The sequence below is a fragment of the Kryptolebias marmoratus genome, linkage group LG22, assembly GCF_001649575.2.
Source record: "Kryptolebias marmoratus isolate JLee-2015 linkage group LG22, ASM164957v2, whole genome shotgun sequence".
Lineage (NCBI taxonomy): Eukaryota > Metazoa > Chordata > Actinopteri > Cyprinodontiformes > Rivulidae > Kryptolebias > Kryptolebias marmoratus.
This window is the reverse complement of record NC_051451.1, coordinates 14,142,513-14,214,601: the sequence shown is the minus strand read 5'-3', so window position 1 is coordinate 14,214,601 and position 72,089 is coordinate 14,142,513. Positions and strand designations below refer to the sequence as shown.

Genomic DNA, 72,089 nt, shown 5'->3' with positions numbered 1-72,089 from the left:
CACAGAAGGAAAGATTGATGACAGATGTAGTGACTGAAGTGACGGAAATATCAAACAGAAGGAGCATGGGAAGCATGACGAAGGTGAAAGAGGAAATAGAAAAGTTGTGGAAAGTCAAGGCCTCAGTGGTGCCAGTGATAATTACGGGCACTAGGGGCTGTGACCCACAAACTGGGACAGTGACTCCAGAAAACTCCAGGAACAACCACATAGATCTCTGTCCAGAACAGTGAGTCCTAAGAACAGCTATGGAACTGTAAGAAACCCTTAAGCTCCTGGAATCTTGTAAAACAACAACAACAACAACAAAAAGTGCACCTTGCAAGTAATTCTAAAGTCTGCTAGTTGAATTATACAGAGAATCAAAAAGGCTGCTTTTATTTAAGAGAACAGTACCACCCCACCCCCTTATAATTACTCTGAATGGGGTATAATCTGGGTCGAACTCATCTTTATCTGTACCTTTCACATTCTAAAGAACAAATAAAATCACAGCAAAACTATAGTTGATTTTACAAAGTCTAGTCTTAACTAGAGAAAAAAAAACACTAAATATAATTTGCTTTTGACTGTTTGTTTTTTGCAATACCAAGACATATTTAAAAATACAAATCAAGTGTTTCATTTCATTTCATATTTTAGTTCAATAAATACTCTCAATTACAACCCACCGGAGAATCCTCTGCATTAGCATTTAAGATTTAAACAAACTCATGCAATAAGGAGTTTGGTTTTTGTCAAAACTGTATTTTTTTGTCAAAAATATAACTAGAAAGTAGTACAGTTTTTTTTTGACAAATACTAACTCAATTATACAACTACACTTCTCGCCAGCAGGGACTATATTAACTGATTTGTCCACTTCATGTGTGGTTTGTATGGTGTACAGCTCTGTGAGCTCCAATTCAGTATTAAAATCAGATGTGTGCACCATAAAATTCTGCCTGCAGCCATTTGTAATTTAAAAGTTCTGCTAGTTGCATGAAAACTCAGCTCAGCTTTACTGTTTCTTTTTATTGGGTTTTGTGATACTATAATTGAAGAATCTATTTTTGAACATTTATTAGCTCCCTACATATTCACAGTGTTATATCCTGCAACTTTTTTTTTTTTTGCTAGTTGCCACAGCCATAGCAGCTCCTGAAATCTTGCTGGTAACTGGAGCTTTAGGGCTCAGACACACATGGGACATGCTCACATGGGCGTAGATCACATATGTAAGCTGGACAAAGAGCAGCAAGACTTTTGTTCACATGACACCTAGAAGTGACACGTTTCTGGAAACGGAAGTACTTAAACCCAATATCTACTTGAACAAAATTTTTTTGTCAGAAGACTGCACTTCAAACAAACCCCTATTATGGGAAACGTATAAATCTCTGCTTGCTCTGCACATATGTAAGTCTATTTCCCTGCTCCTCCCTCTTCTTTTTGGTTTTCCACCTTCTCTCTATTCTTCTTTGTGTTGTAGGTGTAACTCAAATGAGATCATGTATACTCGTCCGATAAACACATGCATCTCAGGGACGGTGTTGTCACGAAAGGGAAGAAGAACGCTGGACCCATCTCTGATAATACAATCTGAGTTGTAACAAAATGTAGATATTCTTTTGAAAATTCATTTCTGTACAGCGTGCACCATCTGCCTCTCTAGTGTGTCATAAAACTCAGTTTTGTGATGATTTGGAATTTTTTTGCTGCTACTTCCTGGTGGGCCGTCCTGGCCATTGATTGGCAGCACCTTCTCCACGCCCTTCACACCTGCAGCGGATCAGGCTCGTCAGGCACCTGGGTACTTAAGGCTGCAGTGGGAACCAGACCAGCGTTGGAGCATTGTTTTTGCCTTTGTGGTAAAGTGCCAAGCCTTCGTAAAACTTCTTGTGTCTGTGAAGACTGTTCTAAGTATTTTTGTTTTGTTTGCACTTTCTCAGGATTACCTACCTGTTGAAGAATCCAGTCTGGTCTGAGTTGTTTGGGAACCCGCTGTGAAGCTAAGACAACGTACCTGTTTCTGCCTGATCCTGTCTGCCTGCCTGGAAAGAAACCTACCTGTTGCCCCTGGAGAAAACTGCCAATCCAATTATCAGGAAGTACTCATCTCTTCACCTCACCTCCGTGCTGAGTGACGCTACTCTCACCGTAAGGATCTTTCACCTAAAAATACACTAACATTGCTACTTACCTGTCAACCTCCGGAGGAACTTCCGTCTCACTACGCCTTCTGCTTTCAGGTCCTGGCTCCCGATCGTTATTGCACAATTATCTCACTGTAAATAAATTCACTTCTCGTAACTTTGGTCTCCCGTGTCTGTCTGACCCTTAACTGCTCACCGAGAAAGTCTCGAATCCTGACAGAATGCTCCAGCCAAACCAAAATTCTCAGAGCAGTTCCGGTGGCGGACAGACCGCGGAAACGTTAGTTCATCATGAACATCGTCTAGATCAGTATGAAACCTTGATTCAACAACTGTATCAGGTTCAACAGGACACTTGTTCCACTTTGAATCTAGTATCACACCGGATGGTGGATCTGGATAACCGTCTAGGAACTCTACTTCCCATACGCCCCGTCCTGCCTCTCAGACTCCGGGCCGTGAACCGGAAGTAAAACCATCGGAGCTGTTTGAGGGTGACGCCGATCGTTGCGGAGGTTTCATTTTACAGTGCAATTTGGCTTTTGCTCGCTCACCGTCTCTTTTTCCATCTCAGGCCTCAAAAATATTTTTTGTCGTGTCAGCATTGAAGGGACGAGTGCTTCGCTGGGCTCAGGCGTTTTTTGTTTCTCCTCCAATTGACACGTTAACTTTTTCACATTTTCTTCAGGAGTTTCAACGAGTGTTTAACCACCCCCTACAGCGGGAGGAAGCTGCAAAACGACTTCTCATGTTATGACAGGGACGCAGGTCAGTGGCAGAACATTCAGTGGATTTTCGAATCACCGCAGAGGAGGCAGGCTGGGATGAAGTGGCGTTGCGAGGTATTTTTACCGGCTCTCTATCAGAAGTTATTAAGGATCAGCTCGCTGCTAGAGACGAACCGGGCAGTCTGGACGAGCTAATCGCCTTAGCTATTAAAATCGACAATCGTCTCCGGGAACGGCAGCGAGAAAGAGACTTTAACTTCAGGGATGTTCAAACTACCAGTTTTTCGGTCCGAACGGAGGGACTGGCTAACTCTCGAGCACCGGTTGCTGATCCAGAACCAATGCAGGTGGGCCGCACTCGTCTTTCCGCAGAGGAGAGACAGAGACGTTTTCGAGCCAAGGAATGTATTTACTGTGGGAATAAGGGACATTTTGTGGCTAACTGTCCGGTTCGGGGAAACGGTGCTGCCCGTCAGTAGGAGGGGAAAAGCTGTCGGGTCCGTTAGATTTTTCCCCAACATCTCTGCTTTCTCTTCCACCAAATATTATCACAAGTCAAACCTCCTTACCAATTGCTGCGATGGTGGACTCAGGATCTGAGTTAAACCTCATCTCTTAGAATCTGGTGGACCAGATGAACATTCCAACTTCTCCCTTGGATTCTGCCCGCACAGTGAATGGACTTACGGGACAATCTATTTCACAAATAACCCATAGGGTCACAAATCTACAAGTGTTGGTGTCCGGCAATCATCATGAGTCCGGTGAGTTTTATGTGTTCTCCGCTTCGTCTCCACAACTCATTTTTGGTTTTCCGTGGCTACAAAAGCATAATCCGGTACTCAATTGGGCTGAAAGACGGGTAGAGTCATGGAGTAATTTTTGCTCTTTGAACTGTTTAAAGTCAGCTGGTACTAGGTCTGTCAGGGAGGTGGAGGAGTCGGTAGAGGACATAGATTTGTCCGACGTTCCTCAAGCCTATCATGATCTGGCATCGGTTTTCAGCAAACGTAAGGCTCTCTCTCTTCCCCCGCACAGACCTTACGATTGTGCGATTGAGTTACTTCCCGGGGCTCCTCTTCCCTCTAGCCGTTTGTACCATCTGTCGGGGCCTGAAACTGAGGCCATGAGAAGTTACATCAACGATTCGTTAGCTTCAGGGATAATCCGGCCATCCACATCTCCTTTGGGAGCAGGATTTTTCTTTGTGGAAAAGAAGGACAAGTCTCTCAGACCGTGCATAGATTTCCCGGGGTTAAATCAAATTACAATTAAAAACAAATATCCACTTCCATTAATCGACTCAGTGCATGAAAAACTACATTCGGCGACAATATTTTCCAAATTAGACCTTCGAAACGCATATCATTTAGTGAGAATAAGAGAGGGGGATGAATGGAAGACGGCTTTCAAAACCCGCTTGGCCACTTTGAATATCTGGTGATGCCGTTCGGTCTCACGAACGCCCCGGCCGTCTTCCAAGCCTTGATTAATGATGTGTTGCGAGATTTTCTCAACGTTTTTGTTTTTGTGTATCTGGATGATATACTAATATTTTCGCGAGATCAGGAGACTCATAAAACTCATGTCAGGGCCGTTTTGCAAAGACTGTACGAGAACAAACTGTTCGTGAAGGCTGAGAAGTGTGCGTTCCATGTTTCCACTGTCTCTTTCTTGGGGTTCATTTTTGAAAGAGGGCAATTTCGCACCGATCCCGAGAAAGTCAGAGCCGTCACTGAGTGGCCCGTCCCGACCAATCATAAAGAACTACAGCGGTTCCTGGGTTTTGCAAATTTTTATCGTCGCTTCATCAGGGATTATAGTAGAGTGGCAGCCCCATTAACACAACTTACCTCCACACTCCGCACCTTCACCTGGTCCCCAACAGCAGATGCAGCGTTTGACAAACTGAAATCCTTGTTTTCCTCAGCTCCCATTCTCTGTCATCCAGACCCAGAAAATCAGTTCTTGGTGGAGGTTGACGCCTCGGATACGGGGGTCGGAGCGGTGTTGTCCCAGCGGTCACCTGCTGATAGTAAGATCCACCCGTGCGCGTTCTTCTCTAGACGATTATCCCCATCCGAACGAAACTACGATGTGGGAAATTGAGAGCCATTAGCTATTAAATTAGCTCTAGAAGAATGGCGACACTGGTTAGAAGGGACTAGTCAACCGTTTGTGATCTGGACTGACCACAAAAATCTAATTTATTTACAGAACGCTAAGAGACTCAATCCCAGACAAGCCCGTTGGTCTTTGTTTTTTGCCTGATTTAACTTCACCATTACCTACAGACCCAGATCCAGAAATGTTAAACCAGATGCTCTCTCCCGACAATATTCTGTTTCGGACTCTTCTAAAGAAGATGTTTGTGTTTTGCCATCTACATGTTTTGTCGGTTCACTCACCTGGGAGATCGAGAATACCATTTCGTTGGCACAGCAGTCGGAGCCTGATCCAGGTACTGGACCTCCTGGTCGGAGATATATCCCCATGAATATTGTGGGTAAGGTTTTGGATTGGGTTCACAACCATCGGTTCACTTGTCACCCTGGAACTTCTAGAATGTTGGTGTTCACAAAGAGACATTTTTGGTGGCCTACGATGTCCTCAGACATTAAGGAATTCGTGCAAGCTTGCCCTACCTGTGCGAGAAACAAATTGCTTCACCAACCTCAAGCCGGATTACTGCAACCGCTGCCCATACCTGCTCGTCCCTGGTCCCACATCTCCTTGGATTTCATCACTGGACTTCCACCTTCCGAAGGTAACACTGTCATCCTAAATATTATTGATCGTTTTTCTAAGGCAGTTCATTTCATTCCCCTGACAAAGTTACCTTCTGCATTTGAAACTGCTCAGTTGTTAGTCCTTCATGTTTTTCGTCTCCACGGTATCCCGTTGGATATCGTTTCTGATCGGGGCCCTCAGTTCATCTCACAGGTATGGAAAGCTTTTTATAACGCTCTTGGTGCCACCGTCAGTTTATCCTCCGGTTATCACCCACAGTCTAATGGCCAGACAGAGCGGTGCAATCAAGAACTCGAAGCCGCTCTGCGCTGTGTCATCAATAACAATCCATCATCCTGGTGCAAACACTTACCGTGGGTCGAGTACGCCCATAATGGTCATACCTCCTCTGCCACAGGTTTTTCCCCTTTTGAAGCTTCCTTGGGATACAACCCTCCTCTTTTTCCCAGTCTGGAGACGGAAATACTGGTTCCATCCGTGCAGGCCCATGTGAAGCGTTGTCACAGGATTTGGCAGCAAACCAAGGCCGCTTTGTTGAGGACGGCAACACAGAACAAGCGATTTGCAGATCGGCATCGAGCAGCAGCTCCGGATTATCAGGAGGGGCAACAGGTATGGCTTTCCACCAGAGACATTAACATCAAAGATGTACCTAAGAAGCTGTCTCCCAGGTTCATCGGTCCTTATACTATTGACAAAGTCATCAATCCTACAGCAGTAAGACTGCGTTTACCTTCTTCATTACGGATCCATCCTACGTTCCATACCTCCCAAATCAAGCCGGTTTCGGTGAGTGCACTGTGCCCTCCTGCCAACCTCCCCCCACCCACCCGAGTTGGAGCATTGTTTTTGCCTTTGTGGTAAAGTGCCAAGCCTTCGTAAAACTTTTTGTGTCTGTGAAGATTGCTCTAAGTATTTTTGTTTGCACTTTCTCAGGATTACCTACCTGTTGAAGAATCCAGTCTGGTCTAAGTTGTTTTGGGAACCCACTGTAAAGCCAAGACTTCTCGTAACTTTGGTCTCCCGAGTCTGTCTGACCCTGAACTGCTCACCGAGAAAGTCTCGAATCCTGAAAAGTTGATGTTAAAACACACCCAAGAGTCAACGTCAAGGTGTGGGAGTAAACACTAACATGACTCATGGCCTCTTTGAGTGAAAACTTAAACCCCAGGGGTTTCTTAATACTTGAGCTCAAATAAAGACTGGTCACATGTAGTGAAGCAACAAATCTATCTCATTAAGAACAAATTTTCCCACCACTTAAATCACAAAAGGCACGACAGCTAAATTGTTAAAAATAAAACTTATGTGGAGGGCCCACTTGGTGCACTAGTTCAGCAGAAAGTAAGTCAATTCTTAATAAGTAAGACAGTGACACGAAAATGAGACACAGCGACCTGCTAATTTGACAGAAGCTGAGTTGATAAGACCTACACTTATGGTGTGACTACAACGTTTTGTAAAAATTGCATCTGTTTTTATCACATTTTGTTGGCATTTTAGATAAAGGAAATGTTTATGTAAGGAAGAAGTTAAGTAAGGAGAAAGTTTTATTCTTTTGAAATGGTGCAACAAGGAAATGGTTATTCTTCATAATGTATCAAAAACGTGGGATTGTCTTAGATGGCGTGTTTTTGTGTTTCACCAGGCAAGAATTCAGACTTACATGGTGAAACGTGAAACTGCACAGTCACGTTCACCCCATTGTAGCTGTCTGCGACGTCATCAGGAAGCGGCGCACTTCTCCTGTTCTCAAGTGTGTGGAAACGCTCTAAAAGTGCACATCTTTGTTCACTTAGTGGTGATTCTATGGCATAAAACTTTATATAAAGTCCTAAAATTAAAGGTTTGTTTATGTATTTATTTGATTCAACATTGCTCATTTCCACAAACATAAGATACACTTGGTTTTTAAAGAATAACTGGAAAAGTTATAAAAAACAACATTTAAGTTTGAGGTATTCAGGCAATCTCAGCTACAAATCAATTCAATAATGAAAGAAAATATCAAGCAATGAAAGCAGTCATCAAAATTGTGATTTAAAAAGTTTTATAAGTTTTATGACAAAAGATGCTGCCAACAGTTTTTGTCGAACTTGCAAGAAAAGGACGAATAAATAAACACTGACATACAATGTTCAACTGGTCGTATTCCTTACTATATGACAAATCTATTTCATGATTTCAGTAAATGCTCAGCAGCAAGAACAGTGTAAATTTAGTCATCTTTACCAGCCTGAGAGGGTTCTCCAGGTCACGTGGGTGTCAACTGTGTGTGATGACAACTTTCTGATGAAGTGTGGAAGCGTAGACTGGAGAGTCGAGCACTGGACCACAACTAATCTCCAAAAAATCTCATGAGTATGAGTACATCTGTGTCAGCAAGATCCAGACGTTTTGTTTTTTTTGTCCATGCGGAGACAGAAACTGTTGAAGAAGCCTTGAAAGAGCGCAGGCTGAAAAAACAGGGTCACGCCCATGTTATGCCCACCTACTGTATGTCACTGTAGTGTTTACACTCATCCAAATACCAAAATCATATCAACATATTTCAGCTTACTTAGTACTCTGGTTTTTTGTGTTTATTTGCAACCGGTTTAATTCTTTAGCGCTATTTGCAAAATGAAATGTGAATTCTCATTAAAAGATCAAATAAAGACAATCCAGCCAGTGTGAACTTTTACCATGAAGCAAGTCAGAAACAGTCTTTGTTCTTGGAAACTAAAAGTTCATTTGTGGAGATGATTTTTAATTTTTTCATTTTTTTATTTTTCAACCTTTATTTATACAGGTAGTCTCATTGAGACACGGGGATTCATTTTCAAGAGCTTCAGACAGAAGCATTGACAACAATAAAAACAAAACATTACAATGTAATAAAAAACAATAAAATCAAGGTGCCAATAATACATGGAAAAACACTAAACACAAAAGCAAATATGCATCGATTTTTCAAGTGTCCTTAAAAGACACTTAAAATCCCCCAAACAAATCAAAAGCATCATTCAGTTATCCCTTACATGTTTTCATTTAGTGTCTCTTTAATTACATTTCATGGAAATGCAATTACAGAAACATTTCAAATGTTAACATTCAAACATTTCAAATTTCTGAATGCGCAAATGTGTACAAAAGCCAATAAAAAGCTGTGATATTTGCAGGGGTCATTTACATGTTCTGTTTACATCATGTTTGTTTGTGAACTCCTTGAAGAGCTGTCGCCGCCTTGTTGGAACCCAAAGAACATCTCAATAAAGTTTTCAAGTAAAATCCTACATTGTGTTTTTATTTATCACTTCTAAATCCTGGATTAGTTTGGGTGACTTAATGAGTTGACACTGCTTCTCATCAGAAAGCCTTTGTTTAATAAGATTGAATACAGACCATAATCATAGACCTTTAAAATCTGATTTCTAACACCATAACATTATTGTTAATATGTATGTTTTTATTAGGGTTATAAGCTCAAGGAAGCTGTCACCAGACATCATAAAACTAGTAGTAATGTATTTACAGCTGTAAATGTTTCATGAGTACCCCATAGCTCATGTTATTGTCTAGCTATTATTTTTAAAAACAAATTAAAGAGGAACATATATTACATTCTGTATACATTGGACATACACATGCTTCCCCATGTGCCTCTTAAAATACACCCATTAAATCAGAGTGCTTATATATGTGCAAGAATAGCTCAGCCAATCACAGAAGCTGCAGGTACGCTGAGTCATGAATCATCACCCAATCAACTGCTTGCATTTTTAGTCAGCAGATGAGTCAGAGTGACAAACAGAAACAGGACACTGGTTGGTGGGGAAGACATGTCAGACACCAAGCAACAGTTACCCATTGGTAAACGTACAAACCAATGACCAAGAAAGAATCCTTTTCAAACCCAGAAGAAGAAAAAAAGAAGAAAAAAAATATGACAGATTTGTACTTGAAGGAGCTTTTTTAAGGTGTCATTAGTGCCTGCTCAGCTGTACAGTGAGTGTTAAAAGCAAACTGATACAAATGTGAAACTGAAATATTTCCCTGGCCACATGGGAAGCTGATTGTCTCTGTCAATTTTTGGCTTTGGCTTTTAAAAATAAATGCAGCATAAAAAACAAACAAATGATGTATTTATGAGAATAGCTAGCAAAATGACTCAGTTAGCCTGCAAGATATATATCTTGTAACTTCTGTAAAGTTCTCTGATGTGAAATACCAATTTCTACAAAATGCATACAAATTAAGACTTTTATTGAGTTAAAAATCATCCACTATATGAGAATAAGTTTCCAAAAACCTTAAAAATGTTACTCAAGAGGTGTATTATGTGCGTTGTGATTCCAGTTCCATTATTTAAATCTTTAAGTGTCAGATCCATCAGAGTTTGATCAGAGACAAACCCAGAACTATTCCAAATCAAATTCAGGCTACAAGTCAGAATAAAAGACGAACTATTTGGCCACAGTTTACACAAGATATTTCCACTAAACAGATTTTATTAAACTCTCAGAAAGTAATCATTGGATGTACACCTATAACTGATTAACTTCTGCAGTCAGATTCAAGATATCTGCCACAGCTAATCAACTTTAGCAAACACGAAAATGGCTATAACACAGTCATTTTTACAGCTATTGAGTTTAATTTTAGTGTGATAGTAGCTGGACTCATTCACATCTTATACTCCGAGCACTTGCAGATGAAATATCATCTATTAAAAACCTTCGACATTCAAAGCTGGGGCAAATATGCTCTTTTTCTAAAATATATTACTTCCATTATAACTAGATTACAGTTTCTATTTTGCTGAGTGCAAATTTGTTTCAGACTTATGTAATCAATGACAAGTTTTTTCTTTTATGTAAGTGAGACTTTAAATAGCTTTACAAATAGTGATTTTGCAAATATCCACTAGTGCAAGTCTGGTGATTTCCTACTCATTTCTGTTATTCAGTTCCCTTTCACATCCCGGGTATTACTCTTTTTGTGAGCTAGAAAATATTCGCAAATCCTGATAAAGAAGATTTAGGTTGTACAGTGAAGTTGACCAGCTGGATTTCTTTCCCAGTAAATGATTGTAGAAATGTACAAAAAAAGCCATCATCTGTACTTTCAGTTTCTCTTCCGAGTTCCCTTGAAATTATACCAAACATAAACTTGTTCTTACAGCTATCATGCAGTCAAAGAAGCCAAGCACTACACATACATTAGTGCCTAGACTGGAAACTTAGCAGAACAACAAAAGATAGACCTAAATTACTTTAATTTTTCATAAACACAAACAATAGTACAATGTTAAAAAGTAAAACCATTCAGCATGGATGTGTGTATTGGTAGACATCTTTAGGATAACATTTTTAGCTCTGCAAAGAGAATTACAAAAGTATATCACTAAGATAAACCTTAAAAAGTATATTCTTTGTGTTAATATTCATTTATTTTCATATTTAGTCAGAATTATCTCACAATGTTTTTACACTGCCGTCTCTCCACAGCTGCAAAACATTTTTTGCAAAAATTTGAAAAAAGAAGAAAAAAAATTCTATAAAGCAAGAAGCTGTTTCTCTCATTTCACAATAAAGTTGTCCACACAGTTTAAAGTTCAAACCATCAAAACAAGTACATGGCTGACAGTCTTTTTAACCACTTCTGCAAAGTGTTTTAAATGTTTTTTACTCACTAGTACAGTGGTGTCCAATCCTGGTCCTGGAGGGCCTCTATCCTGCATGTTTTAGGTGTTTCCATGCTTTAACTCACCTGATTTGAGTGACTGAGTGATTAACAGGCTTCTGCAATACTTGAAAACATGCTGAAGAGCAGAGAAACAACTAAAACATGCAGGATAGAGGCCCTCCAGGACCAAGATTGGACACCACTGAACTAGTATATTCATTCAGTGCATCCTGTTATATATGTTTGTTCTCTATATAAAGCACTTTTAAATTCTCATTTATACACCAATAAGCATGTTGGTGGCAGTATGGAGTACGATGTCTTGGCTCGCTGCATGGACTGGGGATTAAACACACAATTATCTTATTTGAAGATGACCTCTCTACCTCTGGGCCAAAGCTGCAAAGTAGCATGCAGCATCATGTAAAAAAAGAAATTCACATGCATGTAAGTTTAGCTTGCATAACAAGGTATCTCATGCAGTTTAAAGCTTGGAACTTCACACTCTCCAGTTTTGAATTGAGAAAGCTCCCTTGTTGGGAAGCAAAACGTCTTCAACTAAAGAATGGAAGGCCAGTTAAGCGCCATATTATTTAGCCTCAAAAATTAAGTAAAAAAATCAGCTGAAAAAGGTGCTTGTTGTGAAACTTCCTGACAAGACTCAGCTCTGTGTGTGTCATTATCAGTGCACTCAGATTCAGTGGAAAGTCCCAAAGAAAACCTGAGGAAGTATTTTATTAGACTGATTCATAAATCGCTTTTATTCAAATGCTGATAAATGCACCGCTGTTTACAGAAAACCAGAACAAAGTGCTCACATTGTTAAAAAAATAATTGAAAGTATCATTGTTTGTCTTTGCGTGCAGGAGGACTTTGCCTTATTGTTTATTACAATGTGAAAACAGTTTCAGTGGTTCATGGAAGCAGGAAGCAGGAATGAAAAAGTCAAACTGAAATTTTCTTGAAATTCATTGCAGCCATAATTTGATTAAAGCAACATATTGTGCAAAACATTTGATCTAATTGTTTTGTTAATATGTTTATAATAATTATATTACTTTGCATTGTTAGATCTGAATTGTTAGTTGAGTTAAATAAAAAAAATCAATATCAATAACAATTTTAATGCAAATCCATTCACAGTGAACATAAATCTCAGGCTTGCAGAGGAAAATATGTCACAGAACCAAAATCAGGCAGTAATTATTATTTCTGGAAATCAGTTTTTTGCAAAGTTAATAACTGCCCAAATAAAACAAGCTTCAAATCAAGTTTTTAAAAAGGCTTGCAGTGTGATTGTTTTTGATTGTTAATCATGAAAGTGATTCATACTGAGCCAAATCTTAAATATTAGCAACGGCATGACATGCACATACTTTGGCAATTACAGGTCCCATTTCCATTAAATGACCATTACAAGTAAACCAGATATTTTCTGTTTTCAACAAAACTAAAACAGTCTCTAGTTATAACATGCAACATAAAAAAAATTCCCCCAACTCTTCATAAACAGCACCTTTTCTGTTTAGTAGTAAATTTTAGGAGAGATCTGTAACAGAAACTGTACTGAAGGGTAGATCCGGTGTTGTACATAGTACATTTTATACAAGTATATGCATGTTTGGTGCACAAATATTCTATTGTTCTTTCAATAAATTGGCTTTGCTTTCAGGTACTTTTGGATGCAGCAGTGATTTACCTTATTATGCAAAATATGAAACAAAACAAACAGTGTTTAATTGCAATAAAGACTTAATGAAACATTTACAAAGTCTTCGTAGATTACTTATACCATAGTCTCTCTGTGACTGGCTCATTTTGAACTTCTCAGCAGGTTTTTACAATAATGTTGACACACATTTCACCATGAATTAAATCACTCCAAACAACTTTGTGGAGTAACCTGTATAGTCAAATTCCTTCCAGCATCACCACTACCAGTCACTGATGTTAAACATAAAGAATTTTCTCTTTAAGATTTCACTTGTGGGAATGTGTCATTAGCAAACCCATGCCTCATCTGGAATCAGTAAAAAGGTCAATATGTTGTTCAAATACCACCCAGTGGAAGAACTTTATTGAATGGGACTTGGAAATGTTTCCTGAAAGAACTCATTTCTGAGTCACCAACAAATTGAGTTGAACGTCAGCTTGCTTTGTCAGTGGTTTTATGGTATTCAGAGTAAATAATTCCTCGCTGCTTCATTATTTGAACTTGAACTTACAGTAGGTCAAAGTAGTAAGACAATAGTTACACCTTGTTGAAAACAGATAACCTCTTAAATGTGCACTTCTAACATTTAGAGAATACAGTTCAGGGCCTTAAGGGAAATCTCAGGTCAACCTCAGGCAATGAGGAAAAACAAAGATTCCTGTTGATTGGTTCCTTGAGGAAATAAGGTGTGACTTTCAGTGTGGTCTGAAAGTAAATAGGGACTGATTCATTTGGAAAGTACCAGAAATTTTAAGGAAGGCTTTGTTGTGTGCACGTGTGTGTGTGTGTGTGTGTGTGTGTGTGTGTGTGTGTGTGTGTGTGTGTGTGTGTGTGTGTGTGTGTGTGTGTGTGTGTGTGCTTGCTGATACAACAGTGACAAATATTTTTAGGCTCATTGCGACACCTAGCTACCTACTGGAAACAAAAAGCAAGTCTTCTCCATGTACTGTACTATAAAGGCTAAGTCTAAACTTTGGTTCAGAGGTTAAATTAAAGTTCAGACTTAAGCAAGAGGTGTTTATGGTTTAGATAAATATGGAGAAAATTACAGTATATCAGTGCAACGGCTTTCAAAGATTAGGGAGCATGTGATTTGGATTAACCAACAGGTGGCTTAAGCGACCATCAATTCATTACTTACAGCTTGTTCCAGAGTCTGGTCGCTTGGGCAGCAGCTTGATCAGGGAAGCCCAGCCATCTTTTTCCACAGCCACCTCTTCTAGGAAGATTCAGGAGAATAGGAACTGAATGGCCCGTAACAACGGACCCCCAATACCATTGTCACAGAGCACCTTCCACAGGATACCCCAGGTAATATGGTCAAATGCCTTCTGCAAATCCACAAAACACATGTGGACTGGTTGGGCAAACTCCCATGTCTCCTTGAGGAGCCTATCAAGGGTAAAGAGCTAGTCCAGTGTTTCATGACCAGGAACCTGAATTGTTCCTCCCGAATCTGAGGTTTGACTATCAACCAGACTCTTTTCTCCAGCACCTTCGAATAGACCTTCCTGGGGAGGCTGAGGAGTGTGATTCCTCTGTAACTGGAACACACCCTCTGGTCCCACTTCTTAAAAATGGGAAGTACCACCCCAGTTTTCCAATCCAGTGGCACTGCCCCAATGTCCTTGCAATGTTGCAAAGGCATGTCAAGCAAGACAGTCCAGCAACATCCAGAGCCTTAAAGAACTCAGCGTGGATCTCATCCACCCCCAGAGCCCTGTCGCTGTGGAGCTTTTCAACTACCTTGATGACCAAGGTCCTGGTTTTGGACAGACCCACCCCAAAGTCCCCAGACTCAGCTTCCTCCATTGAAGATGTGTTGATGGAATTGGAAAGATTCTCAAAGTATTCCTTCCACCACCTGATGACATCACTGGTTGAGGTCAGCAGCACCTCAACCAATGATGTGTTGGTAAAGTGCTGCTTCCCTTGCCTCAGCCACCTGAGAATTTGCCAGAATCTTCTCGGAGCTTATCTAGAGTCTCTATCCAAGGCCTCACCAAACTCCTCCCACACCCGAGCCTTTGCCTCAGCAACAGCTAAAGCTGTAGCCTGCTTGGCGCTGGTACCCCTCAGCTGCCTCTGGAGTCCTTCCAGCTAACAAGACCCAATAGGACGCAAAGCTGTTGGTACTTCAGCTTGACAGCCTCGCTCACCCAGGGTGTCCACCACCAGGTTTGAGGCAGGCTGCTACGAGAGGCAACAATAACCTTGCAGCCACAGCTCAGAGTAACTGCCTTTGACAATAGCATCGGGGAACATGGCCCACTCGGATTCAATGTCCCTCACCTCAGCTGGGACGCAGTTAAAGCTCTGCCGGAGGAGTGAGTTGAAGATCTTTCTGACAGGTTATTCTGCCAGGCTTTCCCAGCAAACCCTCATTATACATTTTGGTCCAACAAGTCTGTTCAGCATCTTCCCCTGCCATCTGATCCAATTCACAACCAGCAGGTGATCAATTGACAGTTCTGCTCCTTTCTTCACCTGAGTGCCCAAAACATATGGCCACAGGTCAGTTCACACAACTACAAAGTCTATCATTGACCTGTTGCCTAGTGCATATGTCCTGTGGCCATATGCACTTACAGACACCCTTATGTTCGAACGTGGTATTTGTTACGGACAAACTGTGACTAGCACAAAAGTCCAATAGCAGAATGCCATTCGGGTTCAGATCATGGAAGACATTCCTCCCAGTCATGCACCTTCATGTTGCACTGTCGTTACACACATGTACATTGAAGTCCCCCCAGCAGAATGATGGAGTCCCGCAGCTGGAGCACCTTCCACCTTCCCGTCAGAGATGACACTGTAGATCATCATGTAGCTTATTCGGACCAAGCCCGACTGGGCCCCATGGGCACTCACAGACAAGCCTCTCCCCCAGGCCTGGCTACAGGGTGAAGTCCCGGTAACCCAAGTCCGGGCAAGGGACATCTAGTTCCTTGCTGTTTTAATCCATACATGCTGGCCTGTCACCTAGGACCGATCTGCCTTCGGAGATCTTATTGGGGGCAATTGTTCCCGACAGTATAGCTCCCAGGATTATGCAGGCACACAAACACCTCCACCACGATAAGGTAGTGATTCACGGGAGGCTTTAATAAAACTTCAATAAAACCTTTATAGGACATTAAATTTTATCAGAAGCAGATGTATTTTTTCCATTAATGTTTTTTTTTTTATCTACAGCTGGAAAAAAGAGGTCTGTCTGTCCTTCTTCAGCAATAATGACTTCTTTTGCTGAACTTGTTAAATGACATATTTGTGTTGTGGTTTTTTTTATGAATCAGACACAACTCATGGGGGAAAACTTTATTTATTTATTTTTTTGGTTACAAGGATTTTATTCTTTTATTATCAGTTTGTAGATCTATTCAGAAAAAATTTGGATCAGATTTAATTTTGGATTCAGTTTATTGTCAAAAGTGGGTAAAGAAAATGATGGGTGCATGAATAAATGGATGTCATGTTTTTGGTTTTTATTTTCATTATATATGCAAACATTTCAAACAAACTTTTTTCAGTTCAAAAGTGAAGTGCTGTGAATAGGTGAAATCCAGCAACATGTTAAATTAACAGAGCACCAATAAAATGGTTGTAGGCAGAATAAGTCCTGGAGCCTTGAAGCCTCTGAGTAAAGCTTCAGACTTCCGTCTTTGTGTTTAGGGTTTGAGGCTATGTAGCTTCAGGCCCGAGGGTAAACGGGTGAACAGCTTGTTTTGTCAGGTTGTCGGGGTTCTTCACTGTACATGACACTCGGCTTCAGCCCCTGCTGACATAAATGACCTCCAAGAGAGAGAAGCTGCTGTTAGTTATGTTCTGAGCAAATTTAATGGCTCTTTTTCGGCATCTTCCTGACAGCTGCAGAGAGGATTCCTCACCAAAGAATGATGGATGATGTACAAGAAAAATATGTAAGGACTTCTACAAGCTAGGAGGGATAAACATTCAGGTAAAAAAACATAGCTCTTGAGTTTGGGAGACATAAAAAAGAGCAAAAGCGCTTGTCTTTTCCCAGCACAAACATTGTTTGCTTCGGTTCGGTGACTCATCTTTTCCATGTCCCTTCAGGTGTCCTTAGGATGTGGTTAACTCAGCCATCTGTTGACTCAGTGACTACACCAGAGCACCCCAAAATGAAGCACTCATGCTTCCTGAGGTGGTGCAGCTTTTGCAATAAAGCATGCTGATGACTTTTATTGTATCTTTGGTTAATTTGCCAGTAAATGGAAAGGAACACTTGGCTGAGGAGTTGCATTACATACAAGAATTACTGCAAAACGCTGTAGTGAAACTATATTTACAGATATCTAAAAAGGTGGATTGCTATTTATGCATGTTTTGTGTCCTTTGTCTCTCTGCTAAGTTCCTATTATTCAGACATAAATGAGAAGTTGTATTTCGTTGGAATTACAAGTGTGTCATTAGGCTCTTACAACATTGCATTATGTGTTAAAGGTGAGATTCTTCTTGAATCCCAATTTTTTTTGCAAATAGTTGACATAATTTGTAGACTATTAATAAAGTAAGGTAAAAAAACTATATATTAAGCTAAGATAATCTAAAAATATTTCTAATACAAAAGCTATTTCTTCAAGACAAAAAAGTTACATCACCCCTATTGTTTGGCTTGCCACAGAAATCTGCTCCTCTAATGTAGGAAATGCTACATGAAGGTTGTGACAAGACCAAAAGTCTGCATTCAGCTGCACGTCCGTAAGTAATTTATGCTATTGTCATTTCATTCATGGAGAAACCCCTAATATTGTTGGAAGTCACATTTTAGTTTGCAGTGTGTCATGTGTGACAGCTTCATAAAAGATCAGTGTTTATTTTTTTGGCGCTGGGTTGGTTTGCTTCAGTGCTTTTTGTCTGTGCTGTTACGTTAAATGAGGATGGCCTTGTGCCAGTTTAGAAGGTGCACTGTAAGCTAATTTACTGGCTAAGTAAAAAGATTTCCCCAATGGTGATTGTCACATTTATTCTAGGTGGTTAAAGTCAATAAAACACTTACATGAAAGCATGCTTGCATAGATAGAGAAACTGATATTCATTTATCTTTACAGCTAAAGCTTATTTGAGGATTGAGAGAGGCTTCTTCCTTCTCAGGTGGCAACACATCATAAGAATGACTCATGATTACAGTACCAGGAAAAAGAGAAACTGACTGAACAACAGTTTTCTCAGAAATATTTACACAGCCTCTTCAGTTACTTCAGTTGATGGACCCACATCTAGTGGTATGAATTCTGATTTGAAGTTATAACAATTCAAAGTGAAAATCACCACTTCCTCTTTTGTCCTCTATTTCTGGGAAATCAAGGCGTTTCTGAGGAGACAGTGAGAATTCAGAAATGTGTTTTGTGGGTTTTTTTCACCTTACTGTTAGTCATTTCCCATTTCATTTTAATTCTCTAGAAATAATAATTTTTTTAGTCCTAATGTGAAAAGAAAATATTTCAGTCGGTGTGTTTATGTTATAAATTTCCTGAGGTGCCAAAGGTGGCACTGAGGTGCAGAATGCAAATATGAAACAGGAAACCACAACATTGAAGAAAAACACACAACTGGAAAACTGAAATCTGTGCTTCGAAATACGTCATTTTACAAAGAAAAAAACAATACAGCACAAATTATTTCAATCGGACAATATAGCAACAAAAAAGACAAGAATATGAAACAAAGCACAAGTCTTTTGGTGTGTTTTCTGTAGTTTTGGAAGTGTTTAGTTTAGTATAAGACTTTCTAATTTTTTTGTATTTTATTTGACCTTTATTTTACCAGGTAAACTCTTTGAGAACCAGATCTCATTTACAAACGTGACCTACAAAAAGGTCACAGTTTATACTGACATTGTTTTGCAGCTCATAAAAAACACATCAGAGGAATTTCAGAAATATAACCATAAACTACTTCTGATCTCACACCGATTCAAACTAGAGATGGGCAGTTTAAGAAAATCCACTCTTTGGTTTTGTCTGCAGTTACTCAATTTTTCTTTTCAAGTTCGGCCAGCTGCCTTGCCCTGATCCCATCCGTACCATTCGCTCCGTCCGGTATAACGTCAGCCCCTACATCTACTAGTCACCACTACAAACATAAGCCCATCCTTTGCTCGTGCAGAATTAAATAAACAGAGCACAAGTGTCAGCACAACAAAGTATTTAACTTTCTGTAGCCTTTGGGTCAAACTGACCCGAAGTTACAAGGGCTTCTCTACCTCTCTTCGTCTTTCTCTCTATTGAGGTTCAGGAGAGTTAAAAGCAATGACAACAGTCTCTAACGAGCGCTAATCTCAGCTGCCACTTTATGATTAAGGAATGATGCCCGTTTCATGTTTTTGCTTAAAAAAATGATTGTGTTCACACATCTGGGACTTGTAGTGAATTAAAGTTTACTCACCCCAGGTCCTGCTGGTGAAAAGCCCTCTAATGAAACAGAGGCTTCAGGTACAAAAATGTGTATTTCTAATCTTGCTAGCTGGGGATCTTCATATTATTTCATCAGTCCAGTATAAAGGGGGATGTATGCATTCTGGCAAAAAAGCTTCCGCTTTATTTGGTAATTCAAAAAAAACAAGGACAACATAAAGCTTATCTAATTAGAATTTTTTTTTCAGTTAGGAAACAACTTGGTGGGTCACAACCATGTGTTGGTGTTAACAAAGACGATATGACAGTCTATTAATTCTTCAGATTTGCCATTTTTACCTAGACTACAAATATGTGAAAATCACTGCCCATCCCGAAGTCAAACATGGACAATGTTTACTCTACATTGAAAGTGTATGAATATCGTTTGTTGTTGTTCTTTAATAAAATCCATAATTTAATGTAATTCAGTGCAACACATTTCATAAAAATGCAATCATATAATAAATTGTATGTTTTTGTTTTAAAAGGTACAGTATGTTAGACTGCATGGAGATTTTTTTTATGGCTTTTTCAAGTTAAGGAACATAGATTAGGACAGAGTGCATTCTGTTTTAGATGAGTTTATTATCTGTATCTTATTAACTGTCTCAAAGAAAACAGTGAAACAACATATTGAAGCAGAATGGATTTTGGTATTTTCATTGGTGACCTTTCTCTCTTCCTTGTAGTGTTGGTCAACTTCATCCTTTTTTTTCCCTAGAAGTGAATTTTATGGATTTCATTAGGTGTTCAACACAGCATAATGCAACACAAACAAACAAGCACAAACAAACAAAACAGCAATTCATCAAAAAGCCATACAGCCCCTAAAAGCAACAACTCACATTGTATCCAGAATAAAAAAACATGTCAAAGTAAAACGTATCAAACATGTTGTTTAAGCCTATCAGAATTTCACTTTATTCAGGTGTAGCTCTCGTGGTTTCCCCCAGAGTTCAGTCTGATAAATCCACCTATGGAGCGTGAGGCTGTTTACTTGCCTGAGGTGAGAGAGAAGCTTTGATACCTTTGTGTTTTGAAGATGTGAAATCCTTTGATTCTGAAACTTGTGGTTGAGTTTCTGCAACTGCATTGTTCTTTTAACCCCAAGTGGGATTTAAGAGGTCTTTCACCAGATTTACAGAGATTAGACATGTTTGTTTGTCTTGTTTTACAGTCAGTAAAATAGCTGATGCAATATTAGGATTGTGTAATGAGACACGTGGCACTGAAGATGAGTTAAATCAGAAATGTAAAGAGAAAGATTTTTTTTTTTTTAGAATATAAGGCAACTCTATCTTTTTAATCAATTGAATGATTGATGAAATGAGTTTTTCACTTTTCTACAAGCACTAATTGATCATGCAAGATCTCGTGATATTGCATGTAATCTTGTATGTTTTCAAGGTTTGACCTCAAAGTCTAAAACATCACCACTTTTTAGAGACAAAACAATCTTAGTTTAAAACTTGGGCATCAAATGCGATGGGTGATATGTATTCCTTTAAGAAATGTTATGCCATTTAGGTTTTTTTCTCTTTCCTACAATAAACCACTAATACCCCTCACAGTTTTCCATATCTGCCTTGCATTTTCACGTCAAGACCATCAACATAAATAAAGATGGACAAAGCAATTCTATGAACTTTTCCGAAATTGAAGCCTCACTGTCCACGTTTTGGCTGCTGCCATGTTGTATTTTGGAGTCAGGGTTTGAACACTAGGATTGTGGGGCTGCACAACATGACGTTTTTATTAATCCTCAAATAACTAAATAATACTAAACAAATTCAAAAATGCATATTTGAACATACAGAAACAAGGTAGGAGGTATGTGAATCAACAAAAGCACCTTAAATAAATTATCTGAAGTGCCATTTTATTCTTTAGTCAGAAAAATGTCCCATTTGTTTACATGGAGGGGTGGAACCCAAAAATTGAACTGCTGCCACTAGGAGGTGCTTATCTTTTGTGTCCTCAACTTCCAACCTCCTGTCCTGTCTCTAGTTGTGATGTAAGTCGATAGGCAGGGCTGACAAACAACTTCCTTCCATTCTTCTCAACAAAAGCCTTCAACATGTGCGCTTCCTAAACATCTGAAGCTTAAAAACTTAGACGATGACTGCAACATAGGTCTCGTTTTATGTGACAAATACTGTCAGCAGCAAGGTAATAAAAATAATAAAATGCCAACAAAAACAATGAGGTTGAGCTACATAGCAAATGTGATTCTTATGTCAATTTTTAGGTATGCTGTAACTTTTCCATCCTTTAACCGAATAAATACAAAAAAGACGAAACACAGTAGCAACAAGCACATCATATTTGCTGCATTCTTGACATTTCTCAAAATGTGCTTCATTTCTTTGTGTTTGAACCTACGTAATAAGATATGTTTGGATACTCCAGCATACGTGGCAATATAGGAAACAATATGACAGCAGCTCATGGCCTTCTAACACTTATACTTGTTTTTTAACATGTCATGGCTCAAGTTATTTTTCTTAACATTTTCCTTAGCCATTTGAAAGCAACTTTTCTCTCAAAAACATCTGGGACAAATTTTCAGAATGATAATTAACTTGCATGAACATTAAATGGAACAACATTTTAAAAGTTGTAAAGTCAAAAAATATTTACTTTGTCCTTAAACTTAAAGCAAATAACTTCTTTTGTCAGAAGGACTTTTATGAGACACAATGTTGCTGTGAGTCACTGAGTGCTGTGTTTACTCAGCCACTTACCAGCAATTATATATTATGTGAGACAAACTCGTCATTAATCCTTAGGGCAAAAAATCCTGTGTACTGAGCACCTCTTTCCTTGAGCAAAGTCAAACTTATGGCATTTGCTATCTGTCTCCAAATATTTAGACATCGTCATCTAAAGATACAAGTTTCTGTATGTAAGGCTGACATTCAGCATTTAGTCATCATACACTCACATGACGTGAAACAGGTGCTTATCTCCAGCGATTATAGCGCAAGGGGTGAGGCACCCTGGACAAGGTCGCAACTCGTCACAGGAAAAAAACCAAAATAAATCCCACAATGTAGTCATGTTGCTTTTTTCAACTGTATTTGCTGAAAATGCCTGAAAACTTGTCCAATTAGCGTAATGTACTGTCAGGTATTCAGTCATCACAACTCTTACATACCAAATACATTCTCAAAACACTAAGTGATATGGAACAAATGAGCTACTTTAAATAGTTTTATGTACACATTTGAAAAATGAGGGGGATAACTGTGCAAATTTCTATGTGTAAACTTTCTGTTGAATCCTGGACAGCGGTCACAGCAAACTCATACAGTCGTCCTTCTGATTTAAGGAAGAATAAAAGTTGAAAGATGATGATTGGAAGAAAGGTTTGGACATGTGAAAGCACCTTAAAAGACCACAAAAGTGTAAAATTGATGAATCACGTGTACAAGCAAGGCTACCAATACAACAGCTGATACATTTATTTAAATTAGTTTTCATTGGATGGAGATTACCTTTATTAAAGATCTTTAAATGACTAAGCTTTTGCTCATACGGCTGGTGAATTCTAGCAGCTGTTTCTGGGAAAACAGTTTGAGTTTAGAGAATATACTCATTGTTTGGCTTCAGTCAAACTAAAGTGTGACTTCCAGCAATCTCAGGGGTTTCTCCATGAATGAAATGACAATAGTAAAAATCACTTACTGACACTCAGCTGACTGCCGGCTTTTGGTCTCGTCACAGACTCTGAATAGCATTTCCTATATTAGAGGAGCAGACTTCTGTGGGATGTTACAGCTGTAAACAGGAAGTTGGGTTAAGCATGAGAGCCAGCACAGGAAGTGTATCAGTCAAACACAATTGATCATTTCCAATAACTCACGTCCCATTGAAGCCTTTTATGGTAAGCTACAAGTAAGCTACAAATGATCACATGCCAATAAACATTTTACACCTGCCTCTGGTGCAAGTTTGAGCTCTCATTTGACTAAGCAAATACAGAACAAAAATAACATTTCAACCTGCTTTTAGGCAATAAACACAGATGTCTAAAAATAAACAAGCAAAATATGAGCAAATGTGACAAACAACAAAACAAATTTTAAAATGTTTCAACTAAATATATATATATATTCTTAGTATGTTAGCACAATTTTGTTCTAGCAAACATATTGAGAGATTGCTAGACATTGATACAAAGTAATTAAAAAAAATGCTGCAGTCATTTAAAGCTTGAAGAACTTTTAACCACCAATAAAACTAAAGTGGCTTTCTCCATTATAACAAAGAAACATGTAAATCATATTTGATTATGTAAATGTGCAATACTTGTCAGGGGTCTGCATTGCTCTTGGTAGTTATTAAAATCCAATAAAAACAAAAAGAAACTTTCTAAAAAGTACAGTGCTGAGGGAAGTTATCTGCATTTTTCTAATACTAGTAATCCATCACAAAGCACGTTGAAATTATGTGTCTGTTGTACTTAAAACTGGAAGTAACAATGTATACTGAGGTGTTAAACAAGTACTTCTTGGCATTTGAATTTTTTTTCTAAATACACATTTGGATGTGTGATAAATTCAGGAATTCTGGCACAAGTATTGTCTCAATGTCAGTAGTGACTGAAGCTTATAACCATTAAGACAAATGATTGTTTTAATGCAAAATGACTAATCATTTGAAACTTAACTAATGAGTAGCATGCAGGAAAGTCAGTATTCTTAATTTTTATTGACAATTGTAACATTTCGGAGTTAAATCTTTAAGAATATCTTTCTTCTACAGCGCTTCCTTTGGGCCTCTGTTTCCTCTGCTGCTTTTACACCAAATCCCTAAATCTTATTCCAGTGGTTAAAGGTCAGCTGGTAACCAATACTCTTTCCAAAAAATGACGTAATCTGACTCAAAACTTGTACTGGCTAAAAATCTTGTTTGAATCTTACCAGACTGGGATTACCCAATATGTTTCAAGGCAGCCAACACAAACCTGGTCAGAGATCTTTTATAACTGGATGAAAAAGTAAAGTCATGTTACGTGTAGCATCAGTACATCATGACATCATGGAGGAATCTGCAAAAGCAATGACAATCCAGAAATCCCTCCCTTGGCTTATCTTATTTTAAGTCTTTGCGCGTGAGTTTGTGTGTGTACTCATCTCTTCTCTGCTTCTCCTGGTAAATCGAACTAGATAAAACATGTTCTTAAAATGAACCCAGGAGAGAAAGAAGTGTAGAGTAAGGACTCTTGGCCTCAGCATAAAATGACAACCTAAAAGCAAAGGCGTCTCTTTTTTTTTTCCTCTCATTTCTGTCCACGAGCTCCCTGCTGATGAAGGGACTCAGGCGTTAGCAGAAGACCCGAAGAGAGGAATCAAGAATGTACAAAAAGGAAAATAGGATATGTTGTTACAAATTAAGCTGCACTGATAACAGCTGGCAACTAAGACTTTCTGTTCTCCAACTAGAAAAAAAGTAAATTACAAAATTCCTGTAACGTTTGACCACTCCACCTTACACACTGCGACTCATAATCCCCCCAAAAAACCTTATCCAAATAAAATTAAATTGCTGTCCTTGATCTAATAAAACGTGGAACCAAACTTTTCATGCATTTTAGCTTATATTTATACTCATAAATGGGAAAGGGAACTTCTTCTACCAATAATTTGTTGCCATCCTCATTGTAGCTGTCATGTTAAAGGGCTGTCCTTTGTGTATTGCACTCACAGGTCAGGTCATAAATCACAGTCATGGTGTTTCACTTTCCTCTTAGAGGAAAGTTTATTCATGCTTAAGTGGTCTAAGTCAGTATTACACATTAAAGACCTGTTATTGTTATATCAACCCTACTCTGTTATAGTCATACCAATAACCAATCTGTTATCTCATACCAATCTTACTATTAGCTAAAATTACCCAATTGATGTTTTTATTTCTGTATTTCTATATTTGATTCTGTACCTGATTGTTGTTTCTGTGTTGTAAAGCACTTTGAATCGCATTGTTGCTGAAAAGTGCTATATAAATAAATTTCACTTCACTTCCCTTCACTTCAAATGATTCGTTTGCACATCAATGCATTTGTATCTTATAAAAATGCCAAGGTAGAAACAAAAAAATCAGATGTCAAAGCAACAAGACAAAGGAGGTGACAACAAAAAAAGAAACCAACAAGGGAGACAGTTGGGAAGATAGTGCAGGATAGATCAAATTCAGATGAGATTAGAAGAATTTATTATACTTGGACTTTTATCAGCATTTATCAGGGTTCTGAAGACACAGCAGTACGTGACGGCACCAAACTGGACAATTATTTGACCTATGTCTTCATGTCGTCTTCGTGCTACGTCACACAGTAGTTTTTGGTTTGTTTCTCTGTGTCACGTTTCCTCATGAGGCACTTTTCTCATGAGACTTTCAGGGAGCAGCGTTGTTCAGCATATTTATCAAGTCTGGTTGAGTCTGTCTGCTCTTACATTTCACTGGCTTCCTTTGCTGTGGGTTGCTTGAGTTGGTTTTGCTTCCTATAGTTTGGTTCACTTGCGGTTTGTACCCTCTTCAGCTGGGACTTGTCAAGTAGACTGGAACAGTTGATTTGATATGCCTCCGTGACTCTGGTGTGTGTGTACATGTTGGACTTAACTGCTCCAGAGCTGCATATCTGTCTCAGTAAAGGTGATGCAACTCTGAGCCAAATAGCAGCAATAAAGCTCTTGGCACTGCAGTGCTGCTCATGTGCAGAGATGCTTTGATACAACACACATAAAGGTTCGTGTACTGATGTGCACAGAATGATTTTCTTAGAAAAGCACATCCCTCTGAAGAGATTAGACTTCTTTTCACTACACTCATCAAAGAAACATTATGTATAATATTGATTAATTATTTATTCAAAGCGAGTTTATTGATAAAATCTTGAAAAAGAACGAACCAGGGTCACATGATGCAAGCCTATGTGACACATGTCATACATAAAATATTCCTGAAAAAAAAAATAATTGTAGCTTTCTTGGAAACACCTCAAAGATTTCTTTTGTTTTTACTGTTTCATTTCTCTCTTGCCTGTAGTTACAGATATGCGCGCTGTGTGGGGTATTTCCACACACCAAAGGCCTATTTATGATGCCAAAAAGGCCAACTTCCTCAAAATGGACTTGCTTTCCCCTCACCTGTACAGAGATAACATATTTTCTCTTTCATTTGTGCTCTCAGATTTGCAGTAAACTAAATACCGTAGTTTTTCTGAAGTTTCCAACCTGCTTGTGATGCAGACTTTTCTGTACGTAGCACACAGTTGTGTCGTCAACAACCACAAAATGTTGAAATCTGTTTTGCTGACGCATGATGATGAGTGTTGTGAAAATTAGTTACCACATGAGCAAACCATTTCAGACTTTATTTACCATGCTTCCTTCCTCACTTCAAGCTGACATTACTCCGATTATAGCTGCCAACTCATTTCACAACAAAGATAATTAATAAACTATTCATCTCAAGCCTCAGATAGATGTAGATTCACTGACAAGTTACTGATAGACCCTCTGAGATGTAACAGAATTGTCCTGTGTAGTCCATATCTGTTCACAGTTTTTTTTTTTTTTGTTAGGTCAGGCTGCCCTTTAAGTGATACAGCTTCTCGGTTATGACAAGCCTGTGGTGTTGTTGTCCTCCTGATAGGCTTGTTCAAATGAGCACTCTTGGACGAGATGCTTGGATCTGTCTCATCCCTTGGGTGTTCTTGCATGACATTTCTTTTGTGATAAATTCATAAAAATCAACAAGCTGGGTCTTCCTGTTTCCCCTATCATTTTGCCATGACAATAGACTATTTACATTTAGTTTATTTCCAGGCTGAAAAAGCAACAAGAAGAACAAAGATACCCAGTTCTCACTGAGTTCATCATTCTCCTTATCCAGACAGAATCTTCCCCACTCTGCCCAAGGGGTCATAAATCTCTAAGGAGAAGCCTAAGTGACTTCATTATTACTGAGGTTGTTTCAGACTAAAGTCTGACATCATACTGCCTTTTTCCATCTTTGTAAACAAAATCCAATGACACAGAGTTTTTGGATTGGGGTAGCACTGTTGAAAGTCTGGTTCTGTTGTCTTTATGGAATGTCCTCTGAGGTTGAATGTTCCTGGTAGGGTCAGCCAAGTCAAAAAGGTTTCAGGTCCAGTCTAATCTAATCTGAGAATTGCTAAGGATGAGCGAGAGACTACCCATATTTGGTCTTCAACATGGACAAAATGCCATACCTCTTAGGCTGAGGGTGAATTCACTGGGTGAACCACAAGACCACATCAGGATCAGCCCAATGCAACAATGCAGAGGGTCTGTCCTGTCACTGTCTGCAACTGTGTGCAGTCTGTGTGCAGTTAAACTTACATACATATTATAACTAACTTACTCAAAAAATATACGTTACTGCTGCTAACAAATGTGTCATTTCCAGGCAGGTAGATTTCTGTGAATTTTGACTTTGCATATGAACCAAAACATCTAATTTGCATTTCCTTAATCCTCTGAAAATGTCAGTTTTTTCTTATTGCTTTTATATTCAGAAGCAGGTGCGTTCTGACAACGTTATAATATTTGCAATTCAATGGAGTTTTAGTTGCTGAACAGACATGGTTTGTGTGCAGCTACCCTTTCACGTAAAAGCACAAATGTTTTCTTTTGTAACAGATGGCATCTGCAGCTAATTTCTTACTTAACTTCCAAACTTAGGACCTCTGACACGGAATGGCTTACTTTGTGGTGTTGGACACACTTATACAAATAGATGATGCATGAATTCTTTCTTTTTCCTTCTGGCTCACACTTCACAAACACAGTGCAGTGTGGAGGAAGACAATAGACTGAAGGTCTCTGACCACAGCATCCTGAATATGTCTCCTCTTGGCCCCAAAACAGCAAAACCCACAGCAGGCTGAGCTGTTTCATCGACTCTGTGTCTGACAGAAAGAGACAGTAAGAAGTTAAAGATGGAAAAAGTAGCAGTTAGGAAACTATGTGCACACCTGGTTCCTGCTGTGTTTTGCACATTAGGTGTAGTGGTTGTTTGGAGGAGACAGATGTTGGTTCCAGTCAAACCACTGAAAGCCTCAAAGTGCAATCATGTTCAGAAGTAATTCCTTTATAATAACAGTGTTGCCCAGGATAAGTGTTGTTCATCTTAAAGGGACTGTTTACAGTCTAAATTTATTATTTGTGTTCCTGTCAAATGATGTAAGTTACATACAGCAGAAAGGGAGAAAAAAATGACTTCATCGTTCTCCTTGTATAGTTCCAAATCAGAAAAACATGGATTTTTATAAAAATGTAATGAAATAAACCAATAATAAGAAAACAACATTTCATCCATTTATTGTACCTTTGTTTAATTACAAATAGTCTGAACCCACAAAAGTTCATATGTTGACTAATCACCTTCAATTGATTTGTTTATATGTACTTTAATTTCTCCATTTCAGTCCTGACTTGCTTGTCATAACATTTTGGTATTATTTTTTTATGTTTCTTTTTGATTTGACTTCGGTTTGCTGAAGAAAAACCTTGAGACGCTCATTCATTGTTCCACAAAACATGGTTCTACGGTGTGATGGTCTGCACATCTCACCACCGTGTGTCCTGAACCAACCTCACATATTTCCCTGCCACACCTGACTTACTCATACAGTGACACAGTTTTTTTTTTTGTTTTTTTTCTGGGACCTTATTGCATCCTTACTCCAGATTGTGCAACTCTGGCTGATCTGCTCAGTATTGTCCACTCTCACAGCAGACATCAGTGATGGGACCTTACTTTCCAACATGTTTATGGTATGACTCATTAACATCATCACTATGTAGTTACTACGGCTCTGCACATCTGCCTTGTTCTTAAAAAACTGTATCGCTGCACTTCCTCAGACACCCTCTCCTCTCTGGGATCTACTGCCATTTTTCTCAGACATCTCCACACCTCTGCAGGTATATTATTTGCTCTTCCACTCCTCATCTACATCATAGCTGCATTTCCTTCCTCCTTTCCACTCCCCTGTACCTCCATTCTCTAACTTTCTGGCTTCCTCTCTCGCTCACATTTTCTTCATCATCATCAAGTATACCTTCCAAATTCTCTTCACTTTATTTAAACATGACACAGATGGTTGAATGCTCAATGAAGAAAATGTTTCTTCATCTAAAGATTTTAGTTTATAAAAGAGAATATCCATATACTGTACCATTTGTGTGTGTGTTATCTCAATATGACCTGCTCTATTTTTCAATGCCAAAAACTGTCAAAGTGTTTGAAATTTTCCATTCTTGCGGAGCTTCTGTGAACCATGCCCTTTTCAGAAAAGTTTAGTGATTGGCATAACATTCAGTTCCTTCAACTCAAAAACTGAAAGCAGTGGATAGTTGTTTTAATGTAAAGTCAAAATTTAATTGGAACTTGAACAAAATAACTTGCTCCACGATTAGACACTCAAGTGGCAAAAAATGTGCATACACGTGAGAATAACTAAATAATTACATCTTTCCTTATAGAGGGAAACATAAACAGATTATATGAAACTATAAGAATCAGCTTGGAAAACTTTTCTTTAATTAAAAACTTTTGGGGGGATGTTTCATGTCAGTACTTCACTATCTGTTTTCTTATAAAAGAAAAATATTTTCTGAAATCAGTGCAACTATTTTTGGTTCTTAAAAAGGGGCAAGGCTAATTCAAGAATGAATCTTTTACCAGAAGGCTGTAAATTTGCAAAACATCATAGAACCATTCAGATTGTCTTTCAGTCTTTTATTATACAGTTCTGGACAAGAGGTTTATAAACCCTTCTTATGGGTGAGGATGTTATTCTAATTTTGTGTTTTTAATCATTTATTTGAGCTGTTCTTTTTCCAGGGTTGAGTTATCCTATGACATACAACTTCACAGACTTTTTTAAATAAAAAATTGGTGCATAAGTTTGAACTCATTCTGGGTTTTCTCTAATTCACACATGATTGACTGCAGGTGCACAAGCAAGGCTCTGACTCTCCATAATGCTGGATGTAAAGCAGATGCTGCTTGTATGAAGTAAAGATAGACCACAACTTAAACTGTTTGTATTTTTATACAAATGTATTACATGATTGTGGTGTTTTAGGGTCTTGATACATGATTTGAACAGTACTTTCTTTTTCATTTTTTTACATTTCTTCTGTCTTGTGATTTGCTCAAATTAGCTCAAAAGCCCAGATCTAACCAGGTCTATGGTTAATTGCTTTAGCCACACAAATGTTGACAAACTGAAGACGATCTGATCACCCACACTCCTTAAAGACTTGGGGTTTTTTTTGTAAATACTGCTCTATTGCCAAATCATGATTACACTTACCTTCAAATGTTGTCTGCTTTATGTGCTGTATTCATATTACTTGCCCTAAATTGCCCCATCTAAACTTTTTTGAAGTGTGTCGCAAGACAAGAATGTGTGCAACTTGACAAAAAGGATGTTGAAAGGCTCATATGGTCTGAGAGATTTTTTTCCCATTAGTAGTTTCCATACAGCTCCAACCTTTTCCGATTCTGATACGTTTACGTTCTTGAGCAATAAAAATTGTTTCTAAGGCTTCCTGGTTGCTCTGTCGGCAGACGGCTGTGTGGCAATAAAACGTGCCTGAAATTGTGTGACAACCAATAATATTGTTTTCCAAAAAGCATCATTCAACAGAAATGGAAAACTGCTGAGCAGAGAGAGAATTTCTTTTTTTTCTTTTTAAGCTATTCAGTTAAATTTGACTCTTAGTTGTCACCTTAAAACCACAAAGGGTTAAATTTGTCCTCTCTTCCTCTGCAGATAGAAGAGAGGACTTGCTGCAGCCATGACTCACACACACACACACGTGTGTGATACTTTCTTTGTGCAGGAGCCATTTGTGCGCGTAAGCCGGCGCACATATGTTAATGAGTTGTGTCCTTGTGTTTCTTTGTGTAGAAGACGTATAATTATCTGAGCATGTGTTTGTGCCAAGTTGTGGAAGGCACTGTACTTTCCACACAAACGCACATGTGCACACACACACACACACAGAGGAAGACAAGAGACAGAAGAAAATAAGAGGACGGCTGTCGCAGTCATTATTCAAATTAAAAGAAAAGAAACTTCTCATTTCACCTAAAATAACCTTAATAGTAGTAGTTGAATCATGTATTGAGTTCATTTTAGGTTGTTTTATAAGAAGAGTTTTTACTTTATAGAGCTGTGAAGAAATTTACCTTCAAACAAAAATCAGATGTCCATAATTTGCATATTGAAACGGTGTTTGTTTGTTAAAATCATTCCTCCCTTGAAGCTTCAGTTGTTTCGATCTGTCCAGTCAAACATTACGCTCAAATTTACAGTCAAGCTGCAGAGTATGTCACACAGAGCTTTCAGCAATCAAATGCTGGTACAAGCCCAAAAAACATTATTTATTTATTCATTTATTTGTTTTTGTATTTATGTGCTAATGATGTTTGTGTAGCAGCGCTTTCCAGATCCAGTAGGTCCAGCTGTGTTGTTCTTTGGATTGAATGAGTTATGAGTGTAGACTAATGTTTCTTATCAACACTGTGACACCCTTGTACTAAAACACTGGTGCTAGTGCTTAGATGAGTTTAGGCTTGATCAGAGTTAGAAAGCAGCTGCAGATATGTATTTATTTAGGTAGTTTTAACTAAACCTAACTAACTTTTAGTTTGTTTGTTTCTTTTAAAACATTGCAACTCTCTTTTCTCTTCTTGTTTTGGCAAAAATCTTCTTTCTTAGGGAAAATAAAGTACATTAGATGACATTTTGACAGTTCAAACTTGATTGATCACCAGAGACATATTTTTTTCACATGTAAATAAAAGTCAAAATTGGCTACATATATAAACGTTAAAGTCAGGTAAAGAGACTCCTAGCAATTTAGTCTAAAATCCAGATTTAATGTATGTTCATTAATATTAAAAAAATGTTTTATAAATTAAGAAAGATCACAGCATACAACAAATTGTTTACTGATTTTATTGTAAAAAGATGTAAAAGCCTTGTTTACAGCAATTAAAAGCATTTTAAAGCAATTCAATTTGCATATTTACATTATTTCAGTGTATATGAACAGTATAAACAGAAAAAAAGATATGTTGCTACAATTAGTCTGGGTCATCAGGAGTTGTTCCTTTTTTTTTTTTTTTTTTAACTTTCTACACAAACATGTTTTTTAAAAAAAGCATTTCCATAAAGCATTTTCAGCAAAAGCACATCACACTGCACTGCCTTTCGGTCCCACAAGCTGCAAAGTGTTTTGTCTATTTAACAGTTCCCATGAAATAGCATTTTCATTTTCCTGCATGCCAACCAGCAATAATTTACTAAAAAGGTTCTTGCTTTCAACTGATCCCAAAGCCAAAACAAACGGAGATTGACAGATTAATTTGCAAATAAAAAAAACAAATAAACAAAAAAAAAACCTATATGTCACACAATTGTCTCTGTGGACCAACGCCTTCAGAGAGGCGAAGAATACACACATTGCTAGGTTTCCATATCAGTTTCAGAAAGCAGTAAATCATCTTTCGGTTTCCTCCCTGCCATGCTCGCCTCTCGCACTCCAGCTGTAATACAGTACTTCGAAAATGAGGTTGTAGGTTTCATGTGGCACAATATCAGAAATCGACATGCAGTCACAGCTCTCTCAGTGTCACAGCGAAGGGGAAAGCAAAGCGGCAAAAACGTGGCGCAAACGAAGGGAAGACGCGTCTCTGTGCGTGAGAAAAAGCGTAACAAATCTGGAAAGTTACAAGTTACTGGATACACTTCTCCAGCAGGAGTGGACATGAAGAAAAGATGTACAACTAGAAACAGAAATTATTGAATGTTCTACAGCATGGTTAAAATTAAAGTCCTACTGAACAATACCACTAGGCTTTTGTGGTTACTTTGCATTTCTTTATGAGTATTTTCTATTTGTTTGCGGTGTACATTTAGAAACCCATTTAATAAACACAGATATCACATTCTGACTGTGAAGGGGGAGGGGTTAGCCTACATTTGGGTATTACTGAGCCTTAGATGATTTCAATTCCAAATTTGTTCATGATGGTTCACAGACCAAACATTTATATATGACACTTAACCCATTAATATCTTAGTCAAATTGTTTTCTGGTGCTTTATGTTTATTTAACAAGAACAAAACAAACATATTTAATCCAGTCGGGTCATTGCAACCAACCAATAAACTTGGTTTGATTTTGTGATTACTGAAGGCAAATCGGATCGCTCCACTTGAAGCCTGCAGACAGGCACTGAATACAAGAGTCCAACTGTTTGGTCTGGGTTCATTTGCATCCAAAGAATATTTATTGTTTCAGAAGTTTTGACTGGTTCATGAACTGCTTGGAACACTTGGTTACAAAAGCTCAATGAAGTGGATTTTCTCTCTTTTTTAAAAAGAGATGAAGTACTTAAAGCTCTTCTCTTCTACAACCTACAAAATTACATTTAAAAACACTTATGAAGGAAACATGACTAATAGCGTTATATTGACACTTTTCAACCCCTTCTGACAACAAGATTATTTAGTCACTGAGTCATGTATCTCAGTACGTGTATGAATATGTCCAAATGAACACATCTATGAGTTACATCAATGATTTCTGTGAACTTAACAAGGCTGAGCTTAGATACCTTTGGCAACATTATAAACGGCATTCTTTGAAAAAAAAAATTTTTTTTTGAGTGAACAGGCGCTTCAAACTGAGAGACTGAAAACAAAGCTTAGCTACTTAACGCAGAAAGCAATGCAATGTTTTTCCTCTAGGACAGGATTTGTTTTTATGCCTCATTTGTGTCGCACAGTCAGGGTGTTGCACAGACATCTGTGCAGGTAGACTTGATTTTGTGGGGATTCTGATTGCTCATGCCATAAACATCAAAAGTGAAAGCTTATGCCAAGATGTGCCTGCGTGCCAGCTTCCTGAGCACTTTCCACCCGCCGACTGCACCCAAACCGACAAGCAGCCATGGCTGGCAGGAGCGAAGTGTAAGTGTAAGAAAGTAGCCAATAGAAAACTTTGAGACATTGTACCTGTGAAGTTAAAAAAAGTGGATATAGAGCCAAAAATCACAGCTCGGCTGGTCATTGAATGGCATAAGTGGGATTTTTGTCTGATAAGGGGATGCTTAGATGAAAACAAAAATTTATGAAAGCAAAGCTTCAAACTGTAATGCTTTGAAAGAGACCACAATCAAAAATGAGTCATTTTCAGTCAGATTTTAGCTCTTGATTTTTGCTTTCTAACTGTGAAAACACAAAAACAAACAAAATATGTGAATGAAATGAGTTTTATAGGGAAGTTATCCACATTAGGATACAGAACAGAAGAGCTGGCAGAGAGCAGAATGAAGATGCAACAGATTGATCGTGTTAATATGTGAACTGATATGTGAGGTTTTCTACCAACATTCAACAATAATGAAGGAAAATAACTAAATAATTTTAGGGCTGTAAAATTAATTCCAAAATTTTCCAATAATGAACCATGAACATGCACAACTCTGACATTTGATACAATTTCTCCACTTCCAATGAACTGTAGTTTAAAGTTTAATATCTACAAGGGCTGTTTGTATTGTAATTTTCTGCCATTGCCCTGATTCATTTTGAATCTAGTCTGAGTGGTAACATGCCTTTTAGAAATGATAAGGAAAACCTTTGTGACAAAACAAAAACGATAACCTGCTTCTGTTGGCTGTTTTAATGACAATGAAACTGACGTTTAATTGAGCCTGAAAACTTCAAAGAAGAATGAACCCTCATCTTAACATTTTTGACTCGTATTCATCACGACTGATTGTTTTCCAGAAAGCGTGTTTAATGACCTGGCTGGCACGAGCGGCCTTGGCTTCGTCTGGATCACTGTTATAAACGGAAAGTTGCAAACCAGCCAAAATTTGCCGATTACTCACACTCTGGCTGCTAATGGTAAAACCAGAAACTGGAAGACAGTACAGTTTGATCTATTGTTTAACAGAGTAACAAATACAAAATAATAATAATAAAATACAGTAGTAACTAATTTCAAGGACTGTTGGGATTTCATTGCTGAAGTTGTTCTTTAACCTTTTACTGCTTATTAGGCAGTGAAGTAACAGTTAATCAGACTGTAATTTTGCGTTAACCAGTGGAGGAATGAGCTCCTGTGCAAAATTAATTTTGCTTTTTGTTTTATTTTAATCCTTGAGTTGTACAACATAGGAAAAGGAGAAACTATTTACACTTTTATTTAACATTTTTTCCAGTTTTTCTACATATAAAAGTTCATGATTAAACAAAGCTAAAACTCTGTAAAGTGACATCTAAAAGGCTGATAATAACTTTAGATAATAACTTTAGATTGAACCGCATGTTATTACTGACTGCTGTTTTCCATATTTTCACAACACAGATGGAGGAGAAAATACTGTGTGATGTTTCAAGACAGAAAAAAAACAAGTCTATACGACATGCTTTTAAAAAAATTGGCAAGAAAAGAGCCACCTACCCTAAGTACCTTTGCAGAATTAATTCAAATAACGTCAAATTTTAATGACATGGCTCCCACAAAAATGGCTTTATCTATAATAATAGATGTTTTGCAACGCATTTTTTAAAATCCTGCTGCACTTAAACCTGTTATCCAAACGCAAACTGCATTTTTGATGATGAAAATTGAGATCAGTAAAATTTGCTTCCTAAAGATTATTAAAAACTTTGATTTTAGTGCACCTGTTGTTAAAGAAAACAACAGGGTTTTATAGAGACAACAATGGTGCAGCTCCACTAATTACTGTGTGTATTGAGGTTTGGCTAGAAACCACAGCAACAATGTGGTTCTTTCTGTATGCCCAGCTTTGGATGGATCTTGTTGCTAATAGACTTTGCTTGGAAAAAAAAGAGCTACAGTGTTTAAGCAGAATGACTAAATATGTTTCAAATGTTTGGGATGTTCAATATTATGGCCACCACTGTCATCTGGCATCATTGTCTAGATTAAGTTGTTTTATTTATTTATTTTTTTGCAAATAGTAAAAAAGTCTAAAAACATGCAGCGTAGTGTAGTGAAGCCAAACAGTATAAGTGCTGATTTCCCACTCAACATTTGAGATATCATTGCAGTGGATCACCTGTACCTATAGATTTCTAAGCAATAGCCACGTTTGTTTCAAAAAGGAATCAAGGAGCTGCTATACAATTCATTCCTTCTAGTTAAAAATGCTGGTGTTATGATTTTGTGTTTTTTGGATGTATGCTTAGGAAGACATACTTTGTTCAAAGAAAATGTCAAACCAAACGGCACAAAAGTTTCGGATCGATGCGTGACAATCAATGGTTAATGATGAAAAGACATCATCCAGTTGGTTCCCATACAGTTCATGAGTGAGTTACATGCTGGACTCGAGCGTGACAATTTCAGCTGCAATCTGAAAGCATCTGCTGCGTAAGACAAAGACAAAATTTTGCAGAACATGTACTTTAACAACCCTGGGCCCAAGAAGTTGTTTGCCCAGAAAGTGTATAATCACTGTACAATTAAAAAAAAGCCTTATAATAAGCCAAATAAAAGTAAAAAAAACTGTACAAGGCACGTTTGATTTTCCACAGGCGTAATTTTGCAGTTGCAATTTTAGGTGAAACGAATGCCTCTGCTTTTAAAAAAGAGGAGTGCAAAATCTTGCCTCTTTGGTCGATTGATGGAGGCTCAAAAGCCCTTAAGGAAAAACAGTGGTGCAAAAAACAAAACATCCAACCATTTTAGAGTTCCTTCCTAAAAGTAAAAGAGCAGAAGAGGAGGAAGGAACTGACCAAACAAAACAGAAAGAATCACAAGATTTGTTTTTCAAATTGCTACGTCTGCTGGGTTTTGGAAAGGCTAAACCTGAGAATTATTCTGGCTGTTTGTGCAGCCTTGTAAGTACATGAGCCGTCCAATCAGGAGGAGCAGGAGGCTCACGCAGAGCATGGCGACAGGCTCCTGGTGGATGTGTGGCAGGAGGTTCAGAGGAACGATGTTTCGTCTGGGTCGGCCTGCCATCCTCTGGAAAAGAAAGAACACAGACAAGAGAAGGTGTCAAAATAGTAATAATGACAAAAAAACGTCACACAGTATCCAAATAAGTTCCACTAAGATACATAGTTTAATCTGTTTTTTATTCAGCTAAGCTAATGTGCTACTTTGGCTAAACTTTTACATTCAGCTTTAAAACATGAACTTATTTTTGAACATTAGTAAGAAGAAGGGACCTCCAACATACCCCCTCCTGCAGCTTTTGTTAATGCATATGATTTATTTGTTAAAAGTCGGCCATAATCTATCAAACCCTCCAGGTTCATATAAATAATTTGCATTAGTCTACTCATAATAATTTTTGTTTTCATCACAAAATGTTCTGAGCGGGCCATCATATACATCAAATATTCATGTAAACACTTTTGGCTTGATTGATGTTTGCAAATTAAAGGGACATGCATGATGTATGTTTACATCCACAGGAAGCAGGTAAGTATAGATCTCAACATCCTGCCACAACTCTCTATTTACTTTTTACTCTCTCCACCTCCAGCTGCCAGCACGTTTTAATCCACATGCACATTTCTCGATTTTATTTGAGTATTCCATTTTTATGGATGAAGTCAGGCTGAATATTTCTAATTAGATTTTTATTCTGTTCTGTACACCAATTGACTTTCTGTCATACTGTCATTTCACAGACTTTTCTTAGGAAATGTGCATATTCACATATAAATCTATTGTTTGTCTGCAAAGGGTACTGAAGAAAATATATATCAAAAGATAAAAACAAGTATCACTGGGACACCTTCTAAACACTCTCTCAATCACAATAACATAGTTAAGCTACCAGTTCTGCTACTTCCCCGAACGTACATTAGACCTGACGGCTACGGTATGACGTGATTTTCTGCCACTGCTGCTTGTGGCATTTTAAATTAATTACCACACTCAGCACCATGAATCCTTGTGCAAAAAATGAGGTCAGAGTCCACATGTCAAACACTCTGAAACACTAAAGTAACAAATTATTCCCCTTCATGTCAGCTGGCTGTAGCTAAAATATAGCAGTAATGTGAAACCAGACACAACCCATAGGTCATGCTTTATTTGCTCTGGTAGAGACCAGTTGAGTCAATCGAGTTTATTATAACGACGGGTGGGTGTGATATATTTAAGTGAAAAGTGCAACTGAAACCCATTGCTTGGAGCCACATGATGTGTTTCGTTGCTCTAACCTGTTAAACCTCTTTCTGATTACCTTCTAAAGGCATTTAGCCTGCAGTGTTTGGAAAGGGAAAATGAAATAAAGGTCCAAACACATTCATATTTTTGTATTTATTTGGCAGTGCCAGGCAAAGAATCTTCTTCTTCTTCTTTTGGCTGTTCCTTATTTCAAGGGTCGCCACAGCATGCAAACTTGCACAAAAGATTTGGCAATTGTTTTACATCGAACGCCCTTCCTGCCACAATCTGGGCTTGATCCTGTAGCCTCGGGATTACAAGACCACAGCACTGACCACCAGGCAACCGCAGCCCCCTAGGCAAAGAATATGGGGATTTAATGTTCTTCTGTTATTAAAACTGAGAAAGAGCTTTCTGTCAAAGGTTTCTGTCAGGATCAAGTGCATCAAACATCATACCTATAGAAGTATGTTAGTTGCAGCATTACTGACTGCTTGCTTTTATTTACAGTAGTTACAGGAAGAAAAGAGAATTCTGGTATTAGATTAAAAATATATATATATTTTTAATGATGTAGTACACCTCATGTATACATTCACTGAACAAAATTTGTTGCAAAGATGCAAGAGCAGAACAGCCCTCACATCTGACATCTCATTCATATTCAAAGATAAACACAAGTTTGATTATTGGAAATGGGGAAATACCACTCTGTAGATACAATTAGGGGTTTTTAATAAAACAAACAAAAAGTAAACCAACCTAATCTCGTGTTACTAAAGATAAACATAAGAATGTCATCAAACAAAACCCCGCTAAATATCTTCAACTGTTCACTTGGGGAGTTGAATCGTGTCCATCAGGTGAAGTATCTGTCTAAAATGTTTACAGGTTAAGTGAAGGTCAGTTAATTACTCCATAATTACATAAACCATTCATTTTCTTTACCAGAATCCAGAGTGCCAGGAGAAACTTCATACATGCATGGGGAGAACATGCAAACTCCAAACACTTGATTATTTCTGAAACATGGGACTGCTTCAGTCCGGTTCTTCTGTCGACACATTTCCTATTAAGTGTCTTTTCAGACTGATTCCAAGGCTAAAAAGAGACTATCTCTGGAGTCTTACCTCCACATTATCAATCTTAACCAAAGTTTTAAAGCCCAGGAAATCAATCAGATTCCAAAGTGAACTGCTTCAATGCAGTCAGCGTCACATTCATAAAATACTTGTTTAAACAGTCAAAGTGTGACCACTGAAAGTAACCTGCAGTAGTTTTGTCTGGGACCGTAAAAGTGTCTTCACAATGTGCATTTCAGCTGTTTTCCTGCCTTTCCTTTCCTCCTACAGCCTCCCCACAGTCTAGGTTTTGACTGAAGCAGGTGTTTTCCTTTCCGCTCTCTACCCCTGCAGTCGACAGCTCTGTGACTTGGCCTCAGTCCATCACTCTAGCCGTCAGATTCCCCATGTTTTGTTTTGTTTGTTTTGTTTTGTTTTGTTTTATCTGCATAAAAAAAGAAGGGACATTTCTACTGGAAAAATACACACATAGAAGATTTGTCATAAAAACATGAAGAATACAAGTTCAAAGTAATTTTTTTTTTGTTTGCCTCTGAACTTTCTTTAGAAAAAAAAAAAAGCTCTTAGAATTTTTTTTATTTTCTTTTTATTCATGAACTTATGGCCAAATTAAAAAAACAGTTTGCAAAGAATGATAGTAGGGAGCATCTTTCTCTCAGATGTGAGTGCTTTACACTCACATCATTACTCCTCTGATAAATGAAAGCTTTTGCTTCTGCTTTTGCTGCAGCTGAACACTATAAGAACAAATAAGATCAAGAATTTCACAAGAGCTGAGATTTCTTTCCCCCCTTTCATTTGGCATTCAGCCCACTTGGTGCAGCCAGGCCGGAAGGACTGTACAATACTCTCCAGACAGTGACTGGCTCAGAGTAAGTCGCCTGCCCCGGGGCGAGACCTCGCTCTGAAAAACAGGATCTTTATGGATGAGAAGTAAGAGAGGCATATCAAAGCTGTGCGGTTTGATTCAAAAAGTGAGCCAAAAACCACTGAAAGGCCTAATGCCAGGGGAGGAAACAGGTGAGGGGAAGACTATTTAACCCGGTAATGAGCTGCAGGCTGCTTCTAATTTGGATTCTCACTGTGACCAAGTTAAACAAACAGGTCACAGATGACCGAAAACCTGCCAAAATATTCAAATAAAGAGGACACAACTCTGATCGTTTCCCACAGACAGTTTACTAGGCATGATGGAGATGGGTGACAAATTGGAGAAAAGATCCGAACCCCATCCCACCACAGAATGAGGGGATTTTAGTCTGAGGGGCATTTTCTTGGAATAATTTAGGTCTATTTGTTCCACTGACTCGAAAAGTCACTAAAAATCAGTCAATGCAGCTGTTCTGAGTAATTATCTATAGCTAAATATTTCTGTGTATCATGTCCAGGATGAAAGTGCTCCCATCTGCAGAGCAACAATGGCCACTGAAAAGTTTGATAAATTTTAAAATCTGGAGCCTTATATATGCGATGGCCTTTGCAGTCATCAGATCTTAGTCAGACTGAACATCTGTTAAATTATTTGGCCGGCATCATCAAAAAATAAATAAACTGAGGGAAACATCTTGTAGGAATTAGTGTTCAGGGTTCACAAAAGCTCCTCTGGCAACTTAACAGACTGGTTGTGAAAGACGTCTGAGGTAGAAGAGGCAGACAGAGGTACAGTTACAGTACACTGATGATGCAAACAAGCTCAAAGTTAGATGTAATTTCAGGATGATTTGAATGAGCCTCCAAATCGCATCCTGACACCTTCCGTGTTAATCAAGATCCTCGTGTAACTGAGCTAAGTGATCTGGGAAAGGTAAAAAAGTAAAAATTGTATGCAAATGTCCTCTGAAAAGATAAACAGCAGCAGTCGATCAAACTTGTAACTCCCAGAAACTGAGTACGTCCAATTTGACTGCATTTCTTTTAAATAACATTAAATATGTTGAAATATAAGCACAGATCTTGTCACAACAAGACAGAACCAATATAAATCTGGAATATAATATCAGAATTATAAAGCATGTGGCTGTATTTTATGTCAATGCAGGAACAGATAGGACTGAGAACGTTGCAAACAATATTGATAGCTGTTCAAAACATATATCACTGCCTGTTCAGTAATCATAATTTGTGTCCAGTACAATATATTTTGACCCCATATATGTTTGAAACCAAATGGATTTTATGTTTTGAACAGTGCCCTGAGATGACTATTGTTGTGAATTGGTGCTGTATAATACACTAAATGGAAGTTATCTCTGTCTTTATTTGTTTTTTACCAAAGTTTTACATACCACACCAATTTTTTTTTTCAATTACTACATTAGATGTAATATTTATTACATTTTAACATTTTTAGGGGGGTTAGTCCCAAAAAAGGCATCTGACTCTCTGAGCAGATTTATTACTATTCTAATATTTTAAAAAAGTATTCTTAGACCATCTGCTAATCAGCTCTTGTTGTTTATAGCAAAACAGCAGGGCAAACCTGAAGGTAGCTGTTTTCAACATCTGTGCATCAATGGAGATTTTAAAAAATTAATTTCAAGACACAATTTTCCATTTCTGAAGTTCAAGCAGTGTTACTTCTGCTCAACATCACTATAATAACTTTCTCCCCGTCTGAGGCAACGCAGATTTGCAAGCGTGGATGAAGACTGGAAGCACATCTGGAAAAGTACTTAATTCTGACACGGCATGTGATACTTCTCCTTCTTTATGGTTATATTTTCTCTGGTATCATGGCCTTATGAACTTTCAAACTTAAGTCAACATTTAAAGGAACAACGTGGAAGGAAACGATCAACCACGGAAAGAGACTCAGTCCTGTTAACACTAATTTCACTGCAACTAAAACTGAGTTTGTTGTGCTTGGCAGTAAAGTGAAGAGCAAATGCTTTGCATGTTCTTTCTTTTCCACAGCCTGAACATATAGCACCCTTGAAAAGCAACATACTCGTCAGTGTAAAAGCTCAAGTGAATGTTGACCTGAAAAACACCTTTTGTAAAAGTAAAAAAAACTTTCAACTGCATGCAAGAATTTATTTAGTCCTTTTTAGTCTTTTGATGCGCATAAATGCTTAATTGTCACATAAACACAGATAATGTAAATATTAAAGCTAATTTGTTTGCAGAAGTGTTGATCATATTGTCATAAAGATTATATCTCACCTGAAAGCTGCTGGAAAAGACAGACTTAAGGTTTGTGGGTTTTAACTTGGCAGAGTTTTGGCGCTCTTTCTTCACCTCACCAACCTCTCTGATAATTTCACTGTCATTTAACAGATTACTGAAACTTTGTTTCACTATTACACATTACACACACACTTGTTTGATGATAATTCCTGGTTTAAAAAAACAGCTAAGTGTTTTATAACTTTATGCATATTTCAAGAACATTCTGAGGTCTGTAATGTTCTGACTCTAAACACAAAACACTAAAAGCAGCTAATAAATTGTCAATAAAAAAGTGTAATAGACCATATGGTATGTTTGAAACTATTACCAACAAGTTGTACTTTAATGTTTCTAATTTGTTTTTACAATGTGAATCCTATTACCCTTTTGATAACAGCATGTTCACAGGCTCAGTTTCTTTTGTTTATGGATTTTCAGAGGATTAGTCAGATAATTTGAAAAACATTTGTTTGTTTTTCTGCAGAATGCTACTGGAAAAGCTGAAGCCAGAGAAGTATTAGAGCCAGATTAGGTACAAGAGAGAAAACGATGCCCCAGCACCTCCAAAAGTCACAAATCTATATGTTTTAATCATCTTTAGTTATCCAGATGCAAACAGTGATGTCAGGAGATCTGTGAATACTAATCATCATTTAAGGATAACAACAGGGCCTGTGAGTTATCTTGATGAATGGTCGTATTGCACAGTCAGGATGAGGGGTTTGATTTTCACTGCAACTAGAAACAGATGTACTCCTCAGCTGAAGAACTGCAGGCTGAAGGTTGGATATGAATGAAGCCAAAACCTGCTGCACTGAAAATTCTTGCCTCCCGACCGTATTCCTCGGGGGATTATGGAAAAGTCATGCACACACTGTCACATTAAGGCACCAATTTCTGTTTCCTTATTTTAATTTTACCCAAATAACCCTTTCCATCATTTGAGATTTGAAAACCTGCTACCACAAATCCTTTCTCAGCTGTACTCTGTGAGTAACTCTTTATGTACACACAACCACATGCATCTACTTCATGTGCATTACATGAAGTATTTTACAGAGACACAAGCATGCATCTAATTGTGTGATGCAATAGAGGAAGAAATAAACATGCAAAACAGAGCAGAGTAACCATGAAACAGGAGATAATGTCATTGAATGCAGCTTCGGTAGAGCTACAGCACAGAGTTTGAATTGACTTCCTTGTAACTTGTGTCAAAATAAACAATGGCATCCACCAATCTGTCTGCTGTGACGTGAACATCTTAATCGTGGCTTATTCTTGGTTTAAATTGTACTGGACACAGCATTTCTTCAAGGTGTCACAGCATGGACAAACATTCTTATCCAGTTAGTTTTTCTAAGGTGTCCACCAAGGCTCTGTGCTGGAAGAGCACAGAGCCTCCTCTCTGGTCATCTGCCTGCGGAGTCACGGGTAATATCATGCAAACCTGTGCCGCAAACGTTTGCCTAATGCGTGTAAATTATCCACAGTAATAACTTCTTTTAGTAACAATGGCTGCAGGAATGAAATCCAAGCATCTAATGCTTGCCTACAGGGTCAGCACCCTGATATCTGGTCTAAGTAAGACAGACTAATGCTTCCTCTCAACCATTGTGTTCCTCTCTGGAACTTTCTCCAGTACTGCTATCCTAATGCACAAAAGACAGTCAAGATGCAAGATACTTTTCATTTGTGGTTCCAAAGTGATTGAACAAGCTATCAATCACAATCAGCGTAGAAGTGTCCCAGTCTACAGTACCTTTAAAAATCTCTTCAGGGTCTGTCTTACAGGAGCACCATCATTTATTACACTCCTAACACCCTAACTCCCTGAAGATATTACTTTGTTGCCCTTGGGTTCCATTTCCACTTGTTATTTTTCAGTATTAATACAGAATTTAAATGAATTTAGAACCTAACGTGTGTTTGAGAGGTTTTTAAAGTTCTACAGCTTTAGAGAAAAATGTTGGCTAAATGACTAAATATAAGTATTGATGTTTTGCTGAAACTAAATCTTGAAAAAAATAACAAAGATCTTACGTGCAAAGAATTCTGGGTTTCTCATTTTGCTTTCTTGCTCTTCTTCTTGTCTTGCTCTTTTTTTTACAGTGGAAACATTGAGTCAGCCAAAAGCCTCATGTGATTTTATTTGGTTACCACAGCTTACTATGCTGCCTCTCAAAAATAGCTCTCAAAACAAGGCTACACTTACAAGCACACACACACCACATGAACTGACCCTGGCTTTGTTATACTACATCTCTGTCTTCCTCACTCTGTTTTATTTTTTTTTTTCTTTCTAAGTGCCACTATACAAACTCCACACATTTTTTTTTTGACTAGAAAAAGATTCAAACACAATTTAACGTATATGAAGTTGAAACCCTGTGGTGGACCTCAGACCTGTCCAGGGTGTACCCCGCCTCTCACAGTGAAGGCTGGAGATAGGCACCAGCTCCCCCCACGACCCGGAAAGGAAAAAACAGGTGAAAAAATGAATGGATGGATGGGAAGAGGGTTGAAACCAGATGTTTACATGAAACCCAGATGATGATGTCATGGCTTTGGAAGTTTTGGATAGGTTAGTTGACAACATTTAAGTTAATATGAGGCACACATGCGGACACATTTTAAGGTACACCTCAAACACACTGCTTCTTTGTGTGACAGCCTTGAAAAATCAAAAGAAATCAAGAAAGATATCAGAAAGAGAACCGTCAACCTCCACAACTCTGGGTATGATTTCTATGTGCCTGAAGGTGCCATGTTTATGTGCTCAAACAATGATACGCAAGTATAAACACCACGGGAATGCCCTGCTATCATAATGCTCAGGAAGGAGACGGGTTCTGCGAGCCGAAGAAGAATGTGTTTTGGTGCCAAATGTGCGTATTACCCCAAAACAAAAACAAAAGATGCTGGCTGAAGCTGGTCAGACAGCGTCATTATCCACAGTCAAACAAATCCTGTACCAAGATGAGCGAAAGAGACACTCATTGTGGAAAAAAGCCATTACTCTAAAAGCAACATAAAAAAAAGGCAGATTACAGTTTGCAACTGCACACAGAGACAAAGACCACAATTTCTGGAGACATGACCTGAGGTCTGATGAAACTAAGATTAAACTGTTTTGGCCATAATGACCATTGTTACATTTGGAGGAAAAAGTAGAACTTTCCCTTATACGCCATCTGAGATTACTTGAATTGCTGTCTACTGCAGGTAAGATGCTGACTGCTCATAAATACTCTACACAGACCCTTAAAAAAATATTTCAGTTTATTTTGCAACAGTAACTAAAAGTCTGAATATTAATGCAAACAAGCATTCAACAGAACAACAACAGACTCTAAACTGGCACTGAAATCCTAAGTCAAATGCAAACCCCACTGTTGTACAGGTTAACAATGAGAGTTAAGTATACAGTCTTGCTTCTGCTTTCTTTTTTACCACAGTTACACAGACACACACAAGCAGCCAACCAGTGACACCCTACTGGTCTACTATATTCCTCAGAGTTATTTCTGTCTTTGGGACAAAAGGTTTTATGTCTTACTGACAGATGACAGATTGTGCGTTGATGGTTGTGTGAGTGTGCTTGTGTGTGCTTGGTCAGGATAATTAGACCTTGCGCTTTGCTCCCTGAGAGTTTCTTAACCACGGGGTTGAGGCATAATTAAACTACACTGTCACAGACACTAAGCTGACACACCGCACACAAATGGGCACGTTCACCGAACTGAGCGCATTTACAGATGTTTGAAAACAAACACGGACAAAGAAAAAAAAAAAGAATCATGAACTTGTGTAAATGTTTAACAGAGGGAGCAATACAGAGGGATTCAGAAATAAATGAGGGCATAGGAACAAGTACAACTCTGAGAGAAAGTACTGATGAAAGAAAAAAAAAACAACTTGACTCAATAAATCAGGTTTTCTCATCAAAAGTGAGTATTTTAGTTGCTTTTCAAGCATTTTTACTTATTCTCTAGCATTAGAATGCCATAAAAACTGAAACACCTGTGTATCTGAGTTAAAATAGCTAGATAATGTGAGTTACAGCTCACAAAAGAAAGAAGTGTTGCAACTCAGCCCTGGATTTCAGCCAATAAAGCTGAACTAAGCTCTTCTGTTAACAGCACAGGAATACTGACAGCTAACTGTTCAACAGTGAATCAACAGAGGATGAAGGTAGTGAAATATTCCTGTGAGTCATTCTCAGGCCTGATAACAACTTCACGCATTAAACAATATCTTTAATGGTGAGTTATTATCCTTGTAAAACAACGGCTTTAGGCCTGTTTCAATATTTTACGTAGGAGTAAAAGTACTCATTTGATTTTTCTATAACTTTCCATTCCTTCTTTGCACCTTACAGAACAGTGAGGCTCAAAAGGATGCAGTAGTTCAGGTTTTTTTTTTTTAAATTGGGTTGTAGGCAGTACTTCTGAGCTGTCAGCGTCTTACCTGCAGTAGACAGCTGTCAGAGTATTATCAGTTCAGAGAACAGATGGGCAAGTTTTCATGGAGGAGTCAAGCCTTAAAAAAACCCAGTTAGGAAACCAGTTTCCTCTATTTGAACAAATCAAACTCCAAAGTTTTATAGCGGTTCATGTGGACATTACGTTGTAGATTTTAACACCACAGTAAAATCTGTTTTGTAACTTGTGTGTCAAATAAAATGTGTTGCAACAGACAGTGGACGAGGTTCCAATATGGATACTCCACGTTGTTATTTTCTCTGGAAATATTTGTCTGAAGAAACAGTGATGCTGTGTAAAAGTTTACAATAAAGCATTCAGTTGAACCTTGATGACATTTTCCTGCTTGAAATGGTAGATATTTCTTCTTATATGGGCCTTCTTCTGATTAGATTACTCCTGTCAAAACGTTTGTAAGAGGTGCAGGAAGGAAGCTATCACAGACCCAAAAGATGATTCAGATATCTCACTTCTTTATTTCTCCCAAACTCTCAAACACAGACTTCATCAGGATGGTACGTGAAATTCCAATGAATCACCAAGGTTTTTCAGGGTGCATCATCAGGGAACCAGGACTGAAGTAAAGTTTGTCATGTTTAAATGTTTACTTGGAAATGCAAAACACTACCTGTTCCATTATGAGAAGAGCTGTAGAGTGTTGTAATTAGGCTTTCTTGGCACTGTGAGTTTTACTAATATTCTTTTAAACGTGTGTTGCAGAAACCATTGCTTTATATTAAATTAAATTTTAAAAAACATCAAAAAGATTAAGTAATAATTGACACAGATGAAGTACTTCAGGTGAAGCTCCACAACATGTTTGAAGGATCATACATAACTTAATTTGGTCAGTCTGAAATGGAGTCAGAGATGATTCATGTATCTCGGTGGGCCCAGTTGATGATTTCAGCTATGCGAGTCGGTGACAACGAAAGTAACGCTTCAAATGACTGAGTCAACATAGGAAATTTGCACATAAACTCCTATGATACAAGAGAAAACCTTCTGGATTTCCGTAAAACTGAGAAACCTCATGAATCACACCATCAGTGAGGACTTGGGCTGATAGCCTTAGCTAATTGCTTGGTGATAAGGGAAACCATTATGGTTTGGCAATGTAGCGTTCATGTAGTTCACAATTTACTCACAGCAAGAGACCAAGTCCTTGCTTTTCATCATGCTAAAAGAACAAATATTCAACTTCACAGTCAAGAGAAGAGGTTGGTTCAGATCCTTTGATAACAGATGTTGCTATGAATGATGAAATTAAACCAAATGTTCTAGTGTGTGTTTATTTTAGCAGCAAAGACATTTAAAAGAAATGTCTCCTTATACCAGTGATTAATCATAAAAACATAAAATGACTTGCAGCTGCGGTTTTGACATTGTGTGTAACCATGCATGTGGCATGTCTACAGTGTGACACCTGGTCAGAAAAGAAGGAACAAGTCTCCATGTTCCTCTTTTCAATGCCTCTTCTCTGTTCTAAAGCAAGAACAAACACACACACACGCACGCATTCTGGATCATTCTGAAACCAAGTTCAAAGAAGGACTGCCCTGACTTTTTCCATGTGTGACTAGGTGATGATTCACAGCTCCGGCCCTTATCGTTTTCACATTCATCCACCCTCCTGCCTCTCTGTTCACCGACCACTGGACTTACAGCAGCAGGGTTGTTGTACATGACTCTTATCACGTACTGAGTTCTAGCTCAGGAAATCTTTCACATATGGAGCAAATCAAATTCTTCCTGAAGTGCTGAGTCATTACACTCATACATTAAAATCCTGCGGGTGGAGGGTGGGGGTCTCTTGTATTTAGCTAATTGTGTTCTTTGTTATTTTGTGTGATATTATACCAGTGCTGTTTAGTTTCTAAATAAACGCATAATGTGCTTATTGTCAGTAAGGTGTAAGCATAGCACAAGTGCAGAGCAGCGTTCCTACTTGTGCTGATTGGCTTCAGCGTTCATGTCCCAGATTCACTCAGACATGACTGTGAAAGTGAAAGGGCCTCATCGAGCATTATCAACTATTTATGCGAAATTGAAGAATAAATCAAATGGAGGTACAGGTGTCGGTGGAAGAGAGCAGTGCTAATCTTAGTTTTCCTTTTTTGCGGGAGTGAAATCTGCACTCCTGGGAAGAAACAACAAGATGATTAATTGCACCAGCTACCAAAAAGAGAGATGAAGAATGTTCACAAGGGGTGATTATATATATTATATTAAGAATAAAACTAAATGAGATGAAAAGAAGACTTTGGATTCTGCCCTTAAAATGAACTAACTGGTATCCCAGAGGCTGAAAAAGTCTCTGGACGTACCCACCTGGAATTTCAACATGTAATCTTTGACCCCCTGTACGAGTACTCAGAGAACATGATTGCATGCATATATGGATTTGTTTGCAGGTAGATTTAAAGTCATAAAAGCTTTTCAATGACAAATGTAAACATAAGAATAGTTTGGTCATTCCTGAAATGAGCAGGTCTCAATGTTGCATGTTCCATAGAGCTGCGTAGCCAAAAAAAAAAAGAGTACAGGAGTAAGCACGACTGCTGCATGGTGTTGAGTTTGTTAAGAGTTAGTTACATAAGACAGCACAAAGCTGGCATTGAGAATTACAGTATTTATGAATGCTGGTATCTAATATTTGTTGTATAAACGATGAACATAGACCTCAAATGTTATTAATGTAAGGAAATAGTCACAATGATTTTAAATTCTCAAAGTTCTTTTGGTATTAAAGACTATTTGAAAACCCCAATTTGAAGAGATACAGGGTTTGTTTGGTTTCTTGACTGAAGGATGCTGTTGTTTCAATAAAATGCAAAAGCAGGTCGACAAAAGGAGTTACCTTGCTTTCTATTTGCACCTCATCAAATGTGCATCTCATTGCATCAGAAATGAGATGCACGTTTCTGACGCATCACACTGCTGATATGCTGATTTGAAGCTTTATTATACCTGTTAATCTTTTGAAGCATTTGAAGCTCCTCACAAGGACATAAAAGCCCTGTCATGCATTTTCTTGACTCTTTATTTTTCAACCCACTTTCCTGGTGAGATTAAAGTGAATTTGAATGAGCTCAGACTTTCCTCCCTCCTCCCCGATCCAGTCCATCCTTTGATAGTAAATAAAACTGCGATGATGCAACATGCCGAAATGTTGCCAAGCAAACAGAAAGCCAAAAGGAAATTCATCATACTGCAGCAACACAACTTTATAATTGCACAATTAGGAGGTTTTTTGTACTTGAATTGACAAGGCAAGCATGTCAAGGAATTGTTAAGCTAATGCGACTGTAATTTCACGTCGTTGTCAGAAACAGAAGCTGGGGTAAGTCATCCGTCATTGGCAACAGTCTGTTTACAGGGGAAAAAGGAGTGTTAAATTTAGAAGAATAAAGTCTCATGCTAGCGAAGATTGGTAAAACACCACGGAGGTAATATGGCACTGAACTGAAGGTGAGGTGTGTAGTTTGCTTTCAGCATCCGCCAACGCCTTGCTCCCTATCTTTGTCTGCCAGCCAGGAAATAAGCTGCTTAACAGCTGCTGCTCAGGCTGAGCAAATAAGCTGTGATTTGAAAGTGTGAGAAGTCAATGAACGTCTTTGGGTTTAACCACATTTAAACACCCAATTTGCGCTACTGGTTTTTTTGCTTTAGTGTCTTTCCTATTGCCAGAAACCAGTTGAACGTTTTGCAGAGGAAATGACATCTCTTCCCTCTCCACCAATGAGCTTTTATAGCCCACCGCTGGAGCCGAAGCAACGATAATCTTTTTGCCCGTATTTGTGTGTGCGTGCGTTTGTTTGTCTGCACATTAGCAAAATATCTCAGAGCCACATTTTTAATGAAAGTCTCCAAAAGTAATCAAGCGACACCCATTTACAAGTGATTAACGTTTACAATCAACCACATCCAAGATGGCCACCACAGTTAAATGGCCTTATCAAACACTAAAATGGCTGTAGCCCAGCCACTTATACAGATACTGAGCTAAAATTTTAATGTGGTACTTACTCTGAATGCTAATACTTCACAAGATCTCACATGACCTTGTGCATATAGTCATGTATATGGTTTGCCCATAATGGCTACAACTCAGTTCTCTCTCCTAATGAGATGATTTCAGTTTAAATTTTTGGCAGGTATGCATTTTTTGAAGGAATGCAAGGCCTTTAATTTGCTGTTGTTGTTTAAAAAAATTTTTTTTATCTTCAGCCATTTCTGATTCATTTTGATTTTCTGCAGCTTCAGTCTTTTTGGTTGGGTAATTTTTAAGTCATACTTTTGTTTTCTCATCCCAAAACTCCAAAAAAAAAAAAAAAAAAAGGACCAGTATAGTCACAGATGCCTTTACATCATCCAACATGACAAGTTAGAAGCATTTCCATATGTAACCAATACATTCAGTTTACAATCACTTTACATTCAAAAGTTCAAATGAACAAATACGGGTGATTATAATATTTTTATTAGAAACTGTTTGTGATCACTGACCCTTAAAAGTAAAAGCCTATTGTACTCATCCCCAATGGTCCGGAGATGACGTCCGAATGACTCTGCCTCCATGTCCCCTGCTGCGTTTCGTGCCTGCGTGCCAGAGGGGTTGGGAGAGCTTCCTGCAACAGAAAGTAAAAAACATTTGTCAATATGATCACGTAGGTGTGTGTGTGTATACAACACATAGTGGGTCCAAACCCTTGACAAAGGACAAATCTCAGCACTGGATATGCGTCATTATGTGTAATACTTCACTAGTTAGATTTTAGGTGTTTTTTTTGTTTGTTTTTTGACACCACATGACACTGATAACACAATCAGCAGACCTACAGATAGTATCTCACTGGGCTGCATTTTTGCATTTGACTTTTGGGACCCAGTTGGGAAATACAAAATTGTGAGTAAATACACAAATTTTCACTTGAAATCCCAATGAATGGCACATTTTCAGGAACTCCTGACAAAATCTGGGCCGAAACTTGTCTGGAGGTGAAATACAATTTGACAAAAAACTGTGACTCAGGCAAGACTTGAACTTCATAATCTTTGGACTTTGAGTCTTCATACAAACAGTGAAGCCATGTGACAGAGGAACACTTCAGCTGGAAAACCCCATCATTTTAATTATCTTTTTCATCGACTCTATTGTGATTTGCATGTTAAGTTTTCATATGAACACAAGCAAAGTCACATATATATACTATATAAGCTATAAACAAATGTGGTTTATAAAATATGTCTTTCATAAGATCAGATTGAAAACCTGCTTAGTTTTGACCAATCTGAATTTATTTTAAGACAAAACAAATGTTTGGAATCATAATGAAAACAACAAAGATACATATATGAGTACCAAAGTTTGTCAAATAAATAAATAGAGAATGCAGACTTCTGTTTACCATACCAAATAAATGTGTTTAGTTAATATTTTACAGACAAGATTGGATTTTGTATAAATGAAAGCAATACAGTTCATCCGAGTTACAGCTGTAGATACATCTCACTAGTACCATGACACACATGTCTTCTAGCTGGCCGAGTGTTATGTGCGAATGTGTGTTTTTGTGGTTAATCTGCTAGAATTTCAGTCTGAACTACAGTATGACTATGAAAGGCTCTGACCTCTTACCGATCTCCACTTATGACTCACTTGCGCCATTCTGAAACCCAGACTTAATATTTCTGACATCCTCCAATATCAAAAAGACAACTTCAGCGATCCATCCATCAGACTGACGCCTGCTCGGTCGACATGGTCAAACTGAAACAATCCACGACCCATTTCTAAATGCTCTGTGTGTGCTGTGTTCAACACATTAGAGAAGTTCAACACTGTTGCACAGATTTCCTATGAATAATTTGTGCGGCAGGATGCGTCGCAAACAACCGTAGTTATACAATCGTGTTTGTACAATTTTCTATCTAAATACTTAATTTTGAAAGCATCTGCAAGCAGTTTTTACAGTTTGTGTGTTTGTCTTGAGTTTGTACAATGAAAGCCTCAGGCAAAATCTACTTTTGTGCACTCAGTGATGAGGTTTTGTTATAATGAAGATCACCAGAATTTCACTTTGAAACTCAAGAAAGCTGACTACTTGTGTGCTTTCTTCCTGCTGCAGGAGGAGGAAGTGTTGTCACGCTGCGGGTCAACAACAAGAAGATAAACTGATCCTCCTCCGGGAGCTCTACCTGACATACGACACACAAACAGGGAAAAAGCACGACATGATGCACCTAGTATCTGCTGTTATCTGCTAAACAGTTTTAAAGATGAAGCAGATTTCCTAAGATGCAAAGTCTGCGTCTTACAAAAGGACTGCAGACCTATTTTGACTGCTTTAACGTACACACTTAATGAATGACCCGCACACACTCTTTTGATGGCTATCTCGTCTGTCTCCACGCTGAAAGGGAATAAAAGAAAACACAAGGCAATCAGTGAAGCCAAACACTGCTATTATTATAAAAGGCAGAAGAATACAGGCAGAGATTACAAGTTGCTGATACTTCTGAAAGTTAGTTTTCAAACTGTATATTACTACTTTACATATAAAAACAAACAACAAGACAAGACAAGACAAATAGCACAAATAGATTAGCAGCTTTGGCTAGGGTGATGACAACACAGACAGACAGTTAAAGTCAAATATAACAACTTATTTTTAAATAGTGTATTTTTGCATGAAACAGAAACATCAGCATCAATAGTGTGCATCACTTGCTCTCTATATTAGTTGTTTTTGCAATATTTGAGCCTCCTGGCTCAGTTTTGTTCGCTACTAAGCAACAGGATGAACAACTTCAGCTGACAGCATCACAATTAAAAGCTTTAGTCGACTTTTTTTCTTGAAGACTGGGTGAAAGTAAACAAGTTCGCTGGAAAACTATTTTAAGTGGTTATTGCTGGAGGTGACAGGCGTGCTTTCCTCTGGTTTTGTACTGAGCTAAGCGGCAGATATAAAAACAGGATCAAAACTGTGAGAGCTGATAAAACTCTTGACACTCTGGAGGCTCCGTGAGCAGAAAGGCCGACGTTTAGGTTCTGAATCCACTGAGATGTGACTGTTTCTGTTTGTAAAGTCGTCTGTTTGTCAAGAAGATTGCCAGAAAAGATTAATCTGTTCATCCATTTTCTACAAACATATCTGTAGGCAGGTTACTTGAGCTCTGGAACATCACAAATCTGTCACATTATGTTCCTTTCATAACTCCCTGTTATCACATTTGTTAGATAACAAAGCTTACTCTAAAAGTGCCATACAGCTATGTAAATGACTCAAGTGAATTTTAAATGTGTTAACATCTATAATAGTGTTAGGATTATGGGTCTATGCAGAAAAAACTTCGATAGATTCATTAGTGAAGCCGTGATTGCTGCCCACTAACAGCTGACTGCACGTGGCGTAGGTGCTTATTTCCATAACAACGAGGAAGTGACAACCGACCACAAGTTGTCATTCGGAACACGATACAAGGACCGTTTTGTCCTGTGGCATGTTTTGGCAACAATACTCAACATTAAAATTATATTGTCAGCCTTCAGGGACAGTTACGTCACAAAGAAATCTCAATCCGACATCACGTAGACTTTGTATTGGTCCTGGGTTTGTGGCTGTCTGGGTAAAATCCACACAGTGTCCACTCAGAGCAATTTAGGCATTTGTGGTTTCCCAGGCATCACTTCCAGGTAATGCCCTGAACACTTTAAACACATTTGACAAAAAGCTTAAGATGACAAGGTGGTACGAAAGAGGTTAAATTATTTAAACTTCCTGGCACATGTCAGCTGACTCTTTTTTTTTTTTGTCTCGACAGGCAGCTGAGTTGATTTCATCTTAAAATTCTTTCGTCTAGTCAGACTGGTGTCTTTTATTGTTAAACTAAATTGTTTCAATACGTCCGGTAATTGCTAAGAGAAGACACAGATTGCTGATAATTTGATTTTAGTCAGACAGCTTACATGTTTAAATATCCGTGTTGTAAAACTGCAGGCACTAATTCCCTTGATCATGTTGCACAACATGCCACAGGGTGATGAGTGTATCTCAACCCCCCTGCTTCCTGGACATGTCTCTCTACATGCCAGAGCAGCAAGGGTGTCATTAACCTCGGAGCCCATGGGTGGAGGGGCTGAAAAGAAAGCAAGCAGCAGCGGTGTGTGCGCAGGCAAGAAGTAGTCATGTTATACAGTCAGATAGAAGGTTTGGCAGCTTAAACTGACTATCCAAATTTGTAGGCTAAGCTTGATAGGCTGTGTGAAGCGTGAGATCACGTGTGAAGCAGCAAAGCAGACTGAAGCTAGCTCGCCAGCAGCTAGCTTGATTCATTTTGATGCCTACCATTCAAAGTGTGCTAATTCACATGTAATGATGTACAAAAAGTGGTAGCATTAAGCAGTAGCACTGCAGTTCCAGCCTGGAGCACTTCCAGAAATAGTATATTTCTGTCCAAAAAAAAAAAAAAAAAGTAATTCAAAAAGTGATCTACTACAGGTAAGATATTGATCGTTTAATACATTTTCACAGAATCTCACCTCAAAACATCTGAACTATCACTTTTATTTTTGTTCACTCATACAAATTCTCACAAAGACGTATAAATTATCTGACACCCAACTGGTGCTGAGTTAATAAAGAAACAATTTATGTGTGTATCATCACACATGCCTGGGTGAGGTCTGTGGCTTCAGGCAGAAGTCGCGATCCCTCCCTCTGTTTCTCAAAGCCTGACTCAGAAAACAATCTGTGATGATCCAACAATCGAACAAACACTAAGGCTGTAGTCACACCTGACAGTCCGACGGACTCGGTTCGATTGGGGACCAAAATTGCAACCTTTGCTCCATTTTCAGCTGCTGCGGTTCGCATTCACACGGCAGTCGGTCAACTGAGCCAAACCCTTTGAGCAACCCGTCCCCCCCCTCCTCGCCTGTGGTGGCGCTGCACCAAGAACTACTGAAGGAAACGACACAAAAACCTCTGAAGAAGACTGAGCATAACTTCCTTCTTCTGGAAAAGGGAACAAAAATGGAGAGGTGTCAAATTTGAGCAGTTTTAGGATTTCTGTTTAGGATTTCTTCGCTCCACGTCTGACTTTGAGCCATTTCTCCGGCAAGTGGTAGAAAAGCATGTTTGTTTTGGTTCTTTTTACCCAGAAGGCCCTGTGCTGTAGTCCGCTTCCTGCTTTTGGAGCAGTCTCTGGTCCGCTTGCATTCACAGATGCATTCGAACCACGCCAGAGTTCAACCCAACAGAGACCTAGGTTTTTAGTCGGACACGAGTTTGCTTTTTTTGGTCCGCATCAGAGTTCGATTGCGCGTTCACACCTCCCCAAACTCCCCAGACTTTGTAGGCAAACGAACTAGAGTGCGATTAAAGCGGACTAAACTAGGCTAGTGTGAATGCACCCTAAGAAATGCACGAAATACTCAAGATCTCACAGTAAACAACATCAAACCACATATAATTCAAGCACACTAAATGTCTTTACTTTTTTTTTTAACATTTTGTGTAAACAAGTTTTATTTGACAACAGGCTTGAGCGTTCATACAGGTTTGGTAACATTTTACTAAGGACTGTAGACATTACGCAATAATTTACAGTGGAATGAAAACATGGGCATCACCATTGGTAGCACCGAAGAGACGGTTTTATCTGTTAACACGAATAGGATAGATTTCTTTTAGAGGCCCTACAGGTCAAGCTGAACAGAATAACATGATGAAAGCATGAGTCTGCCTTACTAATCTGAAAAAAAGCTAATAATTCAGTGACAAAAGCAGTCACTCTTTATCTAAAGGAAGAGAAGTGGTGAAAACAGCCCGTCTTGGTTTATCTATTTTACTATCATTGTTAAAACTCATCAGTACTCACTCTGAATGTGATGAGGAAACCATCAACAGGGGACTACTGGTGATGATTGATCAAAAGCAGGAATGGATGTTTGATGGGTCATGTGTCAGAGGTTTTATTTGATCACTTTTAGAGGCAGCTACTGCAAAGATGGCGTGTCTTTATCAATATGATTTCATTTCTTGGTATATATGTGTTACTTTTGCCCGTGTTTCTTATTTGGAGAATCCACCGTGTGTGATCGCCCGCAGATCAGCTGTGTTGTTTGCAGAGAGAGAGAGAGAGAGAGAGAGAGTGCCTGTGCTCACCGTGCAGCCGGTGCGTCCCCGGTCCTCCTCCCTGCTCCACAGCCATTCGCTGCAGGGCGTGGTTCATCACCTGGCCGGTGGGGCTGGGCGTCTGCGTGGCTTTCTCCGCCGTCACTGGCTTCGGCGAGAGCGGAGAGCTCGGCAGCGAGTCGCCCTCGAAAGAGAAGTAGCCGCTGGACGAGCGCCGGGGGAAGCGAAATATCGACCTGCTCCGAAACACGTCTAAGCCAGCGGGGGGGTTGGAGGAGCAGGCCGGCGACTCGGGCTCTCCTCCCGCGGCGCTCGGCGCTCTGCCGCGGACCGGACGGGTCGCGTGCGCCGAGCCTCGAGCGGCGCCGGCGGACGGTGGAGCTCCTCCGCTGCTGCCCTCTGTTGCCTTTACTTCGGTCGAGCCATCGCGCAGATTTGGCGGTCTGTTGGATGAACAGAGCGGCACCGTCAGGGTGGACTGCCATCTGCGCGAACCGCCCGCAGCCCCTCGTTTCTGCGGCATCTGGAGCTGCGCGGCGCTCAACAACACCTTTATTCTGCAGCTGGAGAACGTTACCAGCGCAAAGCTACAATATTAAAGCTGACTCATTCAGCCACACACCCTCTGTGCATTTTTGTACCTATTCTGAATTTTATTTCAGCTAATAGGCCCCTGGGAGCTGACCCCATCAAAAGCGCAGAGAGTGTCTTAATGTGTTCCTGAATACAGGCTGTGGACCAGGGGTTTCCTGTCCAAAATGACTTCTCCATTGTTTGTCAGAAATTGCTGATTATGGCGAGTCTTTGTTTAATTTTACGAGGGAGAAATTTCAAATCCCACATGAAGGGAGCAGCTGAGGTGGGTAACTTTAACTGCGTCACAGGGCAAGCAGACTGGGAGAAATTTGTTCCAAGAAACAAATTATGAAAGTTATTAAGGATTATCTCTGCCAGTGGACTTTCAGTCCAATTAATGAAGTTACATTAAGCGTCTAAGTACTTTCATTCAAAAACAATAGTCTCGACATGACACGAATAGTTTAAAAACTTCTTGAAAATACAGTTTTGCAGCCGCTCTTCCTGTTTGCCACGATTACGCTGCATATTTACAGCTGCAAAGATCCATTTGTCTGTCAGGACATTCTGACCCTATGAAGAAGTGAGTTCACGCAGTCATGTGGGCACGTCTTGGCGGACACCTGAATCCCTGCCTTTTTACGCACGTTTGCGCACGGAGAAACGGCGCCGACACGGTTGCTCTTCAGCTGTATGAAAAATGAGTTGGCTCTTTATTTTTGTCCAAAGGATTCCGGCGAGGATGACAGTTGTCAGGAGGGGAGGAGGGGGGGAATTAAGACTTGTGGCTTTGCCATGAACACAGTCACAGAAAAAAAGCAAGCAGGTTGATACGCGGAAGTTCAAAACCCTCCTGGATTATGCCGTGCTGTTGGCGTATATGTATATGCGTCTCTCTCACTCTCTCTCTCTTTTTTTTAAACCAAGTGCGTGTGCGCCTCCCACAGGGGAGTGCGCACTTATGCACAAACTTGTGCATTGTTTAAATAGGCAGAGAAAATCTATTACAGACCCATAGTTGCCCATTATCATCCAACTAAACAACAGTAAAGCTAAAAATATACAAGAGGAAATGGGTTGTTGTTTTTTTTTTTTTTTAAAAATGTCATGTCAGTTCTTGAGCTGACTCATAAAAGCCCAGCTGAACTCGGTGACCTCAGTCATTATTATCAGGCAAATTGGAAGCACGGAGAGCTGGCTGTTTAGGAATGATCAAATAGTCTATTCTGAAAAAAAAAACACACACACACACACACGCACACGCACCGTTGCGCAATTTGCCGTGCTTTTTTATATATTTATGTAAGTTGCAGAAGACGGCGTGCTCTCTGTTCGGCCAGTAAAACAGCAGTTTTAGTTGGAGACAAAGCGAACAGCATCGGCACCAACAGTTTGCCATGCGGATCTGAGCTTGGGGTGTCAGTAAATAATACCGGCGAAGTCAAGATGACCACAGGAAAATTCACATCCACCACAAAATGACAGGTCCAACAAAGAATCCGAAAAGAGCTGTTGCTTTACGCCCCCGCTGTAAGATGTCTTAATCAAACTGTTTTGTAATGAAAAGTGCAATTTGGCTTTGAGGCGCATTAACAGAAGCACGAGCGCCTCTTGGCAAATTGCAACTTTATGACATGGAGTGCGAATTAAAGTTTAAAACCAGAGTTTTATTGTGCGTAATTTTACTGCTTTTTAAAACCTTTAGGAAAAGACATTGAGCCAGAAGCGCGGCAGATTGCTGCGTGACAGATGAAATGCCGGTGCGCAATATTCCACCCAAAGAGCCGCACGACTGACAGAGTGCGCACTTATCTTCCGCTGCGTCCAAAACTCACCTGGATGGACTACGCATGGCACTGACACGACATCTCCGCGAACTCCGAACTGAATTCAGTCAGGTGGGCTTTCACTTCAAAACAAAAAAAAATGTCTAAATTAAACGGAAGATCCAAATGTGATCCACAGGTCCAAAGTGACCAAAGCAGAGAAGAAGAAGAAAAACAAATCCCCCGAAAAAGAAAAATTACTTCAAATAAAAAATAATAATTCCAGCGTTAGAGAATAATAATAATGGCTCAAAAAATTATGCAGCAGTTGTTCACTAATCCGCCTCGTCCGAGTGGAAATGGTATCAGAGGTAAACAAACTCCAGCCTGCTCTTTGTCTGCTCTAGTTCCTCCTCTTCTCCCTCTCTCAACTACCAGAGAGCATTTGGGTTCGTTCAGTAAGTAGCTCCTCGTCACGACCATCCCCCTATAGGAGAGGCTCCTGCTCGATGTGGGCAGAGCTTGTCTGCCAGCCTGAATGACAGTTCATTACCGCCCCCTGGTGGTCAGACAGGCCCTGTGCGATTCTTCCCTGTGGTAAAAATCAGACATCAGTCTCATGTCTGACAAGCACCCTGCTCATCCTGCCTCAAACCTTTGTGTCTGTGGGTTCGTGTCTCCGAAGCTGGGCTTGCCTCGTTTTCCAAGGAGTGCTTTTAAAGCAGAAGGGTCACAAGCTTTAACTGGGGAGAGGAAATAAAAAAAGATGCAATGTGTATCCTTAGAGCTGAGCGGCTTCACTGAAATGTGCTGAATGGAGTTTTTGAAGCTAAAAGGAGCAGAACACTAGCTAAAAGACAAAAGAAGCAAAACGCTGTAGCTGAAAATAGCAGAGCAAAACAGTCAAAAGTGGAAAAGGGCTAATTAAATGAAATGTAACCAAGCTAAAAGTAGCAAAAGGTTAGCTAAAAGTACAATAAACCTAGCTAAAATTAGTTGAACATTAGCTAATAGCTAATAAAAGTATAGCTAGAAGCTAAAAGTAGCAGAATGAGCATTCTGAAGCAGCTTTAAAAACAGAACTATGTTTTTTGATGAAACTGAAGGAATCTAAATGTATTTTTATGGGAAAAGCTTTTCAAGTCTTGCATTTATTCTTCTAGTTTTTTTTTCACCTCTGCACCGATTTTAAGGCATACAATGCATTCAGATGTTCATTGCCTTACTAAAACTCTTAGTGTATATCAAAAATTGGATATTTATGCATGTGTCATACATTTAATATCCATTATAAAAGAATATGATCACAATTTGTGATGATGAAATGGTGTACACCTTTCTCATGATGCAAATAATAAATGTACATATGGTGCAAGAAATCTGGCATGCTGCACAGTATTCTGGGGCTTTTTTAACAATGGTTGTTGTGTGCAGCTAGGCCTTTTTTTCTTCGAAATACAATCAAACCAAAACTGCAAGATTCAAACAGTTCAACAAGTCAAAGTAAATAACTCACCAAACGTCTTAAAGTGCAAGCTGCAGATCATTATTTCAGAGATATTGTTGATGTTGATAATAAAATGTAGCTCTCTAACTTAAGTTGCTTCAAAAATGGCAAGTTTTGTTTATGATATTTGATAAAGTGCATCTTGTTTTTTGTATTCCCACAGAGCTCGTGTTTTACAGTCAGCACTGCCTCGGTGACGGTGATGCCCTGGAGAAACCCAGCTCTGTTAGGAGTTAGGAGCTTCGTTTTCCATCACTGGCTCCCTGGAGGCTACGAGAGGATCTGATCCACAGAACAGCTGCAGGGAAGGAGGACAAATAAAGACTCACTCACACAGACACACACCAAAACAGAAAAAATCAATACAGACTGACAAGAGTGAGACAATCAATGTAATTTACATGCAATCAATACTGGCCAATTTCTAGAAGTGTGGGAAAATGTGTGTGAACAGCTCTAAATATCCACCCTATGAATAAAACTTAAAAAAAAAAACATTTAAAAAATGTGATTCTGCTGAGCACAGTGTTTTGTACAAGGACAAGCGTGAGTGGTTATAAATAAAGGACCATACAGCTGGTATCTGTGAAACTTTGTGAAATGAAGAAGCTGAAAAGGTAAGAATGGAGAAGTTGAAAAACATCTGGTTGACTCACAATAATTGCCTCCTCACACTCAGCTACATGCGTGGAGACCAAGGAGGAGAAGGTCACTCACAATCAGAGTGTACATGTAAGAATGGATAATGACTTTTTATATTTTGTATTTTAAAATAATAAAATAAGAGTTTATTTTTTCTCTGGTGCGTTAAAATTTGTCTAATCCACCTTCAAATTTTCAGTAAGCTTGACCAGTGCGTCGCTGGATGATGTTAATATTTCATTCCTTAAAGCTGATCAAACGAACCTTTTGAAAAAAAAAAGAGACAACTTTCGTTTCCACAGATGCAACTGCAGCGATACATGAGTGCATTAGGTTGTGCCAAGCATGTGTTGAAAAAAATGTGGAATGACATCTAAAGATCCTTTTAAAAGGTTATTTTTTAATTGGTTATTTTCTGTTGTCACATAAGGCATAATTGCCAGTGGTGCAACAGGATGTAGTCAGCTGTTTACCAGGAATCTTTTTATGTTGGTACAACATTCTCAGGTCTGTGTGTGTTTGTAGGTGCACATGTTCTGAACAGAAATTGCCCACTAGCCATTGAGTGCTAATGGAAAACCCCATGCTGTTCTTTTGCACTGAAGCCTGACAGCTTCATCCCCCAGTAAGACAATACTGACCACCTGGACCACACCAATAGTTTGTCTGTGTGTGTGTGTGTGTGTGTGTGTGCGTGTATGCGCATGTGTGTGTTGTAATGTGAGAGGTCAGGACACAATGGCACTGCGACTCTGAAGACCTAACACCATACTGAGAGAGGTCACAGCTATGTGACGAACAGACTCTGCACACACACAAACACACACACTGATGGTTGGACAGTTATTCTTTTGTTGTTTATACCTTAGCACACACCATATCCAAACAGAGTCAACAAATAATCTGAAACTTCTCTAATAGCCATTTGTGCACCATTATGATGCTAGTTTCTCCACAAACAGCTCAGTGGTTATTAAGAAGTAGATAGTAGGATGTGAGCAAACAAATAAAAACAAATGTAATGAAGCTGAAACTAAGAAATAATGAGGCAGACGCAAAATGACAAGCAGGAAGGACATAAATAAAGACTTTTGACTTAAACATTCAGATTTGACTGGCTTTTTAAAATAGTTTTGCCTTGATTTCTACGATTGGAGTTTGTTTAAAGTCCCGTGTTTTATTTCTGTCTTACGTTTCACGCTTTATCAGCACAAAAACTGCTTAGAATGGACAAGAAAAAGCCTAAAACGTCCCCTTTCACCTCATTTCACCAATTTCACAATCTACTCAATCAGGATTAAACAGTGCATGTCGACCGATTATGAGATGAAATAATAAACAGTTAATGCTTTTCATAGTCTCACCTCATCTTCACTTTGGCAGCATCACAAACTGCAGTTTTGCCAAGATCACGTGGTTTCACAAATCAGCACAGAAGCTAACCTGCGTAGCATCAGTTTTCAACACAAATTACTTACACTAGTACAGTGAGGTATTGTAATAAAAATAGCTTTTGCTGTGTTTTATCAGTGGCTTCAGTGCCTCAGTCTCACCAAGATGTTGTGAAGCTTGAATCTAATTAAATCCTAAATGAAAGTAATACAGAGCTTTTGGGACTGCTGGTCGTGTCATAATAAATGATCATAGATTCTGTGAAATTGAATTTGTTGCAATTTTTGTTTTGCATCAAATAATAGGCTGAAAGTTCACACTTATTGTCTTTTGTGATGACCTCAAACTTAAATTTCCTACTAAGCTTCCTGTCTTTGTTTGTCCATCTTTATGTTCTCCTAATTGTCGCCTCATCTTTATCTTATCTAATACTGGCTGGAACTATTTATGCTTATAACAGAATCAGAATCATATTTATTTGGCCAAGTATGCAAAGGAAGACCACTATGAATTGAAGCCTACAGAGGATATCTTATTATTTGCAAAAGTTCATCTTTAATCACTCCATAATGGGTTTTGGGGATGTTTGCTCAACATACTGATAGTCTGAGGAGAAAAAGCTGTTTTGGAATCTTGTGGTAGCACTGCCCTGAGGGGAGAGATGAGAAGAAGGTGAATCCTGGATATGAAGGGTGTTTGCTGATGCCACTTTCTTGTTTTCTCACTTTAAGTCTCCTGAAAGCCCTCAAAAAGAGAGAGAGGTAGAGAAGCCCTTGTAACTTTGGGTCAATTTGACCCGAAGGGGTCCTATATGGAGAGTAGGTTGGCACTAGTGATCATCTCTGCAGTCTTTATATACCATTCTCTGATATTGACCAATTTTGCTGACTGAAACACACTTGAAACAGTCTTCCATTGTTTATTTGCAGGTGTGTCCTTGTTCTGTACTACTGCGGTAGCAGACTGCTGTTCCAGCTCCGGCAATCTGGTACGAACCGTTGTTCTCACTTTGCTGTGATCAAACAGGAGTGACAGGACATGAATCCTGTGCACAAACATGGACAGATGCTGCAGGCATTGTGGTGATCAAATATTTTGTTGAAGCACTGTCACACCGGGTTTGAACTTTTGTTGCAAGCTGTTTATTCTCCAGGTCCTCGCACACAAACCAAACATCAGTGACTGACAAAGACCACCAGAAAGGCATGTTTTCAGGTAAACACTGAGATCTATTTGTGCTCTCTGCCCACAGGAGGGAAATAACTTGGAGTCTACATGATATATGTTATTTTTATCTAAAGATAATACATAACAAAAAGATACTCTTAACTGTGACTGTTTTGCTGAATATTATATTTTAGATCCAATTCTCTGTTGGCATCCAAGGAGAACTGTGCAGGACCATTTCCAAAACATTAAATTAGTGTCCCAAGCCTTTATGGAGTTTTGGCTTATTCACAATTTTACATGCTTTATATCTTACTGTGTTTTATGGCAAAACATTTTTTAAAACATGCTGACAGATTTCAAACATTGGAGGCAGGCCATATTTTTACTTTACACAATGGAAACTGACATGCACGGCTTCAAACTCACTTGAGACAAATAAAACACATGAGTCATTCGTTTTAAATTAGTCAGGCCATGACAATGTTCCCCTTTTTAAAAGTCCAGGGCATAAAGTATTTTTTAGTCACTCCAACCCCCCTCTGACAGAGTGATGCGACTGTTAGATTGCATTTCCATAACATCTTGGATGAAAATGACAAAACTGATAAAGAGGTACCTCTTGAGGAAATTGTAGTTTACTCATACAGTTAGGACTCAGAAATGAAGCCCTGACATCAGGGATATCCCAGATAAGTTACCGATACCCTATCATCACTGAATTTTAAACTTTTGACGCATTATACTGAAACCTGAAGCTTATTGTTTTCCAAAAATCCCAATAAATACCAGACTTTTTCCATCATATAAATTGACTTCACTGCCAATAAGGTGCCTTCTTGATGCTGTAGTTTTAGTTGTAGTGGAAATGACAACCCAACAACCTGATCAGCACCTGCTCTGTGAAGAAAGTCCCTGTCGTCTTCAGACGGCAGCCAGGCTACGACCACAGTTACTTCTTCATCTACTCCTTTATGAACGACCACATTAAGCACCACGCCAAGTAGCTGAACGCCTGAGCTGCTGCCACAGGTGAGCGAATACAAAAAGGCGTCAACTTTCTTTTGAGTGGTTTTGTAGGCTCTTTGTGGCACATATTTAAAAAGTATATTAGTTTTTTTGAATTTCAACATTTCCTGCTTCATAAAATACATTTTCAAAGCTTTCCTGACAATTACCTTTCAATATGGCCAATAGCTTAAAAAAGTAGTTAGGCAGCTTTGAGAATATTAGTACTTCCCTATCCTTGTTATTTGGGAGAATAAAAAAATATTATAACGCTTCTGCTTGTTTCTGTTTTTCTATGGACATTGACAGACTTGTCTCATCCATGTTCACAGACACAATTTCATCAAGATTATTATGCTTTAGAGCAATGATTCCCAAAGTTGGGGTTGGGACCCCAGTGTGGGTCACTCAACACAAAGTAGGGGTCCTTAGATAATCCATACAGATATCCAGTTACAATAAAAAACTTAGTTTTATGCTATGTTTGCAAAAACTTGAAATGCACATCCATAAATTGATTTAAAAAATAACATAACAGATGTTAAGACTGTTTGTGTTGTCATTATGTCCTTATTTAATACAGTCATTAGCATTTTTGGATGTTTAAACAGCCAACAGATGGGGTCACACACCTTTGTCACTATTATTTTATGGGTTGGAAGCTGAAAAGTTTGGGAACCACTGCTTTAGATGGCTTTATACCGTAGACATTTGATTAAAAGGAAACAAAATACCAAGCTGTATTTTTAACATCATTAAAAAGCACAGTTATTGAAATGCTCTGGTAGTGAACAATGCACATGCAAATCTTCAAACTGGCAGCAGTGTGAGAAAGAAACCCAATGAGGTGTTTTTTTGCGAACAGAAAGTTATTGGAAAAGAATAGCTCGTGGTTTGTGAGTTGCCTCAGCAGCTCAGTGTGAACAGAGGAAATGGAAAAATATACATAGGTGTTTTAATAGATGGTCTCTACGGTGTGTGTTGGTCTTAACAGCCAACTGAGGTCAAATCAAAGAGTGGAAAAACAGCCTGTAAGGTGCGCACACTCTTTTGTGTTGTTATCTCATTTGATCCAATTGCTGAAGACATAGATCTAGCCCTTCTGTCGCTGTCACTTAAACATTTGTTTAATCAAATCAGGATGCTTGTTTATCTATCCAAAGCAATGTCTGTGTCAATTTATTTATAGAGCGTTTTCGAAACAACAGACTACACCAAAGTGCTGCACAGCAAAAGAATAGTCAAAGAATAACACAAAAAATCTCCAAAGGTAGATAATGATTCAACAAAGTCGTCAAATTGTTCAATAAGAACGTGCTAAAAAGTGAAGACAAATCAAGTTGTCAAGCTCTTCTTGACTTGAATGCCACTGAGTAGAAGTGGGTCTCTAACTGCACCTTAAAGTTTTCTAAATTCTGTTCAGATCTTATATGGAGAGGTAAATTACTCCATAAAACAGAAGCAGCAAATGCAAATGCATGATCAACCTCTACTCTTAAGTTTAGACCTTGGAACTTCTAAAAGCAGTCTTGGTTGTTTGACGTCGGTGTTCTAGATGAAGAATGGTGCTTTAAAAGAGATAAGATGGGGCCAGACCAAAACTAACAATAGAAACTTAAAGTCAATCCTGTAACAGACAGGAAGCCAATGCAGTGAGGCCAGCACTGGTGTTATATGCTCACATGTTCCTGCAAACAACAAAGACAGGACTGGACCCAACCACAGAGGAGCGGCAGAAAATGGATGGATGGATGAATGGATTAATGGATGTGATTAATATTTCTTTGGGCGTTTTTGGGGACTTTCGTTGTTTTGGAATTTGGCTACTTTTTTGCCCATTTTCAGTATTTCTTTGGTCTACATTTCAAAATCTTTTCTGTCAAGAGATCCAGGCTAGCCAGAAAACACCTGGGCTGGGGTTAATCCCGAAATGTATAAGGAAATGCAACGAGCTGATCACACTCATCAGTGTCAAACTGTTACTTTTCTCAGCCGACAACTTAATAACACCCCTTTGATGCTTATTTTATTGACAGCAGATCAGTAATTATTTCATTTTATATGTGTCAAAAGGCTCTTTTTTCTGTTGTATAAATGATGTTCATTGAAGGGAACTCATCACATTGCTTTTAACATGTTTGCAGTGTGGCATGGCACGTCACACGTTAACAAACCACACTCCAACTGCAAACCATGAAACATGCAGGCTTTCAGTTTCAAAACATACTGTACAAAAAAGAGCTGTAAAAAATATTTAACTACAATAAAACGTCATTACAAGCCAAAGACGCACAGTAACAAATTAACATTTTTTTTGTAACTTTCAGCTTCTCTTTCTACAGTTACCTGCAAAAAGACTCAAATAGCACATTTTAAAGATAAAACATCCAAAATCATGAACTCGCTTAAAAAAACAAAAAGGAAAATGTGATATTACAGAGGCAGTATGCTGATATTTAGGATGAAAGAGGCAGAAACAGCAGAATGTGTGCTTGGTGTTTCCCCTGCACACGTTGTGGTGGTATTTTATGCTCATAAAGATATTGATGAACTATATCACACGTCTGTAATAAATTATTACAAGGATGCACATAGTTTGCCAAATTTAGAAAATAGATAAAAGTTTATTTTATAAATCTAATTCATTTGCATAAAGCATGAAAAATCCAGAAAGGTTTGAATCAAAACAGAGGAATTATGCAGCAAATGAGAGCATAAAGAATAGAAATGGGTGTTCGGGTCAACATGTATTTAAATCCGCAGCACAAAAACAACCACAAATCTCTAGTTTGATTCATTAGGAGTGAAACTATAACCAACTCATAAAGCTTTAAACATCCTCATAAGGAGAATGGAGATCCTAATGGTGACCAACACATTTGAATTTCTGGGAAATTGCAAAACGATCAATTTAAAGCCAATAAAAGAAGCATTTCTTGTGCTGAAATGGCATCAGTCTTTATAATAAAGAAAAACATCCTGTTGTTTAAGTGTAAACAGCTTCATAACCATTGGGTGGTTTGACAGGTTAGTTTGGAAAGGGCATTCGAAACCTGCCGGATGTTTTTTTTTATTAACTCGTTTCCTCACACAGATATTACTTGTTTCAATGCAAAAAGCAAACCCAAACTGCCTTTCAAGCAATGGAAAGTTAGATTTGTTTTGATGAAGGGTTGCTGAAACCGTTGTAAGGGATGTGACTTCAGAGTGCGTGCCTCAGTTCGTTTGCAAATAAAATCTGCAAGAAGTGAACACAGCAAAATGAGGGTTATCAGCTATATGTGCAGCCAAACAAACTACGTGTGATTGTATCTCTGAAGGTTCCAGACTTTTCCTTGGTGTTTATGTAACAAAACACAGAGCAAAGCAGACCCAGAAATGATCTAGAATCAAAGGTTGAATCTTTCTTTTACGTGCACACATGTAAACAGCATGTTCCATCATAAGCCATGTGTGTGTGTGCATGTGTGTGTTTGTGTGTGAAGTTTCCATAGAGAAGAGTGGGCTGACTCAAAATGAGAGTTTAAGGTTTCCTCTACAAGCTTGTGAGACACAAGATGAGTGGAAAACTGGTTTTACACACAAACACACACAGCCATCGACATAAGTGCAACATTTTACAAAATGGTACCAACTTACACACACACACACAACAATCAACATAATGTATATTCTACAAATGACACATGCAGAACACAGTTGCAAAGTCAGTGATAACGTGCTGCACACACACTAATACAGACACAGGCTTATTGATGGCTCATTGTGAAACCTTTGTTAAGCGGGCACAGTAATCTTTTTTTAGCAAGGTGACAATCAACAGCCAGAGCAACCTAGTTTAAGAAACACACAGGGCCTATATAAACATATGTGCCAACCACAAGAGGTCAGATATCAATATATAGAAGTACCTGAATGAAAAACAAAACAAATCAAAACACCAAAGACTTAATATTTTTACAATTAAAGGGGAAAAAAACATTGCAATGTTAATTATGCTGTTTGATATGTAATTCAGGTTTAAACCAACTTCATTTTTTCCTAAATGCACCCATTTTGGCTTCATGAAAAATGCTAACTTTGAAGCTTAGATGCAAAAACCTGCATGAGCGAAAACTCTTTAAGTTGTTGAACAGCTGGCAGATGGGAGCTGGATCTCAGTCACTATGAATACTGCTTTTGTATTGTTTTTGGCCTCTGAAAGGACACATTGAAACATTTACACATAAAAATAAGAGAACCGTCTCATCCATACCCACCTTCAGATATTTAAATTGTACCAACCCTGTTCTACAAACAACTGTTTTTCATAAAAGTGTGAGAAATGCTGTAGATGGACTAGTGATAGAGTGGTGCAGGTTGTTTGGTTGTGTAAAAAACTCATGTTGGAACCCAGAGCCTGCCTGAGTTTTCATATTGTCATATTTATTCCCCAGGTGGTCTGGCTTCTTCTTGCAGGTAAATAAATATGCTGGTCGGACAAATTACAAAAGGTAAGTGACTGTAAATTAGGCCTATGTGGTAGTTTATAAGGGGTCATTTTTTGTATCGGAATATATTTATTTGCAGAATTATTTCAGAAATCCACATAAGAAGTTGCAAAAAAACTACCAGCTTCAATGGAGCTACTTTAGCCTACTAAATGGTACACCTGGGGCAACTAAAGCATTGTACTTTTCAAGACTTTTTTTTGTTTTTTGTTAATGGATAAGAGTATTTTTAGCTGCAGCACGTGTATAATACATCAGTTTGATGTTTTGATTAAGATTGTTAATGTGAAATGTTTCATCTCACCAACATCATGCAGTACATTCACTCAGCTTTTTAATTTAAGTAAAAAATGATAAGTTTTAGAGAAACAATTTAGTTAATTGTGTTTCTTTTCCAAGCGTTCATACTTTGAAGAATCTCATAACTGATATATAGTATCTACATGCACATTCTAATACATAGGTGTCCAATCCTGGTCCTCGAGGGCCACTATCCTGCATGTTTTCCTTGTTTCTCTGCTCAAACACACCTGATCCAGTGGTTTAATTACCTCTTCTTGTTCTACAGAAGCCTGTTAATCACCCATTGTTTTAAATCTGCTGTGTTGGAGCAGAGAAACAAGTAAAACATGCAGGATAGTGGCCCTCCAGGACCAGGATTAGTCACCCGTTCTAATACATACAGTAGTTGGAAACAAAACTCTCAAATGTAATATAAAACAGCAGGAGAGAACATGCAGCAACCTTCAGAATAAAGCAGACTGCCACAAGAAACAGGGACAACTTTAACTTTTCGCCTTTGTTTCTTTTTTTATCATTTTATATCAACCTGTGGATGTATGCACACTGTGGAGCTTTACACTCTAAGCACAGAGCTTCATTCATACTCCGGCTGTTTTCAAAATGTAAATCTTTCCTAGCACATCCTATTTTTCCTTCATCTTTCATTTTCACTCTTTTGTCATTTGTTCTCGTCTTTTCTTGCAACCCAGTTTGGGTGATCTGCTCCTCCCATGAATGTTGTTTTACTAACTTTACAGTATTTTTTTCCCCCTTCTGTGCAAGCGTGCACGTGTCTGTGGGTGTGTGGGAGGACACAAAAAAAAAATGCAGAAAAGGTTATGGTCTTAAAGGTGTGAAAAAAATGTGTTGCTTTTATTTTCCTTGACTGGTTTTAATAATACACAATTGAGCACATACACACCATAAAAGAGTGAGTTGCCAACTAACAGTAACGTATAATAAACACACAGAAGTGCTCATGTGCAAAGGAAACAGTCATTTTTAGTCACAGTTAAGTATTCAGGCTCATTTTATCACACATTATCACTGTCATTGTTTTCTGCATTCTCTCAGGATGTATATTTTGGTTGAATTATGTATTTTAAACATCTACATAAGCTTTTCTGAGGAAAATAAGCTTCTATTGTTTTGTGTGTGATAATTTTATGAAGATTTGTGTGTGAAGCTCCTCTGAGGACACAATCATGAGAATTAGACCATCACAGCTCATCCTTTTCAGATTATGGATCCATTCTCTCAGTAAATTAGTAGTTTGTAGTGTTACAGTAACCTATTCAACACGTCAACAAGCTTGTCGTCAAATTAGTGTGTGCTGTTGAACTCAAGTTCTGAAAACACCTCACACTGGAGATTCTTTTTAAAGTGTGCAAACCTCCCTGATCTGACAGAGGACCAGTCTGTCGGAAGCTAGACTTAGACATGAGGTGACTATTTGTGAGCAGCAGCGTGGTTTTGTGCCAAGAAAGAGCACCACAGACGTCATCTTTGCTTTGAGGATGCTGGTGGAGAAGTACAGAGAGGGTCAGAAAGAGCTTCATTTTGTTTTTGTGGATTTAGAAAAAGCATACGGCAGGGTGCTGAGGAGCTGTGGTGTTGTATGAGGAAATCCAGGAACACAGGGAGTGTGGTAAAGAGGTGAAGAAGAGAGTCCAGGCAGGATGGAGTGGATGGAAAAAAGTTTCAGGAGGGATCTGTGACAAAAGGGTGACAGCAAAGGTCAAAGGAAAGGTT

The 72,089-nt window shown here is 38.6% G+C and overlaps 1 protein-coding gene across 2 annotated transcripts; it reads right to left on the bottom strand.

Annotated features, from left to right (window-relative positions):
• Positions 1-32,552: 32,552 nt before the first annotated feature.
• LOC108242694 (bcl-2-like protein 11) lies at positions 32,553-60,458 on the bottom strand. Of its 2 annotated transcripts, XM_017427706.3 has the most exons (4): positions 59,919-60,458; positions 57,538-57,950; positions 51,875-51,996; positions 32,553-37,473 (listed from the first exon to the last, which is right to left on the bottom strand). In XM_017427706.3, exons 1-4 carry the CDS (start codon positions 59,933-59,935, stop codon positions 37,309-37,311), a joined length of 717 nt encoding a protein of 238 aa, XP_017283195.1. In that variant the 5' UTR covers positions 59,936-60,458; the 3' UTR covers positions 32,553-37,308. The 2 variants fall into 2 exon arrangements, with proteins under 2 accessions (XP_017283195.1, XP_017283186.1); XM_017427697.3 differs by lacking the exon at positions 59,919-60,458 and having other exon boundaries at positions 57,538-58,786.
• Positions 60,459-72,089: the final 11,631 nt, after the last annotated feature.

Excerpts from the sequence above, each read along its gene's own strand:
- LOC108242694 (XM_017427697.3), bottom strand. The coding sequence starts at position 58,030 with ATGCCGCAGAAACGAGGGGCTGCGGGCGGTTCGCGCAGATGGCAGTCC. Across the intron at positions 51,997-57,537 it reads GGGGACGCACCGGCTGCACG|GAAGCTCTCCCAACCCCTCT; the intron begins GTGAGCACAGGC and ends TTTCTGTTGCAG. Across the intron at positions 37,474-51,874 it reads ATAGGCTTTTACTTTTAAGG|AGGATGGCAGGCCGACCCAG; the intron begins GTCAGTGATCAC and ends TTTCTTTTCCAG.